Below are 71,618 nucleotides of genomic sequence, written 5' to 3'. Positions count from 1 at the left end.
GCATTTAGGCATTGACAATATTATTCAAAATTCATAAGCATAAAGTCTTAACAATTCTACTATATGGTTTTAGTTTATACGTAAGAAAGCCCACCTGAATAGCAGACTCACGGTTTAGCTCTAACTCTGGTGCTTGACCTTAATCCGAGAAAATAAAATAAGATTCTAATTCTCGAAAAATCTCAATAAATGAGGATGCGTGAAATGATTATGCATGACTCATATTCCTTTAATTAAAAAGAGATGCTAATCCTATTTAAGGAATTAAAGCTCGTCTTATGAGGTCGGATTATTAATCTTTAATAATCTACTCGTCTTAAAATAATCTAATTCACTTACTAAATAAATAATTAGTAAGTCTTAAAAATTTTACTAATTAGAATTAATTAGGATTAATAAAGAGAGCCTAAAATAATAAATCTCATTGAGCTTAACTAAATAAATTGTAGGAGCCCAATCAAAATAAATAGTAAGAGCCCATTTATATAAATAATTGAGTCCAAACAATATATATTAGCCCAATAAAATAAGCAAAGCCCAAATGAATTAATATCCGGCCCAACAATTAAACTGAACCAGACCCAATAAAATAAGCAAAGCCCAAATGAATTAATATCCGGCCCAACAATTAAACTGAACCAGACCCAATAAGAAAGCCCAAAAATTCGGCCCAAACCCGGCTCCCTTTTTTTGTTAAAGTCGTCGATTCTTTCTCTAAGTTTTTATTAAAAACAGAATTCTTTCCTCTCAAATATCATTATCAGATCTCTCCTTTTATTAAAGCAGAACCCACTATCTCCTAATAAAAAAAACGTAGCTGGTATCTCTCTCTCTCAATCGATCTGCTCTCTCTCAATCGATTTCCGGCCATCGCCGCCCGCGTCCTGGCCGTTCCAGTCGCCGGCGAGGAGTTCCGCCTCCGTGGCTCCGTGCTCTGTTGCTGCTCGCCCGTTCCAGAATTCTTCCCCAAACTCACGATTCCCCTCATTTCAAAAATCAGACACGCTTCTCTCTGTCTTCCTCTCTCTCGGTCCGCCCTCATCGAGGCCTCTGCTGCCGTCGCGGTCTTCTGCAGTCCGGCGACCTGCTGCCGGCGTGGCCGGCGTTCACCTGCCTCCTCAGACCTCCCCCTTCCTCGATTTGCCTCTCAATCGAAAACCCCAAATGAAGAATGGAGTAAAAACCCTAGAGTTCCAAAAATCAGAAAATCGCCTCCCTCTGTTCGACGCCATCTCTCAGCTTTGCCGCCGCTTGAAGGATGCTGTGCCTCCGTCCGTCGCCTCGGTGTGTGATTTTCGACGCGACTGCCGTATCTGGGTTTCATTCGCCACCGCTGGCCGATTTCGGGAATCGGCGAAGTCGCCACAGCTCTGCCTTCTCCTTCCTCGACTCAAGTCCGAGGCTTCCTTCGGCGGAGCCGAAGGTCGCTGCTGCTGTTTAGATCCGACGAGCAGCGGGCTCTGTTGCCTACGTGCATCGTCGATTGATCTCGCTCGTTTGTCGCCGCTGACTCGAAGCCGAGTCGAGCAGAGCAGTCGGCTGCTTCCTTGGACTCGACTGAACAGGGCCGCGTCCCTCTGTCGATGCCGCTGCTGCCAAGATCTGGTTCCAACGTGTTGGGGAAGCTCACCTCCGTCATCTCCTCGACTAGATAGGGCAGGACAGAGTTCGATGCTTCCCTATAAGCTAAGTCATATAAATTACTTGCTAGTAAAAGTGTTTGATGTGTTGTGATTCCTGAGTTCATCAAATGATCGAGACATAGGTGACTTCCTTATGTGGTTTCCAAAATGAGATATGTACAACATGTTGTATGTTCTATGCTTTGCTTCAGAGTTATGCCTTTGCTCAAGATTTCATACACACTAATACTTACATAAGTAAAATGTAACTGGTGTTGTGCGATAAAGAACATGTCAATGCTAAGTCTCTTATGCGCATATAGGCCCTCTGTCAATATGAAACTGATCGTGCTTGTTGGTATGAATGTGGACTGGATAAACTGGGATAGTATATATACCTTGAATGATGCTTGCTTTGGTTAGAGGTTGCAGTCGGACCAAAAGACGCGGCAGATCGAACTGAAAAATGACAAGTATATGTGGTTGCTTAATGAATGCAGGTGAATATCAAGGTGGGGGTGGACGAATTTACACAAGGTCTCACCTTGAACTTGGCAGGGCACCGAATGAAGAGCTCCTTCCTGTTTTGCTAGAAACCTTAAGTGTGGAATGAGAATGAAGTTCTTGTTTGCAAAGAGAGGTAAAAAGGGAGGAGGGCTGTATTGTTGGGGTGCGAGAATGCAGCAGGCTCAAGAGAAGTTAGGGGAGTGTGCAGCACATGTCTCCACCCCCTTTTCCTTTTTCCCATTTTCTTGAACTTAGGGGGGGGTGGCAGGTGGTGGAGTAGGAAAGTGGTAGAGTGTAAACCGTAGGGAGTGCCTTTCCTTCTTCATTTTTCTTTGTTGCAGATGGTAGATAAGCATAGGTGTGTATGGTTGTAAAGTATGATGCGATCTAAATATGTGATCTATGTAAAGTCTGATATGATCTAAATATAATCCTTCAGTGTTGGTTGCTCTATAAATCTAATTTGTATTATTAACGAGATTGCTAAATTAAATCCATAGATTTAATTCGTTCGTCATTCTAATACCTAAATTAAATCCGTAGATTTAATTGGCTTCAAAGTCGGAAATAATTCACGACTTAAGTAACAATATGAAATAAACTCCATCTTGACTAATAAATAATACAACTTCGCTAAGTTGGTTATAACTTCGAATAATAAATATTCATCGGTTCAAAGATTAACGTCGCGATTTTAAACACGCGAAGATAAATAAATGCATACTGCTAGTGTAGCGAATCTGTTTCCAAATTACGTAATTCAGGATCATAGTTGGAATTCATAAAGCGTTTCATTTACTAAAAATAGATTAATAAACACGCAATATTGGACTAAAATAAATATAAAAGAGCGGGTTGTTACAAATATTTTCGTATTTATACAGTATTTCAAACCTTAGGCGAACTTCTCAGTGGGTCACCCATCTTAGTTGTGCTCTAAGTCAAACACGCTTAACCTTGAAGTTTCTTTTGAATTGTCCCCAGTAGAGAACACTCGTATAATTGATATATCTATTACCTATTAAATCATTTAAAGGCTATTTCAATATACAATATATATCATATATTCATAACATTTAAATATGACGAGATGATATCCAAGTGATGTTGTTAATTACGGACCAGTCACCAGTCTCGTGCCGCCCTTATTTTTATGGCAAATAAATATTTATTTTTTAAATTTATTTTTAATATACATATATATATATATATATATATATATTTTATCAATATAGTTTATTAATCATAAGTATTTTAATTTGATAATTTTAATGTATTTTTGAATTCATTTGCATATATGTCCTTATTTTTATGTCGAAACAATATATCTATTTATTGATTAAAATGTTATTAATTTTTTTATCAATCTACGTTATAGAGTATAAGTATTTTCATTTTGTAATTATAATGTATTTTGAATTCATTTGCATACCTTGAATTCACTCACAATAAATAGGACTATTTGAAAACATAAAACAATTAAATTGTTCAACAAAACACAAATGTTAAACAAAGTTCAAGTGTAATTGTGTTTGTTCAGAAACATAACATAAATAAAATATATAGTTCAACATGATATAGATACATAGAAGTGCTGCTCAAGGTAGTTGACCCAACAGCCTCAGTATCTCCTCGAACTGACTCATCCGCTGCTCAAGGGCCTCACGTGCTGCTCGTTCGGCCTCACGTGCTGCTTCTTGGGCCGCCCTATCCTCCTCAGCCTTTTGGAGGCGCTCCTCCAGTGTGGAGATCCGAGTCTCATACATCCGCTGAGACATCTGGGAAGAGCCTGTACTGCTAGTAGACCCCCTACTAAATTGGCTCACACCGACACTTCCAGTGCCGTACAGTCGTGACCTACCGGGACGTACGAGCTCCAAGTAGACCTCATCGAGTCGGTCCTCTCGTCCTGTCTCAGCAGCAACGCGATGAATCTCCGCCTAATTCATCCATAACAATGCACAATTATTATAAAATAAATACATTTTACTATGTATTACTAATATTTGTTCAAACTTAAACATTTACATCAAGTTTGGCATCCTTTTCTGACATAAAAGTTCCATCTGCGTGCATGTGTAGGCGTAGGAAAGTGCTATAGTTAGATGCAGTCGGGGGGACTTCACCATCCAAGAGCTGTTCATGCATTTATATAAGATAAATAAGGTAATATAATATATATAAATATATATATATGTATATATATATATTAATATTTATATTTATTAGATAAATACTTAATTGATAATTACTAACCAGACTCTGCTGCAAAATACGACTCGACTGAGACCCTCCAACGTGTCGGCTGATCCCTGTACCAACTCCATCGGGCTCAGAGTATCGGTTCTCACGTGCGCGCCTGGAAACGGCCTTAACCTCATCTTGATCCCAGTATGCCTTGAGTCCCGTCCAAAAGGTGTCGGACATGCCCAGCGGTGTCTCCATCATCTCCCCTGCCAACGTCTTCTCCTTGAGCTGTCTCTTATACTCGCTCATGTTGTCACTGTACCTTTTGCGGGCATTTTTTAACCACATTTTTTTCACATCAGCCTCATCATCAGGGTTCCAAGCAAACTCTTTCTGTTGAATATATTGGTCAAATTAATATAACATTTTAACAATATATAATGATAAATTTATATATAGTAGAAATTCAATTACCTTGAATTCCTCAAAATACAAGTCATGCACCGTTGGCGGAGTTAACTTCCACGTGTACCCACCTGGGTTCGGAATCCTCTTAAACGAGTTCGTGCAATTGGTGGAGATCCCCGGGGGCTCGATCAACTTACAGTATGTGTATTCCAATATATCAAAATAATTTAAAGAATTACTTGGTATAGACAAATAATGATTTAATTTAAAATACTTACCCATCAGTATTCCTCTGAAAGAGGATCCTCCCGTCGCGCCTAGCGCAATCGGCCCTAATCGAAGCCACTGATCGGCCTTTGGGCCTTGTATCAGTGGCTGTAAGAAAACGTCCAACTTCATCTTTGGGTTAGATGGCCCAGGCACGAGGACTGTGAGGAACATGAATTGTTCTTTCATGCACAACCACGGAGGCAACTTATACGGTGTGGCAATAACCTGCCAAGAAGAATATTGACGCCCTGATTGTGCAAATGGGGTAAAACCATCTGTAGAGAGGCCCAATCTCACATTTCTGATCTCCTCTACGAATCCAGGATATACTGAATTCAAGTGTTTCCATGCCGGAGAGTCTGCTGGGTGGCGCATGATCCCATCTTCTATTGAAGTCGCATGCCATCGTATATTTTTGGCTGTTGTCGCAGATGCAAACAACCTTTGTAGACGGGGCGTCAAAGGAAAGTAGTGCATCTGTTTGGCGGCCACACGTTTCTTTCGGCGGCTACCAGATGCACGCAAGTTCTCCTTATATCGTGATGCACCACAAAAATTACAACTCTCTAGCTCACTGTCGTCCCCCCAATACAACATGCAATTATTAACGCAACAATCGATCTTCTCTACTGGAAAACTCAACCCGCGCAGATTTCTCTTCGTACTGTAAAAAGTTGTCAGGGCAGTTGTTATCCTTCGGTAAAGCCTTTTGAACCATCTCACATATCTGATTAAAACATCTCTCTGACATGTGATTTTCAACCTTTATGCTCATGAATTGTGTCATCCAGGATAACTGTAAGTAAGTGTCACAGGAAGGGTATAGAGGACTATCGGCTGCGTTCAACATGTCATAAATTTGTTGAGCGTCAGGATTAGGCGGCTCCTCGAGATTTGGAGGATCTTGATAATTACTAGGTCCAGCATGATCATGCACCATCCTTTGGTAATTACTGTATGACCCATCATCCTCATCCATTCTAGTATGTTCTGCCGGCATATACACTGGTGCTTCCCCTTGATAACACCAGTTTGTGTAATTGTGGACAAATCCACGCCTAGTAACATGTTCTCTGACTGTAGGTACAGATGCAAAGACTTTATTCTTACACTTCCTACACGGGCACCTAATGTTACCAATTTCATCTGTATACGCCGTTTAATTTATCGCAAACTCGAGGAAACTCTCAAGTCCCGTTTCAAATGCAGCACGATCATTGTATCTCGCGTACATCCACGTACGATTATCACTCATTCTTGCAAATTCTAATTGAAAATAAAAATAAATCAAATACAATAAATTACTTGAACCTAAGAAAATTTCGACAGCATAACCCCACTATCCTAACTACTAAGTGCTCGACTCTACCAGCAACTATAGTGACCATAGTGGTCCTAATTTACTAAGCCTATACTAAGTCTACCCGGCCCCCCAATGTCGAAGCAATAATAAAATAACATATAAAACAATAAAAAAATATGGTAATAAAATCAAACACAATCATTTGTTGGGAGAAGATCCTTAAGAAATAATCAATTTCTATCCCAAAGGGAGAAGATCCTTAAGAAATTGATTAAATCTATCCCACAATATATAATAACATTTCATTTCATCCGAAACAGTAAATCAATTTAAAATTAATCTAATTAACAAATTTCATCCGAAACAGTAAATCAATTTAAAATTAATCTAATTAACATATCATTTCATTCGAAACAGTAAATCAATTTATATTAGCATACTTAATTTAACAAAATAATAGTAAATCAATTTAAAATTAATCTAATTAACAAATTAATTTCAATTAATCATACTTTAAACATCCTATAAATTAATTATAGTTAAATCAATTTAAAATTAATCTAATTAACAAATTAATTTCAATTAATCATACTTTAAACATCCTATAAATTAATTAGAGTTAAGTTAATTTTAATCAAACAAATAAATAATAAATAAATAAAAGTCTATTAAAAACAAGAGTGTACCGTGGGGGTCGACGGCGGAACCGTGCGGTGGCAGGAGCGGTGAGGCGGCAGGATTGGCCTGAAATTAAGAGGAGAAAGATGAAAAGAGGGTGAGAAGGTGAGAGAGAGAGAGAGAGAGAAGGAAGGGTGGGGCTTACCTTGACGGAGGCGACGGCGACAGCAACTAGCGGCAGCGGCAGCAGCAGGGCAGGGGGGCTGGAGGGGGGGGGCTGTTCTGGTTCCAGTTAGGGCTTGAAGCCCAAATTTGGGCTTAAAAATTAGCGGCGGCCCATTGCCGCCGCTAAAGCCCGACCCGCATCTCCTTTTACCGGCGGCACTCTTGCCACCGCTAATCACCGGCGATAGATGCCGCCGCTATTGTTAAATTTTAAAAAAAAAATTAATAGACATTTACCGGCGGCCTTAGTATTTACCGGCGGCGATTTTGCCGCCGGTATTAACGCCATATATTTAAAATTTACGGGTCGGCCGCTCCGCCATCGGAAAGCCGCCGGTAATCGCCGGCGGCGAAGCTGCCGCCGGTAAATATCGCCGGTAAATCGGCGCTAGTGAATGCACTGCATAATAAAATATTGCATGCACAATATGATTATTATAAATTAAGATAAAATAATTTCCTGAGACCTTGTTCTAAATCATGTCAGTTATTTAGAATTTATCGCACTATGAATTCGTTTCAGTGTTATACATCACAAGTATCTATGTTAGCTAATACAAGCTAATTTCACAACTTAGATACTTTAGTCGATACTAATAGATTGCTGAAATATATTTAGAGTGTGAACTTAGTTCATTCTATAACAGATTATTTATGTGACCTTCTGTGATCGTCTGATCTTTATATAAAATTTAGACATGTTACAGTTTAATTAACAAATAAATATAATATAAATTATATGACAAAAATATTTATTCTCATTAATAAGAAAATAAAGTTACTTTTTTTTAGTATACGTAACCCTAGCATCCTCATGATGATATTAATTGAAAATTACTCGACAACATCATGGTAAGTTTCGTCTCAATTCTTGGTCAAAATTCAAGCATCTAGAGTGTGAATTCCTCCCATATAATTATGCTAGTTTTCTAGACCATCACTTTTATAACCTTCGTCGGAATTTAGGCTCTGTGGACGCCTACACCAATGAGTTTTATCGGTTATTGTCATGAATTGATGTTCGTGCACATATCGATTAATTAAAATTGTCAGTAAGTTTAAAATTAATTAATGGATATGTGCTATTTTAAACACTGAAAATAATTAAATGAAAATAAGTCATATTCATAATTATGAATGAGAATAAAATTTACAATTCAGAATAGTTATGGTTGTAAATTATACAATTTTAATAAATATTCATGACTGACCAATATTTCAATTGTGCCTCTAAAAAAAATCAATTATGAATTCATTCAAGTGAATTCATCGAATTAGTTGTAAATTCAAGAACATTAACAATAAAGAAGTAGAAATTCATATAGTAAACATTTCTTCTACCGTAGCCTCCCGTCGCCGACGCCGTCGCCGACGCCTCGCTTAGTTCATGACATTGATGTGCCTTGACTAGTATCACAAAAGACAAGATCGTCTTCGTTGCCACCATGAAGAGGTGAGGAAGAAGAATTCATGGCCAGGACATGAAAAATATGTTATATGTGTATTCTTTTTTAGGGTAACAAACAGATTTCATTCCACCAAAAATATGTTAAAGACATGAAAAAGTGTATTTATTATTTTTCTTTGCAATTGCAAACATTACAAAGTAAGATGGGATTGAAACTCGCGTATAAAAATAGATATGACAATCATATTTGTACATACAATACAACGAACATGGCAAACGCCAGTAGAAACCAATTCTAAACTCGCTACACATTAAAACCAAAATCACTTTATTCATCATGCAACATAATTATTTATCAATTACCAATTACCAGTCTATATATACGCGCGAGTGACTGAAAGAATGAATCTTTCTTATAGGAGTAATATATTAAGACGATATAGGCGGAATACTTTGTTCGTTTCTGAAGAAGTTGGAAGGATCAACTTTGGTCTTGACACGAACTAATCTTCGAAAATTATTGTTAAAATATCTGAGCCCCCAAACACTGGCCTGTTCATAACTCGTGTTGCCCTCAATATTATTCCTTCCGATGTCGAGATCCCTATAGTTGACGTAGGCAGCCCTCGGAGACTTGGTCACGTAACGCTCCATGTAATCGTACAATCTTCTTAACCAATCAAGGTGCTGCTGTGATTGATTCAGAGTTTCCCATCCTACTACGTATTCGATCATGAAAACGGTGCCCCTTCTATGCGGGAACGGAGTTTCCGACTCCGAGAATCTGTTGAACGCCCCGCCGTAGGGGCTGAACTGCAGCTCCGAACCCTCTTCTTCAACAAGGAATCGCCATATCCCTCTCAGGCCTTCTAACGGGAACGGCGTGCTCACGTAATCCGACTTTCCTTTGTAATACAACACGTCGCGTGGATTTCTATCCAGCAAAACGTCGAGGGGCTGATCCCGGAGCCCCGAGAAGAAGAGCTCCGATTCAATCCAACTCATTTCGAGGCAGTCTTGTTCGGTTAATCCGAGCTCGGGAAATTGCTTCTCCATTATCTGCAGAAGGTCCCGAGCCCGGCCGAGGAACAAGGAGGTGAAAGAAGCGGCAACCGTTTTGTTTCCGGTCGTCGGAGATACGTCGGGATGCAGGAAAATCCTGATCAGGAGGTTGTCGTCGATCTTGTCCGCGACGAACTGCCACCGGTGGACTAACTCCGTTGCGTTTTCCTCCAACCGCCGTGTGACGTTGAAGACCGTCACCGTTTCCGGCACGGTGACCAACGTTACCTTGAATTCTAGAACAATGCCGAAGCTCGTACCTCCGCCGCCTCGGATGGCCCAAAAGAGATCTTCTCCCATGGTTTTCCGGTCCAAGATTTCTCCGTCGGCGTTGACTATTCTGGCGTCGACGATGTGATCGGCGGCGAGAGCATGCCTGCGGGACATCATGCCGAACCCTCCGCCGCTGAAGTGGCCGCCGACGCCCACGGTCGGGCAGACGCCAGCCGGGAAAGCGAGAGTCCGGCTTCTCAGGGCGAGCGTGTGGTAGAGCTGGCCGAGCGTGGCGCCGGTTTGAACCCACGCAGTTTTGCCGTCGCGGGCGATGGTGACTGATCGGAAGTTGCGCATGTCGACGACGACGAAGGGGGTTTGGGAAGTGTATGAGAGGCCTTCGAAATCATGGCCGCCGCTTTTGACTCTGAGGGGCAGGTTGAGTTTCTTGGAGCAATGAATCGCTGCCTGGATATCGGCTTCGCGACGCGGCGTGATGATGAGCTCCGGCCTCTCCCGCGCCGTGGCGGCGGGGCGGAGATTCTGTGCTAGTAGTAGAGATGCGTATGTTACATTTTGAGGGGTGTAGATGATATCAGTGGCTGAGTTTGAGCGTTGGAATTGATCGCTTAGGCATTCGAGAAAATCGTCGTAGTTTTGAGAAGAAGAGGTGACGAGGATTAAAATGTTTGCTAGAATTAATGAGAAGAGTGTAATAATACGAGGAGACTCCATTTCTTGATTTCTCGTTATGTTGCTCATCGTGGTCGATATCCTTCCTTTTATAGAGGTTATGTCATGGACTTTTCCGATCATAAGTATTTTATGCGTAAGTGATTATTATTGTTGAAAATATATATAAGATGAATCATCTTTGGATAAAGGATAATAAGAGAAAGGGAAAAATGCAACGAAAAGTAGTATAGTTTATTTTATTTTTCTAACCTAGAAAATTCTACCTCCGCAGTGCAGGCACGTCGCTTCATTAAGTCTTAAATTCCGACTAAGTTTTATCGTTTTGGAGAAAAAGATTGCAAATTAGGTTAACTGGTTGATAGGTCAATATATACATGCATGTATATATTATTTTTATATTACATTTGATCAGTTAAATTCTGGCGTGCATGAGTAGTTTAATATCATTACTTATAAGACAAAATTAGTTTGCATGAGATTAATATTATTACTCCCCGGCCGGCCCAGATTCTTGGAATGACTTATTTCCTTTGTAGATGATTGTGTGGGAGGAGGGAGAGAAGGAAAGAGGATGTGTGTGCTCATCGTCATCGTTATTACATTTTCTTACAAGAAATCAACCATACGTTTTTCAACCCCACCGAAAATAAGATTTACGTGTTTAAGAGTATTGCTGCATATTAATGATTATATCAGGTTAACGTATGACCGAGTTTTTCAACTTTTTCAACCGAAATTTAAATTTCTGCGCGTATAGAGTAGATAAACCTTAGAAACAATGTAGTCAAATGGCCATAATGAAGATTAAAAATCAAATTTCGGCCTCTAATCTTCAAATCACAAAATCTGGCCATTATTGCGCAACCGCTGGATGATTGTGCGACCGCTGGATGATTGCGCAACCGCTGGAAGCTTATGGGTGAGTTGCGCGCTCACGGGGAAAAGACAGCGCCAAGAGGATCATTTTATTACTTGGTTTTATTTTGGATTTCCGTTGGCACTTATGACACTATTGTGCCATAAGTGCCAAAAGGACCATTTTAAACACTTCCCGGTAGGATTCAGATGTTCCATTTAGGGTTTAGATTATCCATTTAAAGTTTAGATTATCCATTTATGATTTCTTGATTCTATTGCTGTTATTTATGTATTTGTGTTGCACGTATGGCACTATTAGTGCCATAAGTGCCAAAAGGACCATTTTACTTGGTTTTATTTTGGATTTTCGTTGACACTTATGGCACTAATAGTGTCATAAGTGCCAACAGAAATCCAAAATAAAACAAAGTAAAATCTTGGTACTTATGACATTATTAGTGTCATAAGTGCCTAACCCGACCCGGCACGCGACTCACGCGCCTGATCCTACCCGATCCGCCTCATTAAGGGTAAAAACGTCTAAAATCAATAAAATGGTCAAATTTTATATATTTTCAATGTGGCCATAAATTGTGTTTTATGCTTTATTTTGGCTAATTCAAAATTTTACTCTAAACCTTATATATCAAACAAGCTATTGGGGCTCTTATGGGAGCGCCCCCTCTTTTTAATTATACTCCTTTCATTCCTTAATTAAGAGAGGATTGCTAGAAAATGATACTCCTCCTTCTGTCCTCTAAAAATAGTCATAATTTTTTTTTGGTTATTCGCAAAAAATAATCCTAATTGATTTATGGACACTATCCCACAATAAATTACCCTTCATATATCAACTTATTTACCTATTCTACCACATGAGGAGACTCTTTCTCCACTTATAATACAATTAATTATTATTATTATTATTATTAACAGTTTGCGTGTGTTTGTCAAACGATAAGGGGTTAATGCTTAAGGCCAAAGATCTTGGGTTCAAGTCCTTTGTGGCGCGCGACCTTTAAATTTCTTTATTTAATATTGTTAATTTATCAAAAAAATTATCATTATTAACACTAACTTTATGGTAGGACTCTTTCTCAACTCATAACATACTTAACAACTTTTATTAAAATTCATGCCGCTCTCTACTACGACTATTTTTACAGGACGGAGGGAGTACGAATTTTAAGAAAAATGTTGGTAGATAATGTGTTGAGTGGTTGTGGTTGAATTGATTGTGAAATTATGTAAAAATGAGTGGTAAAAAGAGAAAATGAAGTAGTACTTTCTTATGGAACGGACGAAAATGAAAAATATGATATTTTTTATGAAACGGGTGAAGTATTAAAAAAATCTACACCTTTTATCCCGCTATTCAAGTGAAATTTCAACTTCTACATGTATAGAGCATATAAATTTTATATAATCTTTTTTCAAATGTTTGTGAGTGATAAATCAATATTACAAGTCCATTCCAAAAAAAAAATAAGGAGAATAAACTCTTAACAATATATATTTAGGGTGAGTTTACTTTAGATGATTAGCTTTAATAGATAAAAACAGTAAGACTAATTCTTTGTTTATTTTAAGGGATTGCAACTTTGGGATATCCTAAAGCCCTTTATTATTTTTATCATCCAAACTAATTTTATTTAATTATTATTCCATAAAAATGGTGGGATTTGAGATATCCTATTTTTTAGAATAAAAATACTCAATTATTCACATCATCAATTATACAAAATAAACGCCCTAAGAAACATATCATTCTGATTGTAAAAAATTATTCTCGCAATTACCTGAAATCCCTGTATAAATTGAGATTGTTTTTTTTTAAAAGCAAACTAGTTTGTTTTGACCTAATGATTATGATCTCTTACAAATCATTCTAATCTTGGCCAAAAATGACAAGAGACACTAGATTTTTAGGGTTCATTAATTACTACTATCTTTCAATTTTAATTTAGGGCAAATTGCATGAAAATACCTCACTTTATACCAAAATTTGGTTTTTTGACAATCTTTTCAATTGTAGCAAAAATTTGAACTATCTTTCAATTTGTTGCAATTGACTTTCGGAGTAATTTTCCGGCCAACTAAATGCTGATGTGGATTCCCGTAAAGTTGATGTGGCATGCCTCGCCGGACGACAAATTGCATGAAAATACCCCACTTTATACAAAAATCTGGTTTTTTGACAATCTTTTTAATTGTAGCAAAAATTTGAACTACCTTTCAATTTGTTGCAATTGACTTCTAGAGTAATTTTTCGGCCAACTTAATGCTGATGTGGATTCCCGTAAAGTTGATGTGGCACGCCTCGCCGGCTAATCAAACGACAACGTCTATAATTACCTTAAACGATGTCGTTTTCCACGATTTTAAGCAAATTACAATTTCTAGTTTTATATATTTGTCGATTAGGGCTTCAAATGTCCTCATTTCTTCTTCCAAATTTTCTCATCTCAGTTGAAATTCTTGTTCCATAAATTCTCATTTGCAGCAAAAATCTTTGAACTAATGGATTCTTCTTCTCAAACGGGACGACTGAGCTCATACATTTTCTCCTTACCTCCAAAATTTGCAGATGCGAAGAACCAGAGCCGTGCATCTTGCAGGCTTCAAATAGTGTGACTAATCCGGAGAGGCGCTACTTCTCATCATGTACAAAAACACCCACATCAAGTATCTTGTACTCTTTAAAATATACTTTTATTTAATTCATATGTTTTTTTTTTCTTTAGAAAATTTATGGAACAAGAATTTCAACTGAGATGAGAAAATTTGGGAGAAGAAATGAGGACATTTGAAGCCCTAATCGATAAATATATAAAACTAGAAATTGTAATTTGCTTAAAATCGTGGAAAACGAATCTTTAAGGTAATTAGAGATGTTGTCGTCTGATTAGCCGGCGAGGCATGCCACATCAACTTTACGGGAATCCACATCAGCATTAAGTTGGCCGAAAAATTACTCCGAAAGTCAATTGCATCAAATTGAAAGGTAGTTCAAATTTTTGCTACAATTGAAAAGATAGTCAAAAAACCAGATTTTGGTATAAAGTGGGGTATTTTCATGCAATTTGTCGTTTGATTAGCTGTAGTGACCCGCTCTTTTATATATTTTAAATCTAGTAATGAGTGTTTATTTTTGTTCATCAGTGAATGAAAACGGTTTTTATCCTAATATGAATTCAGCTTATGATCCTGAATTTATATTGTTAAAGCAGTTAATGATATTATTTCAGAGTTATAACTGACTTAGCAAAGTCACGTTATTTATTTAAGCAAGATGAAATTAGATTTTATCTTTATTCAAGTCGTGATTTATTTCTGACTCGTGAGTTAATTAAATCTGCGGATTTAATTTAAATATTAGAACAACAAACGAATTAAATCTACGGATTTAATTTAGATTCATTTTATAATTTATCGATTTAAGCGAGAAATCACATGTCGAAATACGAGATTTATTTAAATAAACAGTATCAAGCATATACGAGCACACGATCCATCTTACAGTTACAGAATCACCGAGACAGAGAAAATACATCAATAATTCTCCTCTACATTTTTTTTTCCTTTCTTTTTCTTCTCTTTTTCTTTCCATTAATTTTGTTCCCCACTCCATTTTACCACTAAATCTACTTTTTGACTTTCACCACCATTTTCCCCACCACTTTCACCACCAACTCAATTATGCAACAACACATATTGTTCCAGCCATCAAGTATTTTCTTCCCTCACCAAAACGTGTAGAAGAAGTTGAGAAAGGGAGAGAGAGTTTCCTCCAACTCCAAATTGTAACTTGAAGAGGTATATACTAAGCTTCTTTATTTTGAATTCAGTTGCATATCATCCAAACGGTTCCCAAAAATTCTCAAATTAATTGTGTATCATCTTTCATACATTTTCTATATTTTGGTAAAATTTCAGAATATTTAGAGCTCGCATGATTTATTTATGAATTTGTAAACATCACTGCCCATCTGGAATACATTTTTGGTAAACAATCTTTGGGAGATCATAAGTAAAGTTTCAATCGGTGAAAACCTTTGAAACTTGAATATGTCACTCTAGACTCCCGTATCTTTCTTTTGACATCGGCCTCACCATTTTTGAGTAAGGGAAACAACCGGTATAAATTCTTGAAATCTAGTTCTTATTCCATGTACCATCCAGTAGATTTTACAAACCTACGACTTTGAGGTGGAAAAGGCCGACTTAAATATTTGATTCTCAAGCCTATCTTTCTACTGAATATTCACTGACATGTTGGGAACTTACTTGTTCAGTTTTAGAATTTTTGGTGAAGCTTAAAGTGGTTTTTCCGATTTATGTTCTGAATCTGCCAAACTTGAACTCTTTTTGTGCACTGAACTTTAGATAGTCATATCTTCTAAACCATGAAGGTTCTTAGAGTAAATCCAACTGGAGAGTGTTATGATCTCTCCCTAGTTTCCAGATTGACCTTTGGGGTTCCCAGTGGAGTTTTGTAAAGGGAGATATGAATTTTTAAAGAAAGCCCACTGACTTGGTTGTAATCTGGAAATATGAAATTTACAGATTTTTGCTTGTTAAATACCCATCTTTGAGAGGGCATATCTTGCTCGTTTGAATTGTTTTTCATTCGATTCAAATTGGAGAATGATCCTTGAAATGTCTAGTTTCCAGAATGTCTTTTGGAGCCTCATTTGGAGATCCGAGGTAGATTTGGTGTCTGTTGTAAAACAACCCCTTAAGAGCTCAAGTTGTTGAATTATTTTCTATGTATCAAAGTTTATTTTAAAGGATGTTTCGTGAAGGATTTAGTATATGTGCGTAACAAGTTTGGGACTATTTATTTTAAATGAGGTCCGTTCTTTATTTAAATTAGGATGGACTTTTAATGAATATTTTTGGGATTAAACTATTATTTCTTGATTTATATAAATTATTTTTAAGGACTTATAAATATGAATTTCGTAGGCCTACTGACCTACTGTGATCGACGGTTTGTCGATGTCTAACAGCTTTGAAAATTTTATAGAAAGTCCCTACATGAGTCTTGAGTACCCTGGTAAAATTTCAAGCCATTCCAACTTCGTATGATACTTCTTTAAAATGCAAAACCTAAACTGCACATTACTACTGAGAATTTCAGAGAACAGAGAAAAGAGTCATTTATTTCAGTAGCTTCCTGGGTGATCTAGCTTTCCAAATTTTTATGGTATTAACCTTATTGTGTTATTTAGATATCCACCAAAGTTGAGCCCAGTTTGACAACGTTTACTATTTTTCAAAAATACAAGTTTTCGATTGTTCAAAACTGCCGAACATGGTAGATCGTGGTAAAAACGTCATATCTCTCAAACCACTTGGAGTTTTCGACTCTATTTTTTTTTATATGAAACTAGACTTGAAGATCTTTCTTTCGGTATGAGTCTCGAGTCCAGGAGATGTCAGAGTCAGAACAGATTAAATTTTGAAGTTGAGTCAGTGTAAAAGCAGAGCATGTTTTGATGATGTTTGATTGTGATTCTTATGTGCCTTATGTTGAGCCTTTTTATTTTATTTTATTTTTTTTAATTTTATAACATTACTTGTTCTTATTTATTAAGCCCGATTAATTATGAGATTATAAAGCGAATAAGTTGAAGTATTTATTTTCTATTGACTACGAGGAACGGGGTTTATTTAATTGACGGATTAGAACACCCGATGAGAACGGATTGATTATGATAATCTATCCGACCTCATGTGACGAGCCTTATTTAAATTATTTTATTTCGACAATTAGGATTTATAATAGAATTTCCCAGATTATTATCTCAGAATAATAATTATCGGAATATGAGTCATGCATAGTTAAATTACGCATTCTCATTAATTGAGGATTTTATTCGAGCAGTATCTTATTTATATTCTCGTAATAAAGGTCAAACACGAGATTAATAATCAGTCAAGGAGCTACTGTACCACAGAAAATTTCTATCAGGTGGGCATTACTTTCATATATATCAAATGAGTTTAAATGTTACGTTCAAGCAAGTTATTTCATGATAAAATCTTTGAGTTAAAGTTATTTCAAGTATTGTCTTGCCATAAAATGTTTAAATTTTAGTATGATATCTATCTGCTTTGGCTTTGCCAATGATGCAATCGAATTCGGGTCCTGAGCAGTTGATAGCTATCCTGCCAGGGCTAGTGTACACCAGTGACCGTGAGTCATCTAGCGGGTTGGCCGGTCAAGTGACCGTGAGAGGTGGCCACCTCTCCGGCACACAGTTCCAGATATGATAGATTACAAGAGAACTTAGTCTGCAGACGAACTTTAAGAATCACAAATGAATTTAGTAAGCTTGGGCCTTTTTAGCGAAAAACTCCCTTGCTGTACTGTTTATGATGGCATGACAATTTACAACTTTACGAAGCATGTTATATTTCATAGTAGGCATATGTGCCCACTGAGTACTTTTGTACTCAGCCCTGCATATATTTCTAAATGTGCAGGTTGAGCAGCTGCCGATGGTGATGAAGTGACGAGCGGGACTCTTTGTCTTATTATGTATTAATGAACTCTAGGGTTACATGTCTTCATACATGTAATCAGAACCTTATTCCGCTGCGTACTCAGAAGTTTTATGTTATTTTGGATAAGTCGGAGTTATCCGAACTTACTAATTATTTGAGTCTATACGACTAAAACTCCGTTATATTATAAATATCCATGTTGTTAACAATGATGAAATGCGATCCTTTCTTGTTTGATTATTCCCCTTTCTACCCCGCTTCTAATCTCCCTCCATTAGTCACGGTTTCCCCGGCTTAATTATCCTTAATTAGGGCCGGTCGTGACATTAGCCGGCGAGGCGTGCCACATCAACTTTACGGGAATCCACATCAGCATTAAGTTGGCCGGAAAATTACTCCGGAAGTCAATTGCAACAAATTGAAAGGTAGTTCAAATTTTTGCTACAATTGAAAAGATTGTCAAAAAACCAGATTTTGGTATAAAGTGGGGTATTTTCATGCAATTTGCCCTTTAATTTATTATGTTTAGTTTAGTGTAATTTAAAGATAATTAACAAATCTAATTAATTAAGATTTGTAAATAATTTTATATTTATATTTTATTTTTTGTTTAAGAATTAATTATTAGGGTTAATTAATCTAAAGTTAGGTTATATGATCCTTTTAAATTTTGATTTTTATTGATAAATATTGATTAGGGCTCATTAAACATAATATTTTTTATTTTCATAATAAAAAGTTATTCATTGATAAATATTAATTAGGGCTTACACAATAAACTTATGGGATATAAGATCTTATTCGTTATTTAGTTAGCGGGTAATTTTATCCATAGCTCCTTTTTCTTTCTTTATAACCCCCATAATTAATTAAATATAAAAATATTTAGTTATAGACATTTTTGTCCTTGTCTCTCCTTATACTAACAAAACGTCTTGCTAAAAATCAAAGCCACTACCATTCACCATCCTTAATTTATTTAAAACAAGTGCTCGATTTCTTGCTCTACTTTATGTGTTATTAGTCTCTTTTCTCTTGGCTTAGAATAGCGTTTTGATTATCTAAGATAAAAGTTTGTTGCAAAATTTTCAGCATCTTTGCAATAGCATGGTGCAATTGAATCACTCTTGATGAAAGAATCTGAAAAAAAAAATAATAAAATAAAATAACAGTTCACGACTTTAACCATAAAGGTATTATCATCTATGAAGCCTCATATGATGGATTAATCTAAAAATCACGAATGAAAAATATTTTTTCTAGGAAATATATGTAGAAAAGGTAATAGGACAATTGGACAATTGATATGCATTTGGCTGAAATTTTCATAAGAATTTCAATCTCCATTTTGTTTTAGAAAATTGTCTTCGAGGGGTTTTATCGATTTTCTTCACCCATATATTCTTTGAACGCATATTCAAATATCATGCCATTATTCACCTAACAATCATATCCCCATATTTATGAACATCACCATGGTATATTTGAAGAAAATATTAAACTTTTTTTTTTCAGGAACAAAACGTGGGAGGCGGGGGTTATATATGAAAGGGGGCTTTAGTTTATTTTTGGCTAGGGTTTAATTAATTGGGGGCTACGAGGACAAAAATGTCTATAATTAAATATTTTATTTTAAATTAATTATGGGGGCTACAATGAAAGAAAATGGGCTATGAATAAAATTACCCTTAGTTAGCTCAATTTGGGATTTCTCTAACGAGGGAGAAGTTCAAGCTTGGGTCCATAATTAATTTGGATTATTTTCACTTCTTAGCCCAAACTAATTTACTGGGTCATACTGTTAGCCCCAACAAATTATTTATGGGTAATTCTATTCACAACCCCCATTTTACTCCCTATAACCCCTTATATAAAATAATATTAAAAAATATATACAGATTTACTATTTTGACCTACAAATTTATTTTTGCAGCTAACGTGTATAGCCCCCACAGAAACTCATCCCTTTCTTCCTAAATATCTAACGTGTATAGCCTCAATTTGCAGAAGTGCAGAATCTCCTCACCTTCTTTCCAAATCTACCATAGCTGTTTCTTTCTATTCCGGCGAAGGTCGCCGCTGCTTCAACCACCACCATCGGCGCCTCTCCTTCTCTCCTTCTAACCTCTTTCTCGCGATCCAGAACACACACACACAAAGAGACACCGCCCCACCCTTGTTCCTAAATCCTCTGCCGCGCCCCCTTTATATTCCCGGCAAACAGCAGTGGCAGGGGCGCCGACGCCGCCGTCAGCCTCCTCGTCTCTAGTTCCCTGACTCACGTCTCTCATATCTATTTGAAACTTTCGATCCCTAAATCTACCACCGCCTTCTCCCTCGATTTCCGGCGACCGCCTCCGCCTCTTCCCTCGATTTTCGGCGACCGATTCCGCCTTCAATTTCAATGAAGGCACCGCCTTTGCCCTCTCACGGTCCGAACAACAATAATGGCGAGCAAAACTGCCATCGGTGCTATCAGCCAATAGCAATGGCCAAAACGGAGGAACATCGTTTGCAATATGTATAAATTTTGTCTATGTAGTCATAGCTCATACACCAACAAATGAGCCTCTCAAAAATAAATTTTCTTGAATCTGCTTCTCTCTCTAATTAAACAATTACGAGCAAGAGTGAGATAAAATAGGTAGAAGGAAGCCGACTGGCCGCTGCCATTCTTCCACCACTGAAGAAAAGATTGCTTGTAGCTCTGTTTGTTATTCAAATTGAGAATCCTAATCTGGTAAAGCCAATGAACTTGTAATTTTTTGATGCAGATGCATAACTGTATAATCTCTAATTTTTTGATGCACATATGCTTCTCTCTCTATATTCGTTGTTATTTAATAGAACTGTAATAGAACTCCATATACAAAAAAAATAAATTTTATAGTTTGCTGATAAAATGAAGCAAAATGTGAGGAACATGAAGCTAACTAGCTTCGAAAACCTGTCTCTTATATAGGAATTGAATCTCATCTCTGAGTTGTCTCCTAATTATATTTTCGCAAAACTACTATCTGCATATTAGATCCACTACAAAATAAATTATATTTAATTTGAGGCTATATAAATTAAGGATAAAATTGTAATTTTATAATTATTTTTTATTATTATTTTATATAAGTGGCTATATGGAGTAAAAATGGGGCTGTAAATAGAATCACCCATTATTTATTCAGATACACTTATATTTGCTTTTTGGTGCAAGTCCAACCAACTACATTTCATGTTACCTAAATAATCATTAATTTATTTTCATTGACCGAATCAACTAATACGTAATATTCGTTTGATACCTTAGTCGGTGAAACGAACAGTTTCATATTTGTATGCATGAGAGAGAGAGAGAGAGAGAGGGATTACCTGCTAAACAATTGTTCTCAACATTCACAATTTTGCACTTTTTGTTATTAATTATTACGGTGGTAACGTAAACGATCACGGTTACGAATTAGAATATTGTATATTTATTAAACAATAAATATATCTATGCAGCCACATTGTGGCTACCCACACACTAATATAATAAGAATATTCTTGATTTATTTAATTTATTTTTTAAATAAAAATAGGATTTAGTTATTTTATTATATTCTCTACATTGTACTTATTTTTTTTAATTTTTTTTGCATTTTTATTTTTTATTTATTTTTTAATAAAATAAAAAAGTTACCGAAAAATTGCAAAAAAATAACTATAATGTAGAGAATATGATAAAATAACTAAATCTTATTTTTATTTTAAAAAATAAATTAAATTATTTTCTACTTAAGTAAATTTTGGGTAGCCACAATGTGGCTGTTTGGCATTACTCTTGATTGAATTACTAATTATATATATACTTTCTTCGTCCTCATAAAAAATATTTATTTATAAATGATACGGATTTTAATAAAATAGTTGAATGTATTATGAATGAAATAAAAATTCCACATAATTATGAGTGAAAAATTTGCTAAAAATAAATTAAATATATTTTATGAGAACACGTGAAAATAATATGTTGAATAAATTTTATGAGGACGGGTGAGTAATAACGATTTTATTCATTGCTTTCATAATCTGAAGGCATAATTCTGAAGTATATAGAAGACACATTTGACGATTTATTTTTTCCACCAAACTTTATGATGATTGATCCTATTCATAAACTAATTAAAGAGTAGTGGTGATTAAGCGGCGTAATCAATGATTAATCGCAGTCAGCGGGGCAGAAATTGATTCTGACAAACAAATTTTTGCTGGAGTCCAGGCTAGCACAAATTATAACAGCCTTGTACACAAAATACATAAACAATTATAGGAATCTTAACGGCTCTAACGTGGGATGACAACAAAGACATGACCGTTGTGGGACCTCCTATTTCGCCTTTCAAACAAAATTACATAAATAACCGTTGCACCTCTCTTCACTTCTCATCATCTCATTCCTGCTAAACCCTCAACAGCATAGTAAAGTGAGCTTTTGATTCATTTTGCTATCTGAATTTCTGTTTTATTTCTTCTGGGAATGTTTTCTTATTTCTTTTTTATACTAATTGTTTGTGTGTGTGTTTTTGTTTCTAGATTTTGAAGAAAGCCAATTAATCAATCAGATAGGATGACTGTTGAGGTTGAGTGTAAGGCTGAGGCGGTGCAGGTGGCGGTGGAGCCGGTGAAGGCGGCGGCCGAAGAAGTGAAATGCGAGAAGGATGAAAGCAAGCCTAAGACGGTGGAGAAAAGCTCTTCCTACAGAGAAGAGAGCAATTTCCTCTCCGATCTGAAAGAGCACGAGAAGAAGGCATTGAACGACCTCAAAACCAAGCTCGAAGAAGCCATTCTCGGAAACGCCATTTTCAAGAAGAAGGAGACGCCCAAAAAGCCGGCGGAGGAGAAACCCGCAGAAGCGTCTGAGGAAGTAGCGGAGAAGAAAGAAGAATGCGGCGGCGACGAGGCACCGAAGCCCACAGAAGTTTGCGAGGAAGAGATAGCGAAGAAAGAGGAATGCGAGGCCGTTGAGAAATGCGAAGCAGAAGCTGTTGACGAAGACATCTCAATTTGGGGAGTGCCCCTTCTGCCCAGCAAAGGCAACGAGAGCACAAACGTGGTGCTCTTGAAATTCTTGAGGGCACGCGAATTTAAGGTGCACGACGCGCTCGAGATGCTGAAGAAGACTCTCCAGTGGCGGAAGGAGTTCAAGATCGACACCCTTCTAGAAGAAGAGTTCGAGGCCGACCTAGCCGCGGCCGCCTACATGAGCGGCGTGGACCGCGAGGGCCACCCCATCTGCTACAACATCTTCGGAGTTTTGGACGAGAAGACGGTGGCGACGGAGGAGAAGAGGGAGCAGTTCTTGAGGTGGAGGGTGCAGCTCATGGAGAAGGGAGTTGAGAAGCTCGATTTCAAGGCTGATGGGATTAACTCATTGCTGCAAATCAACGATCTCAACAACTCTCCCGGCGCTTCCAAGAAGGAGGTGCGAGCCGCGGTCAACAAGGCCGTTGCGCTTCTTCAAGATAATTACCCTGAATTCGTCGCCAAAAATGTGAGTTTTTCTTCACACATGCGTTTCAAGGTACTGGAATTTGGTGTGGTGCTGATTCTTGGAATTGGTTTTGGTTGCAGATTTTCATCAATGTTCCATTCTGGTACTACGCTTTTCATTCCTTGTTGTCTCCTTTCTTGACGCAAAGAACTAGGAGCAAATTAGTCTTTGCTCGCCCATCCAAGGTCACTGAAACTCTGCTCAAGTGAGTAACCTACCTCTCTCTCGCTCATCTCTCTCTCTCATCTAATACTAATACAATAGTAATAATGGCTTCTTGATTAGGTATATTCCCATCCAAGAAATTCCAGTCCAGTATGGTGGAATGAAGAGGGAGAATGACTTTGAGTTTTCCAACGCTGATGGTGAGGCTACAGAAGTTATGATCAAAGCTGGATGCACTGAGACCATTGAAATCCCAACTCCTGAGGTATAACAAAATTTCAACGGTTGTTTTGCAAAATTTGGAAAAGAGAATGGTAAATAATGGGGTTATCTTATGGTGATTAGCAGGGTGGAACTACATTTATCTGGGATGTGACAGTAGTTGGGTGGGAGGTGAACTACACAGAGGAATTCGTGCCGACAGATGAGAATTCGTATACCATGATTGTCCATAAATGTAAGAAGATGAGCTCGGAGGAGGAAGCGCTTCGTAAAACATTCAAGAACAACGAAGCAGGGAAGATCGTCATAACTGTCCAAAATTCATCTGGGAAGAAGAAGAAGTTGTTCTACAGATACAAGATCAAGAAGGCTAGCTTCTGATTTTTCATTCTTGAGGATTTTTTTTTACTATTATTTGAAGATTTTCATACATGGGATGTGGGGAGGATGTTGATTCTTGAAGATTCTTTATTTGATTGATTTGTTTGTACTTGCGTGGTGGAAAATTATATTTCTTTCATCACAATTTGATTTCATTAATTAATTGTGTTGTTCTTTGTGTTAATGGGCAAAAGTGCCCTATTCCTTATTCATATTTTGAAAAATGCCCACCCTTATCATACAAAGCTATCCATGCCCTAAATTACTAATTAACCCTTGAGTGGGTCAACATCTTAAGTAATCATTTCGGTCTTCTTACACAATCTTACACATTTTTAAGTTCCAATGCATTTTTGTACAATAATTTGTGATGTTGACCGAAATGATTACACACTGAGTGTCCGATATGATTTTTTTTAAACTGTATATATATTATCGACCGGATAATTTAAAGTGTAAATATTATCGATCGGACACTAATTAACACTTAAACAATATATTAAATTAAATACAGCAAAATAGTAAAAATTAATATAAAGATAGCAATAGATAGAAAAAACACTTTTATGTTGATATACCATCGATCCGGCCGGTGAAATGGCCAGAGAAATGTATCCGACCGGGTACATTTCAGAAAAACAATGACCCGGCCGGATACATTTTTCCTTGAAAATTACCGGTCGGATAGATATTATTTAGGCATAAAATATTATATTTTATTCAATTTCATAAAAAAAAAAAAAATCAAGAAGCTAATAATATATATCCATGCGTATCTATCTTAAATTTTTTATTTTTTTTCCCTTTAATATCTTAATTTCAATACATATATTCTTTGAAATTATTTGTATATATTGTGTTATTCTTGAATGTTGATATATAACACTATATATATCGTGTTAATTAATCCATATCTTTAAATTTAAAATATATATATATATATATATATATATATATATATATATATACTCAAAATCCGTCCCAATTAAATGCATGCGTGTTACCCAAAAAAATCATGCATGTTACCAAGTGAATTTTGCAACAACCGATATACATAAAGGTCAAAAATATCTTTCTAAAAAATTTGATTCTCTTTTGATAGACATAAAGCCGATACAATCGGCTTCAATCACATTTTTTTCGAAGCTTTTAACACCACTATATTTACCTTCCTTCACTAGGGTTTTTTACTCACCACACATATCGGCTTCTTCACTTTTTTTGACCCACCGAGAGAGTTCAAAATATTGAAGCACGTCGTACTCATCAATGGCATCTTCTTCACAGGTTTTTATTTTTAATTTTCATGAAATTGAATAGAATAGAATAATTTATGCTAAAAACCGATCGGTCCGGCCGGTGAAGTGGCCGGATAAATCGGTCCGGCCGAATTCATTATTTAAATGAAATATACGGCCGGATTGAGTTTTCCGGGAACTTCACCGGCCGGACCGATCGTTTTTTAGCATAAAATATTCCATTTTAATTATTTGTATGTTTATATTAATCAGTTAGTAATTTACTGAATTTAATTTAATTATATTTGGTTAAGTAATTATTATTGCGAGTTTTGCTGGGTATTACTGAATTTGTTTCAATATGAAATATTTGTTTAAGTAATTATAATTGCATTGTGTATGTGGGCTTTGTGCGATTTAATAAATTAAAGTATTTTATGCCGATAGAACAACTACCCGGCCGGCACTATGCCCGGAATAATGAGTCCGGCCGGGACAGTTTCAATCTGAAATGTACCCGGCCGGATTCATTTTACCAGACACTTCGCCGGCCGGATAGTTGTTATTTAGGTATAAAATACTTTTTTCAGTCTATCTGTATGTTTACGTTAATTATTACTATTTTACTGAATTTAATTTAATTATAATTGTTGAATTATTAATTAATGAAACTGTTATTTCTTGGTATTAATTAAATTGCAATTTTTTAATATTTTACTGAATTTAATTAAATTGCTTGGTATTAATTGCAGTTTAATATTTTACTGAATTTTTACTGAATTTAATATTAAATTGCTGAATTACTCGAATTTTACTGAATTTAATATTAAATTGCTGAATTTTACTGAATTTAATTGCAGTTTAATATTACTGAATTTACTGAATTACTATTTTAATATTTTACTGAATTTGACTATTTTTCTCGAATTTTAGTATTTTACTGAATTATTGAATTTTAATATTTTGCGGAATTTAATTGTAGTTTAATATTACTGAATTTTACTGAATTTAGTATTAAATTGCAGTTTAATTAAATTGGTTGGTATTGATTAAATTGTAGTTATTTAATTATGCCTATTTGTGGAGTTTTTTAATTTTTTTACTGAATTTAATATGGTATTCATTTTGTAAATGAATAGGCGAATGTCCCATATCTTCGTCGCGACACTATAGACCAGACGGAGGTTGCTATCAGCACCTACTATAGGGATTCACATTTTCCGGAGCTGGTTGAAACTTTAAATGTGGTCGGCGAACAGTGCAATTCAGATTTATTGGGAAGATTTAGAGCATCATGTTTTGGGCATTTCACTGATTGGAGGCCCGGCGCGAAGAGCAATAAAGCATTACACCAGATTGTATCGAGGCAGATTGTGTCAGAAGAAAATGAGATGTGCTTCTTTCTGTGCGGAGCACGAGTCAGATTTTTCCCTGCGGACTACGCATTAGTGACTGGGCTCAATTTCGGGGGATCGAGGTTCGATGCGACATTACAGCACGACTGCAGTCGCGTGGAGGCATACCGACGATTCTGCGGTACGCGAAGCATGACCATACAGTCGCTCATCAAACGCGTGTGCGATTTGGATCGTCGAGTGGATGATGAGGATGAGAGCCTGTACCTTCGTGCTGTCCTCGTGTGTGTGGCTCACACCCTTGTTCTTGGGTTGGATGCGCGGGTACAGCCGTGGCTTTGGGTTTTGGTGGATGATCTGGCTGCGTTTGATAGATTCCCCTGGGGCGCGTATTCGTATAAGATGTTATGCCATTATACGACAGATGTAGGAACCGGCGAGAAATATCACTTCTACGGTCCTTCGTGGGCTTTATATGTCTGGGCATTGGAGCGCGTCCCGGGCTTCGGACACATGGTCGCAGCATCTAGCGGTGATCCGACAGCGCACCCTCGGTGTTTGAGATGGACTTTCAGGGGTAAGCCGAAGCTTCACGGTCTGCGCGATCTATTCGAGGGACAGGTAATCAGTTATTTAAGATTATCCTCCACACCGTTACTGGTTTTACTTATGTTCTAATATATTATCTTTGTTGCTTTCTAGGGTGGTGTCATGCCCCTGGAGCCCGATGCTGACGATCTGTCGAGTCACTACTTCATATCAGCGCTGACACCGGGCGAACTCTCGGTGAGCTTCAGGCCCCCCGACAACCCATTAGCTCGGGGTGTCCAATTTCCACAGGGCACCGGAGCCCGTGTTGTGGAGGAGCGCGGGGACGAGGAGGATGTACCTAGACAGCCTCGTACGACTCGCAGTCACAGTGTCCGGGGCCCTGTGAGGGATGCTCGACAGCACGAGCCGGCTCGTCATTCAGTAGATCCAGGCAAGCACCCAGCGCCGCATACTTCTTCATCGTCGAGCGGATCTCGGACTGTATCCAGTCCCAGCGAGGGTGAGGTGGATCGTAAGTGGGTGAAGAAGACGATCCGTCAGGAGATTAAGAAGGCCTTCGGCAAATTCGTGGAGAAACTGAAGGGCAAGGGTAAAAAGGATAGGTGCAAGAAGAGCAAACATTTCTGAGTGCCCGACTCCCCTGATGATGATGACCAGCGACGGTCCCCTGATGATTACCAGCCACGGTCTCCTCCACAGCGACGGTCTCCTCCACCCAGTGCTTCAGGGCCCGACGCTTCAGGGCCAAGCGTTTCACGTTCCTGCGACGACGACCCCCGCGGTGAGGAACCACGCCATCCAGAGACCCAGGATTACAACGAGCAGTGGCGGGCCATGAATCAGTCTGTTCAGGGCGACTACACACCGGCGGAGCAGACTTTTGACTGGTCGACCCAGGTCTACCCTCATTGGTCTTCCCCATTCCTGAAGCCGCAGTATAGAACAGAGACCCCGATATTCTTTGCTGAACCGCTCACTTCTATTGCACCACATGAGTGGGGACAGTCCAGTTCGGCAGGACAGGCTCAGACGGAGGAGCCTGAGCCACAGGCAGAGCAGCCACAGGTACTGCTGCTGCAGCACCTAGAGCAGCCGCCGGCAGAGCAGCCGCCAGCAGAGCAGCCGCCGGCAGAGCCCCCGCGTCGCAGTCAGAGGGTGAGGCGTCCGTCTAACTATCAGCGATCGCCTTGGGTTAATAGCCAAATGCCACGTCCAGTGACACAAGTCTGCAGTGACCATTATGAGAAGTGGATGGCTAGGTGTCGAGAGGGTAGGGGTCGTGAGATTTATGTCAAGGCAAGTGGTGGTTTGCGGGAGTACGACGACTTCGCGCGGGTGGATAATGTCAGCCAGGAATTCACAACTGGGGTAAATAATCTATTGATTTTAACATTGTTAAATTACTTTCTACTAACTTATTGATTTTAACTTTGTTGCAGGATATTGACTTGTATTTCTTAAGCTTGAGAAATAGACTTCGAGCTTCAGCAGATTTACTGGATGACGTAGATATGAATAACACAATCATATTAGACACGGATTGGTTTGTAAGTAAACTTTCATTATTTGTATGTTTTCATTGGTGCGAATATAAATTATTAATCAAGATACTATTGATCTGTAGATATACCTCCAGGGCGAGTGGGACGCTCTATTGGAGAAGTGGGCAAGAAGTGAGTTTACTCCAGAGGAGTATCATATATTGACGCATGGAGCAGTAGCTGATGGTTGGCAGCCCCGGATAGACTGGCTCTGCCAAATACGTGGAAAAGCCGTTAAGGGCCATGAACTTCCTCCTGGTCATATAGGATGGATGGATGCCACACAGGTAATCAGTTAAACAATTATTTGTCATTAGTCATTTGTGCTTTATATGTTGTTTCTTATCAATTCATTGTGGTTTGTCATAGGTTCTCATGCCAGTCATAATTGGCCACCATTTTGTCCTATGTCTGATCCGGTTAGGAGAATTGGTTTGCGAGGTCTATGACCCAGTATTCCACAAGCTATCACCTCGACAGCAGGATGGTCGAGTTGGTGAACTACTGCCTTTATTGAGATTGTTGCCAATTGTCCTTCAGTTGGCGAGGTGGCTAGACGACACATCCATTGATTCGACAGTGGCAAAGGAGAAGTACCCACTTATGACGGCGGTGTTTGCTCCAGCGGAGGTTCAGTTTCACCAGCAGGACTCTGTCAGCTACGGGCCTTTCGTCTGCATGTATGCAGAACGACTGATATCTGGCTCTCCATCCATTGAGTGGGGTAACCACAACGTGGCGGCATACAGGGCCAAGATTGCTAGATCTATATTTTCGCTGTGTGAAACTAGGAAAGCCCGTATCACTAGACTTGGTTTTGCATAGTTTTGTATATTGTTGCATTAATGTGTGCTTCTATTTGGTTATTCAACGAGCATTATTTCCTGTAAATCATTCCAGCTTATCGAATAATAAGATAATTCAATCAATATCATTAACTGTTACAGCACACAAATACATCCCACTACTCCCTGGGCTCAGTCGCCCTGCCAGCGCACGTTCTCTTGCTGTGTCCTTCTTCATGGCAGATGCTGCACTTCTTTGGTTTACGACGCCTGATACTAGAAGACTCATCGGCTTGTGTGCTGGTGCCTTCACCACCACCTCGATGTCTACCTTCTTTTGGGCGCCCCGCTTGACCTTTTACAATCAGAGGTAATACAACCTGCTCAGCGATGTGCTCGGGAACCAACCACTGGCGTCTCGGCGGGAGATTATTAACTTCGCGAGAGTAAGTATCGATAAGAAAGTCATTCGTGTAGTACGAGTCCACATACTCCGCGATCGTATCACCGGCTTCACTATAAAAACAAACAAACTCCGATAGTAATCAATATAACGAACATTAGAACATATTTACATTTCAATGAACCCGACAGTAATCATTTCATGATCGTACCTTATTGCAGCGATTGAATGAGAACATGACAGTTGGTCTAGCTGAAATACTCGACATTCGCATTTTTTCTTCTCCAGATCCACCTTGAAGCTTCTGTCAGCAGTTTGCACCTTATACTTCATGCCACTCAACCTTTGTGCAGTGTATCGACGACTTTTTTGGACTTCAATAGCTACCCTTTTACCAGCCTCAGCAGTCAAGCCTTGCTCGATTTGTTGTGCAGCCCTTAGTCGCTCGCTGAACCATTTCTCAATAACAATTCTGATTGCCTCTAACATCGAGCATATAGGAAGTCTTCTTGCCCACAACAATCTGGAATTAAAAGCTTCAGCAGCATTTGATGTCATAAAACTGTAGCGTCGCACAGGCATAGGACACATCGAACGAGCCCACTTCTCCGGCCCAATCCCCATTAGTTTATCGTACGCAGCTCTCTTCATAAACTTCAGGGCGTTCATAGCCCTATTGAAGTCGGACTTCTCGTACGCAAATGCAGCTTGTCGATACACCTCGACCACTGCCTTACCGTAATGCTTCAGGTTATTTTGCAAATGGTAGTAGCATAGGCCGTGGGTTGCATTTGGTAACTCATTCCTGATAGCATTGGCAATGGAGATATGCTGATCAGAGACAATCAAAAGTTCATTGGTTTGGCCATAAACACGTTGAATGCGTGACATGAAATAAGTCCACGATTCATCGTTTTCTTTCGGGCCAACACCATACGCGAGTGGGAACAAACTCTCGTTGCCGTCCTTCGTCACTGCAACAAACAAAATACCCCTATTCTTGCCCTTCAAGTGTGTGCCATCGACGACAATCACTGGCCGTAAGCTGAACATGAAAGGGGTAGCCGAAGCTGCAAGAGCAACAAATAAGTGTTTGAATCGGCCATCATCGTCAACTTCCCACTCCACCATCGAACCGGGATTGGATTGTCTCAACATGTATAAGTACTTGGGCAGCATCTCGAAGGACTGATCATGTCGACCATAAACCATCTCAGTGGCTCGATTACGGGCTCGCAATGCAACATCGTACTTGATCTGTACGACAAACTCACGTCGCAGCTCCAGCTGGATGGCCTTCGGCTTCAAGATCTCGCAATCGTCGTGTATCTTCTGTGCTAAATATGCTGCGACGACTTTTGCGGGGGCCTTTATTCGCGCTACGCGCCCTAGCTCACCGTCGCATGAGTGCTCATTGGTGAACTTATACACTCCCCAAATGGCTCCATCTTGTGACGATGCATGGAGCTTGAAGGGGCACGTATCTGAATGCTTGCATTTGAAGTAGACTCGTCTGCTGTCTGATTTGCTGACATAAAATTCCTTGCCCTGCTTCATGTTCCACAGACCGATTGCAACGATCAGATCATCTTTGCTATTGAAATACATATTCTTTGACAACTCCCGAGGCAGTAGCTGATAATCTTCAATATCCACAAGTGCCGCTGCGGCGTCCAACGGGATAACCGGTACTAACCAATTAGTTAGTTCATCTGCTCCAGGAACCTGTTCGTCATCATCCTCGTCGATCTGCAAATTCTGCCAACCTGCATATTCAATCCCCGCCCTTCTCACGTTCTCTGTCTCCGACAAGTCTTCAGAGGCGCTTGTATCAGTCTCGACTTCAGACGATGGAACATAATCTTCATCTACATTACCAGCATCCTCCACAAACTGAGGCTCGTACGTATATTGATCATCAGCTGGACCCCAACAACGATCAGTTATTAGGCGATCGTACTGGTACGGATTTGGCTCATCCCATGAAGGCCAACCCGTTGACTGATCATTACCCCAAGTGACCGACGGTTCAACACTTTGTTGCGCCGATGAATCTCCGGCTAATAGGTCTAAATAAGCATATCTTTGGATTGCTTCCAATCCGTCCCCACCTTCGAATGTTGCACTGGATTCACCTCCATACCCGGAAGATTGAGGGAGATCGAACGAAGGAACATACACTCCTCCACTGTAATCGTCTTCAACAACATAAATCTCAGGAAAATGTGGCTGCGACGCCAGCAACTGAAGCAAATCATTGTCATCGGCAAGAATATTTTTACTGTATACCCTGCCATTTAATATATTCGTCAAATAATACAAGCTGTAATTAGTGCTCAATGAATTCTCCATCATCAGGTAATTTATCATGTACACCGTACTGGCCATTGTGTCTCCGAAAATATGCAAATTCTTAGAAGAGCCGCCGATGTACTCATAACCATTGAAGGCACCTCCATAATTAACCACAAAGTATCTCCCATATTCATTCATCTACAGAAAAAATAATAAATAAATAAATATATGATGTAAATGGAATACAATGTTAAAATACAACATATAACATGTTAATACACTCGAAAAACATCTATCCGCCCGGGGAAGTAGCCGAGGAAATGTGTCCGGCCGTGTATTACATGATATATAATTACACACGGTCGGACACATTTTCAAGGACACTTGTCCGGGCGGATACATAATTTTCGAGCATAATAACATGAGTTATGTAGCAATATATATGTATAGAACTAAAATGCAACTAATAATTACTAATTAATACTTTAAAACATGATAGAATTTGCTCTAATTCACATGTATTTCCTTCAAACGTGGCTTTAAATCATAGTATGCTATAATATGCTAATAATTCACATAAGCATATAGGATCAAACAAAACATTGAAAATAAACAATAACCAACTTAAATTACATTTCAAACGTAAAATGACATACCTTTAAACTTTCGGATGAGAGAATTCACAAATAATAGCTTCACCACTTGGAAAATATTAGAATTTCTAATGAGTTTGAGTGTTTTTTCACTTTGAGTGTTCGGATGAGAGGATGAGAGAATGAGAGAATTCACTCATATATAAACAAAGATTCCTTCATTTCACGTGAATTTCAATGAAATTAGAGTGTTTGACATGAATACTTTACTGACAAAGCTATTTCACATCATATTTGTCGTTTATCATCAATTTTAAAAAAAAAAATTATGTCCCTTAATTGAAGGCTAATTAATCGATGGAATATAAATACAAAAAATTAACACAATCCATATTAGCACTCAAAACACACATAGGAACCAAAAAAACATCTATCCGACCGGAACATATATGTGTCCGCCCGGTGAAACCTTGTGTCCGGTCGGACACTTGTTTTTCCCGGTCGGACGCTTGTTTTTTTTTTCCAATGTGTGTTTTGAGTGCTAATATCGATTGTGTTAATTTTTAGTATTTATTTTCCATTGATTAATTAGCCTACGATTTACTTGTAAAACCTTCGATTTTAATTCAAAAATAAATAAATATTATTTTCTCTGTCAGTATTTCACATGTTCCAACACATATTTGACCGATTTGCTTCTTTAAATTGATGAATTGATGTTTTTCTTACACTTTAACAACTTTTGTCATAGATGTGTAAGAACTTTTGCGGAAAACAATGCACATCCATCACATTCAAAGGGCATTTTTGGTTCTTCACTTATTTAGGGCATGTAGTGCTTGGTATAGTAAGAGAGGGCATTTTTCAAATTATTCATAAGAGAAAGGGTACTTTAAATTTTGCCTCTTGTTCTTTCATCACAATTTCATTTGATTACAAGTGAATATAAGAAAAAGAAAAGGCTTTTGCTGTCCGATTTATATCTTTATCAATTTTTTATTGTATCCAGAGTTTGATAGATCACTTTTACCTACATTTTGACTGCCACAAGATTTATCTGTAGTCCTTTGTTAGAAAAGCCACCTGAAATTGATTCAAAACTGTGTGATTTTTCTAACAATTTCAAGCCACTTTTTAGTTAAGTGTTAATAGGAGAGTAATTTTGGAGTTCTGAACTTTTAATTTGCATTTTGTACAATAAAATCACCAGAAAACTTAACAGATTTTTGGGTGATTATTTTTCGAAAATAATCAAATTATTTTGTCTCAATGATTTGAATTAACAAAATACCCAACGTTTCAAAAGAATCTTATGTGTCCCAAAAAAAATTCAACGCATGTGATATACTCTCTCCCACCTTCATAGTCCCTTATTCCTTTTTTAGACGTTTCACAATATAATCCACTTTCTAAATTAAATTAGCATTAAGTTTTTTTTTTTTTTTTTACCAAAGTAACCTTATTTAAATATAGTCAAACATAGAATAAATAGGGGCAAAATTGAATAATTACATATATTTTGTATTTTCTAAGTACTATTTGAATTTTCCAAGCACTATTTATTGCATTTTCTTAAGAGCATCCACAATGGTGGGTGCGATGGCCGGATCGAACCCGGCCTATCGCACCCACCAGCGATGCCGCACCCGGGTGCGAAGGAGGGGGCGAAGGAGGGAGGCGAAGCTACGCACTCGCCGATTTCGCGTGCGATGGAGGGGGCGTGTAAAACACGCGCCCCTTTTCGGCCGAAAAAAAAAAAAAAAAAATTAAAAACTAGCCGTTTTTTGGACCGTTTTTTTTTTTCCGTTGCTGATTTTCTTTTTTTTTTTTTTTTTTTTAATTTCTATACTCCCTCTATATATACATATACAACCTCATTCTCTTCTTCATCATCTATCATTCATCCATTCTCCTCATTCATCCATTCCCCTCATCTTCTAAATTATTTCAACAAATAACAATGGAAGGCGATTGGAGCAACTATTGGCGTGAACATCCTCAAAATCCATCCCCCGGCGAATCAAATGCTTCCAGGCAAGGATTCTCGCCGTTCACGCAAGAATCCAATGCCTTTGAAGCGGCGGGCACCAATTTGAACCCCCGGTTTGCCGCCGTTGCCGAGCCCGACGTGGAGGAGATTGCTTCTATGCCGGCGGCATCCAAACGTAGCAACTATTATCCGGCAGAAACGGTGCTAATTTGCCGTTTGTATTGCGAGCACACCCACGACTCTGTGGTTGGTGCCGATCAAAAAGGGGCGAAGTTTTGGGGCTCCATCTGCGCCGAGTACAACGCTAAAAGGCCCGAAGGATCTATTTCACGCGACGTCACGCAAATCAAATCTCACTTTCAACGGGTGTCGAAGGATACGAAGAGGTTTGAGGCCATGCACAAAAAATGCCATGATCAATGGAAATCAGGCATGAGTGATATTCAAATCCTGGAGCAAGCAGAGGCAATGTGGCTAGCCGAGTACCGTGTTCCGTTCCGGTATTCGCATGCATGGAAGATCTTGCGCGAGTCGAAGAAATTTTCAAGTCTCGGCGGGGATGTTCACTCCGATGTCCATTCGGACAAACGATCAAAGGGGTCCGACGGTCTTCCCACAACGACTTCTAGTGACGCCTCTATCTCCACCCGGCCCCAAGGCCAAAAGGCGGCCAAGCGAGACAAGCGCAAAGGCAAGAAAAAGGCCGAAGAAACGTCGGAGGATAACCAAAAAGCTCTCGGGTACATGGCGAATATGGTGAATGCAATGGAAACATTCTCCCAAGTTCAACGTGACCTCGCCGATAGCATGTTGATGAGCCGGGACACCTCTCAAATGAATCCCGACGAATTGGCGTTTCACATGTGCAAGGTGGCGGAGATCAAGCAACGACACAACATCCCGTAGATTTTTAGGATTTTTTATTTTATGTTTGTTTTAATTTAAGTAATTTAGGATTTTAATTTCTTGTATTTCTTTTATTTCTAACAATGTAGGATTTGAATTTTAATTCAATGAAATTTTAATTTCTTAATTATTGTAAAATGGAAACTAGAATAAAACTAATTCAAAAATAAAATAAAATCTATTGCACCCATAGTGAGTGCAATACCATTGTGGGAGTGGGTGCAATAGAAGTGGGACCCATGGTATTGCACCCACTATGGGTGCAAGCATTGTGGATGCTCTAATATGTATGAAAAAGTGAAGTGGACTATGAAGATGGGACGGAGGGCAGATGGGATCCTCTATCCCAGGATATAGTGTGTACCACGTGTACCACTCTTCATTTCTTCGTTTTATAAATTATTTTTTATAAAAATAAAAATTATTATTATATTATAAACTCTAATTAGTATTTATCATTGAAAAATTAAAATTACAAAAGGTATATACCCTAACTTTGAATTAATGAACCCAAATAATCTATTATTAATTCAAATAAATATAAAAAAATAATTATAAATATTAAATGGATGAGTGAACCCTTGTTAATTATCTTTATATTATATAAGAGTATAATAAATTAAAATTAAATAAAAGTAATTAAAATTATAACAGAATAAGAGTGGTACACGATGATGCACACTGTATTTTGGGAGAGATGATCCCATTTGGACGGACGGAGTATCTATCTAACGTGACTTTAAAATCACCAAAAGTGATTTCTACCGAGAAAGATTGAGAATTGAGAACGACGTCATTTTTAAGGACATGTATACTTCTTGTTTTGTATTTATTTTAATTATAAAATTTTCACATCAAATTTTAAGAATCTTATTTATCCCAAAAACAAAATCAATGCTCGAAAAATGACATGCGTCATCAGAACGCACATATATGGCATGTTCAACGGGGCTTTAAAATCACCAAAAGTGATTTCTACGGAGAAAGATTGAGGATTAAGAACGACATCATTTTTAAGGACATAAATTTTTTTGTTTTTGTATTTATTGTAATTGTAAAATTTTCACAACAAATTTTTAGACTGGACGATATGTCGCATGTGTCTAACACCACATATCATCTTTCAGACACTGAAAAAAAATTGGAACATAAACGTAATTTTTTTATACTGTTATTCTTTTATAATTATAATTACATGGGCCCATTTTCCTTAATTTGTGCAAACATTAAAATAATACTCCCTCCATCCCGCGAACCTTAAGTCAATTCTTTTCAACACGGAAAATAAGAAAATGATATTTAGTGTGTTAAGTGTGATAGGTGAAAAAATGAAAAGGTGAATAAAGAAGAATTTTTTGCCAAAAAAGAAAATGACTAAAGATTCGTGGGACGGCCGAAAAAGAAAAGTGACTCAAGATTCGTTGGACGGAGGGAGTAATTGATATTTTACCCTTGTGCAAATTAGCCATTTATCCTTCTTAAAAGAAAACTTGAAAACAATGTATAACACTCCATGTCCCCCGGAAAGAAAAAAAGAGCATAATATAGCTCCGGTGACAGCATGAAAATATAACTTCAAATATACAGCATTTGATTCAGCCAACCAAATATATTTACAGAATTTAATGATGTGAATTCCAGGCCTACGACTACGAGACACAAAATTGGCTAGCAAACCTAGAAACAAACATATATAGATGATGGCTAGCCTCAAACCATAACATAAATTATCAATAATAGTACCTTCATTTCGTCAAAGCTCCATCTCATGAACCACGCTTGCCCTTAGAAATTAGGCCCGATGCATCAATGTCCCCGTACTCACCAGTAACCCTGATAGGACGTCGTCACAACCATCACAAAACACAATTTTCGCCACTCATTACATCAATTACTACTAGTTTAAGTACACAAGAGTACAAGGCTGTACCTGTTATACGACAAATAGGCATCGCCAATAGTTCCTATAACTTTATTACGTACTTTCCGCACACAAACCTGGAACCGTAAATATTTGTTAAAGAATGTCCAAATAGTGCCAAGAGTTGTAATAACATGATAATTGTGCAGACCTGAACTAAGTCCATAGGACCAGCATCCGGGTCCCTGTTACGATGGATAACAATTCCATTGTCACATTTGTTTATGAAGTGTGCGCTCCCACTGATGTCATACATATTCGGAGGGCCTCCAATCCAATTATGCAACTAGCACGTAAGCGAAAAGGTTATTACAAGAAAAAATACCAGAACTAGTGTTGATGAGGTCTAGCAAGTTCTAACCTGTCTAGGATGAGCAACAAACCAAACATGACATGAATGATGCTGAGCAAATCGCTTGACTTTGGTCAGCATCTGACTCACGTATTCAGTCTCGGTCCTGTTCCATATCATAATGCATTAGAAAGTATGCATCAGAAACGACATCAACGTGCATCTCCAATTGAAGCACCTTTCACCATTTCAGCACTTTTTCACTACTTACTTGTTATCACAAAAACTTTCTCTGTAAAGGCTCTCGCTGTCTTAGGAGACAAGACGAGAAAAAAATATGGAATAAAAGGTGTCAGCTGAAATGGGGATCTGATTGCGGAAGGATGATTTGGCAGGTAAGAAACTGAAAATCAAGGATCAGAAGAAAGAGGAGAAAAGAGGCTAGGTGTATAAAATGGGCCGTCTTTTCTTCAAGTGGAGGTAGGGGATACAATCAGTAAAGTTGAAGCACAGGGAAGATATATATTAGCTGTAATTCAATTGATCTATTACGGTAACATACATGCACAAATTCTCTGATGTGAAAACAAGATGACTTACTGATTAGGAGGGCGTTGATGATCCAGTTCATTGTATGGATCAATTACGAGCCCATTAACCCCATGGCGTAGAACTGCTATTCTTGCAAGTTCAAGAACCCAACTTATACTTGGAAGGCAATCGTTCTCACACCTGTTTCATTGCCCATATGAACAAAGAACATAAAAGCTATAATCAGACCTTCCACTACTGAACAGGAAAATATAAGCATGAAACATTTTACCAAGAAACTATAAATCCATATCATTCACATGTTACACAAATTACAACTTTATTCTAGCCTCTCTTTCCCACTCCATCTCCTCCCTATTTATTCATTAAACTAACTAATTCTGCCAATGACGATGGCCAATAATTCTGACCAAAATGAAGCTAATGACAACGGAAACCTAACTAGTTAGTTGATTGATTTCCTGCTGGTTTTTCTCTACTAAGTGCATGCAAAAAAAAAAGGAATCAGCATACAGAAGTTGCATTTCCTCTAGAATGTAACCATGTATTTATACATGTTTATGCACAATTATGCATTTACATGCATTGAATAGATGTGTGAGCAGTAGATCAAGTGATCAACATATGCATATGACCTAGCGAAGTAACCTTATAAGAGAAAATGAATCACTGAGCCATTTCTTTCCTTGCTCGAGTTCCTCGGTGCTCATCCTCTCAACATGTTCCCCATACCTGTTTATCAGAAAAACAAAAACAATGACAAAGCAGGCAAGCAGCAAATGAGAATACACAAGGAAGGAACTGAAAAAGTTGTTGCATGCTGATATAACTGTCCAGTCAGACGACAGCGATAATCTCTTGTTCTAAGTAAACCTTGCAATATGGTATAATATGCAGCATTTCCACACCAACAAAAAATTATTGTACAAAGATGGCAAAGGAGAGATTGAGTTTCCCAATTTATATTAAAGATATAAAAGTTTGGACAACTCATTCACATACCTAACATCAAAGAAAGGCTTTTTTATATGTTTCTCCAAGAGTTTTCTTCCATGCTCCCTAACCTGGAAATCCATGGAATCATGTCATGAGTGAGATAGATATTTAGGGTTATATGTATGAAGTTAAAAAAGGAAAGAAAAAGAAAAAGGGTAGAGCTCTCTCTCTATCTTTCTCTTCTTGTGTGCATGTATCTGTATCTGTATCTGTATCTGTATCTGTATCTGTGTCTGTGTGACATACTTGCCTTTAAATGTTAAAACATCACAACCATAATCTCTAGAAAAAATCTACAATTTTGTAAAATTCAAGAAGTTACCTTATTTTCCATTGAACATAGTGCAAATTTCCAGCCTACACTATGATTTAGATTGCACAACAGAGCATCAATCCATTCACTCTTGCCTGAATTTGGAACTCCCGTAACAATTGTCAATTCTCCAGGCACAACCTGTCCCAAAGAAGGCATTTAGAAAATAAACAGAAATAGACAAGGTTGTTGAATAACTTGAATATATTCATGCATGATGCATCCATCTCGACACATGTTTGTATGACCGGAAACCACATTCAGCAGGCAGTCAAATGTTTCAATGTTTCCATGACTGCCACTTTGAGCAACTAAAATTCATTACAAAAGTCGACATTAATTACTCATGGTATACCAGAAGAATTGCAGGTACTTGAAAGTAGACAAAAGCATACTTCTAGCAAATTTGAATTGACCCTTGCAATAAATGGAAGAAAAATAAAATAAATTAAAAAACTAAAAAAACACTAAAAACTCCAATGTATATAGAGAATAAATATTCCATTTTAGCAAACAGACGATTCCTATAAACATAGTAAAGCTATTACATGAGCAATCAGCTCAAGCATAAACTGCCTTGTAAAAAAATCAACTTGCATTTGATAGTCATACTTACATTATACAAATCATTGAGGGCCCTCCATCCTGTTGAAACACCAAGCTCAAAACCAAGAGACTGATGATAATAGTCATTAATTTCATCAAAGTAATCTTTAAAATTAAACAACCCTCTTATTGGATAAAGCTCGGCATTTTCAATGACTTCCTTCAGTGCATCAGGACCCATATACATAAGCACCTGTATTTACAAGAGAAAGAAGTAAAGAGGAAAACCAAGAGGAAAACCCCGAACGCAACCATAGCATCATTCATGAGACAAGATATTCCAGAATGAACAAGAAATAACAGTTACTTGGAGAATTTTAATGGGCCAAAATTTCATAAAAAGCTGCAATTATAATGCAGAATAAGTCTCAAATATCCCCCTTAAGAACACTGGTTTTAAGATCATAAAGTTAAGTCCATTATTGCATATATGCTAGAGATGGGATCTGTATCCAGTAGAACAAGTTAAACGAGAAAGCAGATCATAAAGTTGCAGCAATTTAAACAGTTCATATACTACGGATCCAGAAATTTCCAGCTCAGATTAGAGATTAATAATATAACAAATGTTAAACTGGACTGGAAGTACACAGTAGTATTTCAAACCTCATTTGCATCTTTAAAACTTTCAGTATCATTCTTTTTTGGCCATTTGATTCTCCAGCACCTGATTCACCAAAGAAACCGAGATTTTCTTTGCTTTTCAAAGAGACCATAAGCATGATAACACATAAAAGGGATCAACTATGAACACCTTTCTCTCCCCAAGCGCCGTGCAAGTTCTTCCGCCAAGGCTTGACCAGGAGCATCACCATCAGTTGCAAGAATTATGCGAGATGCCTTAAAATCAGAACCAACTACAGTGTTACATTCTGCCAGTTGCATGCATAATTAAGAAAAATAGCTAAATGATGACATAATGAACCTTTTCAGTATATTCTTTGCAGTTCCATAGATATTGATACTTCGTATCCTAGCTTCAAAGAATACATACAAAGTGATTAGGAAAGGTCAGATACAAAATTCATTAAGAGACTCCTTAACACATAACAATGCATTTACGTCCTCTGCCATTGATCTAAACATATTACACAGGGCAGCTGAGGAATGAAGTAACTATCCAGAACAGCACGTACATATGACAAGGTGCAACTCACAGATGCCTGGCAAGTATGAGAACAAATCCTACCCATTAAACTTATCACCAAATCGACTCCCCTTGTATGCAGCAGAGAATTTTGGTGTAAAGGCCATATACCAAAACTCAGTCATGACAATAGAAATCACACAGAAAGTTCACTAAGGCTGCATCAGAATGAAGGATTTAGGGTGAACTTGAGATTCAAAATAGCACATCCATTAGTGATCATTTGGAAAGATTCCAAACCCATGACTCTCAATTTCTATACATCGTTTTTTATTTTGTTTTGGGTGGATTTGAAATCTATCCATTTCAAACCCTTAATTACAAATCCCTCAATCCAAATTGGATCATAAATTTGGGCAGTTGAGATGTATAAGCTGGCAAAGCTGCCAGAACAAAAGAAACAATCTAAATGGAGTTTGCATTAATATAACTAAAATTCAAACGTCAAACAAGCGGTCAAATCAAATGCTTCAGATTTTCAAATGATAGAAAACAGAGAAAAAGAAGATGCAACCAAATGGCCGTCTTCAAATATAAGATAGAAAATAATACCTGTTCTTTTGTGGGCATATCCTTTTCAGAGACTTTTGGAGGCGCACCATCAGGAACACTCACGCAATTTTTGAAGCCTGCTTCTTCCATAGCAAGCTTGTCCATTTCACCCTCAACCTTACATTAGATCACAAAATGATTAGTTCTCAGCCAAATTACTCTTAACTGAATATACCAGTAGAAGAATACTAGAATAGTAATTACAATAATGACGTCACTTGCTTCCTTTATATCATCGAGTCCATAATATATTTTTTCAGTATTTGCTTCCTGTATCAACAGTACAATGTTATGAGATGACATTGATGAAACGTAAAATTACCCAATTGTAAATCAAGAAAATGCTAGCAATGATGGGCACCACATTTTGTTTTTATGTCAGAAGATCAAGAACGAATAACTAAAATCAGCCAGAAACAAAAACCAGATAAAACATACCTGCCAAAACTTTTTGGTAATATCACGATACTTGCAGCTTACAAGCTCTCCATTTCTTTGGTAAGTGAAAGCAATGGCAATCTACCCGAAATAATCATCAGAAGTTAGTCAAGGAAAACTGACATAAGAAGTTTGTCAGTAATATTATATTATTATTAAATATAAGTATAAAAAACTTAGATGCAAATAGTCCTCAATCCTCATGGAGGTCCAATAAGACACCCCTGCCATGGGCAAAGCACTTCAAACTTTGGAGCCAGATTCTAACATAGTTTGAATTACTCATAATGACTGAACAATATTTCCCGTTATCAAGATGACTTCTTCATCAGGTTCATTACCATATAAAATTGCAGACATCATTCTCAAAACAAAAATATGATTCATGCACCTGATCTCCTGTCCTTTTCTGCATAACAGCATTTCTCCGCAAGGTTTCTCCCGAGATCATGCGCTCAGCAAAATATGCAAGTAACTGGAAGAAAAATTTCAATTCACAAAATGCATCAGTTTTTTAATAAGCTAGTACTTCTATTGCACTAGAGGCTAAAACAATTTGTTCAACAGAGACAATTACACAGCCAAGAGGAGAGCAACAAACACAACTGAAAAAACAATCACATATAATAGCAACCAATAAAGAAACTGAAAAGTAATAAGGCATTGAACACAAACATATCAATTTCCTTGCAAATCAACAGATCTTCTTTACTCGACATCAACCAGAGAGTACTTTTACAGGCCACACAAGGAGGGAGTTGGAAAGATTCCAGACTCGTGAATAAAAGTATAGTCAACAACAGGTAATTTCTCAAGATGGCATTTAAAAGATCATTTATGGACAGCTGCTGTCTGCGTGAGCAGGAGAGTACCAAGACGGGTGAATGTTAGTAACAATAATTACCTCACTACACAAAGGTTCCAGTCCTAAACTCTCCTCTGTGATTTTTCTTATTGGTTGCTTTATTTTGGTTTTACTCATTGTTGAATAAGTTCATTTTACACCTGCAAAGGCCTGAAAGCACAAGACCAAGAGCAAATGAGAAAGAATCAGTATGCAAGAAGCTTAGCTTAATGCAAAAGCTTACACGGGTAGCGCCCTTCCACCCACATTTAGCCCGAAAGCAGGTCCACACTGCTGCACCGCTATGACATAGAGTAAGAGATCAGTAAACAGCCAATGAAACTAAAACAAGAAGAAACGTAAAACATAGCTAACAATTTATGAATACTGGAATTACCCATCCTCGGTGACATGAAGAGATAGACTCTTCTCGTTCGATCCCCCACCTTTACACTACAAAATGCAGCAAATCAATATAAAAGAAATGCAACTCACATAGATGATAAGAATGATATCAACATTGGCTCATCTAATTCCCACAGCGTATCTATAATTTTAATTTATCAAATGTTAAGTATAGTATATGCCGGAACTAAAACCACAAAGATTTCTCTTATACATGTAAAATCCTACAGAATTTCAAGTAAGCAGGATGATGTAGGTATTTTTCAGCTTTATGCCATCAGGGTGATAAAGAAAAAAGTTTTCAATAACTACATCAGACACCAAAAACAAATGCAAATAATGAAATGAAGACCTCTATCAGTTACACCATCATATTAGGTGTTCACTCATGTGTGTAAGTTAATAAGTACACGATTGACAAAAAAAAAGAAGCTTTAGTTGATCATTCCAGAAAGATAGAGCAAACATATGAGAAACATAGAGACAGAAAAAATAACATACATTTGGACAAACTAAACCATTGTATTGGCCAGGCATGCATGAACTGCCATCAATTCCAATTTCCTGCAACTTCTGCCTTAATATCATCATCTTCTTATCATCAACGAATTGCTTCTCCAAAGTCTCAACATTGACACCAGAAACTACACAACCAAATCAAAGTAGTATTAAGAACACATGAAATTGAAGATAATGTGTTTAATCCTCTCCCATCAGAAGTACCTGCCAATTCATTGTTAGGCAATTAACCAAGAAAACACGAAAGATTATCGAGAAAGGAAATTCATCCAATAACCCAAGAAAACACGAGATATATTATCAAGAAAAGCAATTCATTTAGCTTCACTCAATAAACATTAAAAACCCGAGAAATCATCAAGAAAAGAAACTCATTCGACAAACCAAAGCTTGTCAAAAAAGCAAATGAAAAATAAACTATTACAAACACTCACTCGGCCTGGGAATAGGCATGGCAGAATAGGGCGTATAACTGTAGCCAGAGGCCCTCTGATAACTTAGCTGCAAATGCTTCGGAGAAGCAAAAAGCCTCGAGCTTTTCCGATTGTAGGAGTCAAAAAGAAGTGTTCTCGGAGAAGAAGAACAATCATGGAGCGAATGTAAGCAGGCGTAAGTAGCCGGAGCAGCCGACGATTTCAGGAGCAGAAAATTCTTGGAACCCATGACAATTATTCTGCTACTCTTCGAAGACGGGTTCAACAAAAGTTTACGAGGCGGTAGGAAAAGCATAGTTTATCTCTCAAGAATAGTTGTTAGCAAGAGAGAGAAGATAAATTTTCAGCTGCCATGGAAGGCGGGAGGGAAGCAGGAAGGGTTTAAGGAGCAGCACTATTTTCCGAATGTTTTTGAGAAATATAGTATTAAAAAATCGTTTGTTGTATAGCCTACTTATCCTTAATCCTTAATTCTCACGAAAAATAAAGAGGAAATCAAATGGGCCGGCCCAATTATGTCTTCGCCGGCCCACTTTGATAAATATTTCGCTTTGTTTTGTTTAGTTTTCGTTTTAATATTGCAAGTTTTGCTCGTTATTACGTTGCTAAGCAAGTTTAATGCTGATTTGTTTTCGTAATTTTTCTCTTTTAATTTTTGCAAGTTTTGGCACATGATGCCTTGCTCCAGTGATAAAGTTGAGTCATTTAAAGACTCTTTTGTGAAAGTTTTTCATTGATTTTTGATGTGAATGTATTGATTTTTGATGTGAATGTATATTTTTCCACTTTTAGGTAGTGTTGTATTTCCACATGCGTGCAGTGTAACTTTCCTATAGTTGCGTGGATTATAAATTCAAAAAAAAAATTGCAAGTAGTTTTCTGCTGAATTTTTCCGTTGATTTTTGATGTGAATGTGATGGTTTCTGCGAATTTCTGTTTTTGAATTGTTTGTCGAGTTTGGATATTAATAAATTTAAGATTTAAGTTGTGAGATCAATTAAGCCTAGGAAAAAAAATCATACATAAATTATGTAATTTTTTTTAGCTTAGTGACAAATAATGGTGTAATATCTATGGGCTAAGATGATATGTATCCATTCTAAAAGATAAAATTTTTAAAATATCCATATTTATAAAATATATAGGGGTTATTACCGGAAAATACTCATAATTTGTCAATTTTCTTATTTATAACATGATTTTATAATTTTACTAGAAAATACACTAATTTTTAATTTAATCGCAATTATAATATGACCTTATAATTTGACCTGAAAATACACCAAGTTTCAATTTAATCAAAATTATAGCATGACCTTATAATTTAATATAATAACATCAAAATTTAACATTAAATATTTTTAATTTTCTTTTCGTCTCACAATATACTATATATATTTGATGACATATATAGTTCAAAAAATTTACATTTCATATTTATTTCATATATATAAATAATATATAATATTATTTACTTTTTAATATAGTTCATATTACATATGTAACTAAATTATTCATTGGTCCTAATAGTTCATAATTTAAATAGATAAATACTTATTATATGTGTAATATATTAATAGAATATTAAAATCAAATTTATATATATGCATTTGTGTGTTGATAACGTAGAAATTATAAGTTCATGTAATAAACCAGAAAATTGTAGTAGTATTCATTTGGGACTTTTTTGTCCTCGTGTCGAGTATTATAGTGTATTTTACATTGATGCTAGACTACTTAAAGATATATACCCCAAGTGTTACCCTTTAGAGGTAAAGAAGTTTTTGCTCTCCTGTTGATATATACTTCCTCCGTCTCACTAGAATTGACACTTTTGAGTTGGGCACAGAGATTAAGAATAAAGTGTTAAGAGTGTAAAGTAGGTAGGGTCCACTTATTTTATGTGAGTAAAGAAAGTAGGAACCACATACTATTTTAGAAAAATGTCAATTCTAATGAGACAAACAAAAAAGGCAAATGTGTCAATTCTAATGGGACGGAGGGAGTATCTTTTATACAGGAGTTGTACTATATTGAATTATGAATTCATATCTAAGATAGGGTGATCATCAGTGATCAACTCAGTGATACCTGGCCCAAGAATATGCACTTTGCGCAGTGCCTATGCACAGAATGCAAGTGAACTTAAGTCTTTATAAGATAGTTTAGTTCATGCTACCTTTTAAAGGTAGGAGAGCCTCTAACGTCTTGCGGCTTCAACATAGACAGATATATCATATTAGATGGAGGGGATAAAAACTACGCTTTAGCTATCGCTTTTACGACTCTTAACCTACTCTTAAACTACGCTGAACAAAGAATAGTTTATTTTATTCTTTAAATACTTGACTCCCAATGGTTGAATATGTCGAGTATTAGTGCATTTTCTAAGAATATATTAATGTTTGATTGATTGACTCACAATGATCGAATATTGTGTACATATCACTAATGCTCAATTTGCAGAGGTCGAATATGTTGAACATTTATGTATTTACTTAAAATATTCTTGAGTTTCAAGAAATAGTGGATTGTGTCATAAATAAGGTGATTAACCATCAAATATTTTGCTTATAGTGTATTTCTTTTACTACATCGATCATTCTTTTTTGTCATCAATGTATCCTTATTTTCCTGTAGTTAATATTGATCCTTAAATCAAGTGTGCTAAATTTAAGATAAAAGGAAAAGCATGGAATTGCATGAGATAATGGAACAGATAGGAAAAAGGAATCGAAAATTCATAATTTAGAGAAAGTGCTGTGTGTGTTATATTAATTATATATATGAATTGTGTGTGTTTTGTGCGTGTGGTCACTAAACTAGAATTAATGAATTACAGTTAATTATTAGTAACAGTAAATGAACTCCCTTTTGTCAAAGACGTTATTATTATTAGAAAAATAGAAACTAATGAAGAGGGAGGCAATGAAGATCACAACAATGATGATGAAACTAATGAGGAACACATGGATAATGAGAATCAATGACTATGCAACATTCAAATGTATTTCTTTAATTACATTCACATTTTGGTATACAACGTGTTTGCATTTTTCATTGTTATTTTACAAAATGTAACATGGATTAGGGGGTTTGGATAACTACTTTTATTTACAAGCACGTTAGTACGTTACATATACATTTTATTATGTAAGATAAGAGTTTTCTCCAAAAATTAGCATATTATATAAAAGTTTTATTCTTCTGGGAAGCATACGACACAAGCTCCGGTCTGGTATATTCTACACCCTGCATTTAAATCCGAAGATATGATCATTCGACATCTTGTTAAGTCAAACTCAACTATCTCGAGGGCGTACGATTATTCACTCTTTTGAGCCAAGAAATTGGGGGCCAATGGCATGTTATCTACTTTTGTGTCGATATATTGATGGTTTGGCAGTTAGGGCTCTTCAAAAAAAGAGAAGATTAACTTGTTCATAGAAATTTTTTATTATTGTTTTGGTGAATGATAAATTCTTTAGTTCTTTGCCAACTCAAATTGGTATTAAGATATGAAATTAAAGTTTACCAAAAAAAAAAAAAAACAATTTGTAAGAATAAGACAATTTCAATTTGTATTTATTATATTCTGTTTTTTGATAAGACATTTGTTTTATTATAACAATTTATAGAATTATAAAGTCTATGAAAATAGAGATAAAATAATCTAACAGAATCTGTTAAACTCTACATAGAATTAATAGAATCCACAAATATAAAAAGTATGTCAAAAGCTTTTAAAATCTTAATTGAATACACCCCCTAAGTAAATCCGCCCCTAGCTAAAGGTCGTGTTCAAATTTCAACCAACATTTTATCAGTCAAATTCGTCAATAGGTAAACTTGGGGACTTATCAAGTGTCGTAAACATTCAATATGTTTATCTCGTCAGTAAAAAAAGAAACTAATATCATCACCTATCTAACCAACCCAAACAAGGCAAGTCCTTAGGAGGAAGCATTTAAAAACTTGTTATTGAAATAAAAATTCATCTTTCACGAGCTCTGAATTTGTTTATAAAATATACTCAAATAAGCAATGAAAAATCATCCTCTCGAAACCAAACTCCAGAGTATATATTGTTCATCAATAGCTAGCTACACCTGTTCTCTAAATTCTGTATCTGATACAACTCTGCCTTTTCAATTGCAACTCTTACAGCATCTGCACCCAGAAACATTAGAACCTGCATAACAAGACAATACCAAACCTGAAATTTTTGCTTAGTTGAGATTTTCTGATACAGACAAAAGAGTTCGGGGATTACTAAAACCGGGCCTCAAGAAGTGGCATTCAATCATCAGAAAAAGAGGATTTGATTGAGTATAAAACACTGGTGATCAAACCTCGTTTGCATCATTGAACGAGCTGATATGATCCTTCCTTGGCCAATGCACACGCCAGCATCTAACAATCAGCAAAATATGGCCTCTTTTTATTGCCATGTTTATTAAACATGAGAAAAAGCAACATTTGATGAGACATGATCGTGCCCTATATAACCTTTCTTTCCCAAGACGACGAGCAAGTTCTTCAGCTAAAGATTGGCCAGGTTTATCACCATCAGTTGCCAGGATTATACGAGACACCTATAAAAAGATCAAGAAATTGCAGGAAGTCATGTTCATGCAGATTTAAGTAGGTTATTATTGTTAGTTTCGTTGATCCAGAAGATCTCCAACCTTTACGAAATAGTCTTTGCAGTTCCACAAGTACTGAAAGCCGGTGTCCTGATGTAACCATTAAGGAAGAATCGTTAACGAAGGGATTGTCCTACCCATTAAACCTAAGAACAAAGGGAAAAAGAAGATGCAACCCAATGGTGTCTTCAAAAAATAAGATAGAAAAGAAAACCTTTTCTTCTGTGGGCAATTCCTTTGCTGAGACTTTTGGAGGGGCACCATCAGGAACACTCACACAATTTTTGAAGCCTGCTTCTTCCATAGCAAGCTTGTCCATTTCACCCTCAACCTTATATTACATCACAAAATGATTAGTTCTCAGCCACATACTATTAACTAAATATACCCAACAAAAGAATAGCGATTACAATAATGACTTCACTTGCTTCCTTTATATCATCGAGCCCATAAAATATTTTTTCAGTATTTGCTTCCTGTATCAACAGTAGTATAAGATGACATTGTTGTAACATAAAATTACACAATCCTAAATCAAGAAAATGCTAGCAATGATGGGTACCACATTTTCTTTTGAAACAATAGGGCCGAATGGCCCTATTCAACATACAACATCAAATTTTGTCCATCATTTGAAAAAACATAAATTTTGGCCATTTTTTGTATGTCATGACTATTCTATCCTTCTCTCTCTCTCCTCTCTCTTTCTCATCTCCCTCTCTCTCTCCAGCGGCTGCCGCTCTCTCCTCTCTCTTTCTCATCTCCCTCTCTCTCTTTCCAGTGCGCCGCTTGGGCAGAATTCGTCGGAGTAGAGGATGAGGCGGCGGCGGTGGAGGAGATCCTCCCTCTCTCTCTCTCTCCAGCGGCTGCCGCTCTCTCCTCTCTCTTTCTCATCTCCCTAGCGCGCCGCTTGAGCAGAATTCGTCGGAGTAGAGGATGAGGCGGCGGCGGTGGAGGAGATCCGATCCTCTGAAATCGGCGGCGTGGAGGAGGGACTGGTCAGGCGGCGGCGGCGAATCTGATCTGATGAGGCGGCGATGGATCTGATCTGATCGTTGCGCCGCCTCCTCCATCGGCAGATCTGATCTACGCTGCAACAGTAACCGTCACTTCCTTCGATTTCAGCCATCGACAGATCTGATCTGATCTATATTTGTGCTGCACGTATTAGTGTCATAAGTGCCAAAAAGACCATTTTAAACACTTCCCCCTAGGGTTTAGATATTCCATTTAGGGTTTAGATTATCTATTTGGGGTTTAGATGTTCCATTTAGGGTTTAAATGATGTTGTTTCTGTATTTGTGCTGCACGTATGACACTTATGACACTATATGGCACTATTAGTGCCATAAGTGCCCAAATGACCATTTTACTTAATTTTATTTTGAATTTCCGTTGCCACTTGTGGCACTAAATAGTGCCATAAGTGCCAAAAAAGACCATTTTACTTTGTTTTATTTTGAATTTTCGTTGGCACTTATGACACTAATAGACCAAAGTAAACCAACGAAAATTCAAAATAAACCAAAGTAAAATCTTGACACTCATGACACTAATAGTGCCAAACCTGACCCGACACGCGACCCGCGTGTCTGATCCTATCCGGTTCGCCTCATTAAGGGTAAAAACGTCCGAATTTGTAAAATATGGCCAGAATTTAAGTTTTTTCAAAAAGTGGCCATAAATTGATTTCCATGATTCATTTTGGCTATCTCAAAATTTTTCTCTTTTGTTTTTATGTCAGCACTCAGAAGACTAGAAGGATTAACTAAAATCAGCCATAAACCAAAAACCAATGATACATCGTATTCGTACCTGCCAAAATCTTTTGGCAGTATCACGATATTTGCAGCTTACGAGCTTTCCATTTCTGTGGTAAGTGAAAGCAATGGCAACCTAACAAAAATATCTATCAGATGTTAAGTCAAGTAAAACAGTCAGCAGAAGTTTGTCAGTAATATTATTGAATACAATTATAAAAATCTAAGATGCAAATAGTCCTCATAGGAGCTTGTCTATGATAGCCCAATAAGACATTCCTGCAAGGCACTTATAACTTTGGAAGATTATACCACAGTCTGAATTACTCTTAATGACTGCACCATATTTGTCATTATCAAAATGACCTTGTGATCATGTTTATAACCATATATAATAGAAGCATTCTCAAAAAAATAAATATGATTCATGCACCTGATCTCCCTTCCTCTTCTGCATAACAGCATTTCTCCGTAGGGTTTCACCAGAGATCACGCGGTCAGCAAAATATGCAAGTAGCTGGAAGAAAAGTACATTTCCCGACTCATGAGTAACAGCATAGTCAACAACAGGTAATTTTTCAAGCTGAGATTTAAAAGATAATTTCTGTACTGCTGATGTCTGTGTGAGCAGGAGAATACCAAGACGGTTAACAATAATTACCTTACTGCTCAAAGGTTCCAGTCCTATACTCTCCTCTGTGATTGTTCTACGTGATTCCTTTATTTTTATTTTACTCTTTGTTAAATAAGTTGATTTTACACCTGCAAAGGCCTGAAAGCACAAGAGAAATGAGAAAGAATCATTAGGTGTACTTAGCTTAGCTCAATTTAAAAGCTTACACGGGTAGTAGCGCCCTTCCACCCGCATTTAGCTCGAAAGCAGGTCCACACTGCTGCACCGCTATGACATACAGGAAGATATCAGTAAATAGCCATTGAAACTAAAACAAGAAGAAACATAAAATATAGGTAACAATCAACAAATTATGCTCAAGGAATACTGGAATTACCCATCTTCGGTGACTGAAAGAGATAGGCTCTTCTCATGTGAATCTCCGCCTTTACACTAAAAAGTGCAGCAAATCAATAGAAAAGAAATGCAACTGACACGGATGATAAGAATGATATCAACATTGGCTCATCTAACTCCCACAACCTTAAGTAGCATCTCTATGATTTTACTGTATCAAATGTCAATTATAGTATATGCCGGAACTAAAATCACAATGGCTTCTCTTATACATGTAAAACACTACAGATATTCCAGTAATCAGGATGGTGGGAGAGATTTTTTAGCTTTAAGACATCAGGGTGCTAAGAAAAAAGTTTGCAAAAACTAAATTAGACACCAATAAAAGAAGAAATGGAGAGAGGGAAACGATGCTCGCTATCAGTTACATCATCATAATAGATGTTCACTCATGTTCGTAAGTTAATAGGTAAACAATTGACGAATAAGAAAAACTTCAGTAGACCATTCCAGAACAATAGAGCAAAAATATGACAAACATAGACATAAAAAATCACATACACTTGGACAAACTAAACCATTATATCGGCCCGGCGTGCATGAACTGCCATCAATTCCAATTTCCTGCAACTTCTTCCTTAATATCATCAGCTTCTTATCATCAATGAATTGCTTACCCAGACTCTCATCATTGACACCAGAAACTACGCAATCAAATCAAAGTTGTATTAAGAACATATGAAATCGCAGATAATCTGCTTAATTCTCTCCTATCAAAAGTACCTGCCAATACATTATTAGGCATTCACAAACACTTTCAATTTATTCCATTAACCAAGAAAGTTCAAATAAACAAGAAAAGAAAACGACACCCACATTGTCTAGGAACAGGCGTGGCGGAATAGGGCGTATGACTGCAGCGAGAGGCCCTCTGATAACTTAGATGCAAAAAAAATCGACTAGAGGAGTAAAAACGAAGTGTTCTCGGAGAAGTAGAAGAACAATCATGGAGCGAATGTAAGCAGGCGTAAGTAGCCGGGGCAGTCGACGATTTTAGAAGCAGAAATGTCTTCGAAGATGAACTCAAAAAAAGTTTCCGAGCTGGTAGGAAAAGCATACTTTCTCCCTTATGAATTATTGTTAGCAAGACAAAGAATACAGGTTTTCAATTGCCATGGGAGGCGGGGAAGAAGCAAGAAGGCTTTTTTCTTGTTTCGAAAAAAAAAATAAAAAATTCCAGAATGTATTTCTTTTATGAGAAATAAATTAAATCAGGTTGGCCCAGGCCCATTTGATTTCACGCAAGTCCTATCGAATTATTTACGTCATTATAATAAGGATGAAAATGAATCAAATAATTTTGGTTAGATTCAGTATTCGATTCGAATTTTTTGATATTCGAATACAAAAATTTATCATTTGAATATGAATACGAATACGAATACATTTTTTGATTCGATTAAGAATGAAAATGAATCAAATAATTTTGGATCGATTCACTATTCGATTTGAATTTTTATATTAGAATCCAAAATTTTATGATTCGATTAGTTATCAAATACGATTCGAGAATTACGATATTCGATTCGGTATTCGAAAATATTTGATAAACATAATACATATACATATTTATAATAGGGTTAATTGCCCATAAAATACTGAACTTTCATCTAATTCTGATTTTTCACACAAACTTTGAACTGTGGCGTCATAATTACTAAGTTTTTGATCTTATCTGGTTTTGCTACTAATCCAAATTTCGGCCAAGCTAATATATAATATGGCGTGCCAATTTTGACGTAGCGTATTTATTTTTGCGTGACAATTAGTTGGCAAAATAATAATTTTTTATTTAATTTATTATCAATAAAAAGAACACAAAGCAAATAACTCAAATTGTCAATAATTTAATATATCAAATCAAATAATAGTATTTTTTTAGTTGAATTAATTAATTGAATAAATTCAATAATAGTAGGGGGATTCTTCGAATTTAGGTGTGTCAGCCAAAGAACATTTTAATCATCAATAACTTAATATATAAAAAATTTATTTAGCTAAGTAATAAAGTTTATTAAATTTCATTATCTAAAGATTAATTTTTTTATAAACTATATATATTTATACTAAATGACTTCTATTTTATATATTGGAGAAATCAGTTGTGTAATAGTGAACTAGAAAAAAATTGATTTAAACTTGAGAATTAAAAAATACTATTATTTGATTTGATATATTAAGTTATTGACAATTTGGGTTATTTGCTTTGTGTTCTTTTTTTTATTAATAAGAAATTAACAATAGATACGTCACGTCAAATATCGGCACGTCATATTAGCTTGATATTTGACCGGAATTTGGATTAGTAGCAAAATCAGATAAAATCTAAAGTTTAGTAATTATCACGCTACAGTTCAAAGTTCATGTGCAAAACCAGAATTGGACGAAAGTTTAGTATTTTATAGGCAATTAACCCTTTATAATATATTTGTAATTTTAAAAATAAAGAATAAAATATATATAAAGTAAAATAAAGGGTAAATATCATATTAAACCTTAAACTATACCCACTTTATCAAAAATATCCTGAAACTTTCAAAATGCCCTTTAAACCCTCAAAGTATCAGAGTTTTATCAAATATATCTCGTATCTCTTTTCCGGCCACCAGAAATATGACGTGGCTCGCCGGATGTCATATTGTAATTTAAATTCTATTTTTTTAATCCATGTCATTTTTTTATTCTATTTTTTTAATCCATGTCATTCTTTTATTCTCTTTTATTCTGAAAATTAAAATACACTCTTTTACCAAACTTACGCACACACCCAGTACCGAGCTCATCTCCTTCCCTTATCTCGGTTCTGTTGCCGCCGCCTGAGGCCAGCGAAGGCTCGGCGCGAACCGGCGCCGTCCGCCTCCACGCCGGTGTCGCTCTGCTTGAGCCGACGCCCCTTCTTCTTCTCCATCACTGAAACACACCCACACACATCTTGTTAAAATATGGAATTATCATAATGCATAATGTAGAGAATAAAGAGAAGAAAGATGAATGTTGTTGTATTGCTTTATCTATCTTCATATTACACTGATATCTATTTATAGAATACAAAATGAAGCAAAGTCCTGCAAAATCCCACTAAAGTCACACACAATATTTCTTTTGACTTTGCTAAATATTTCTACTTCTAGATGTTGTTTTTCTTGACTTTGATTATTGAGTATTTTCAACACTCCCCCTCAAGTTGAGTGACGGGAATTTCCGATACTCAACTTGGAAAGAACATCTGAAAAACTTTTGGAGTTTACAGCCTAGTCAGCATCAGTGTAGGCTTGTATCTCGAGATGTCCAATTTTCCTGAACAGCCTAGTCAGCATCAGTGTAGGCTTGTATCTCGAGATGTCCAATTTTCCTGAACAATACTCCATAGTCAAAGGTTCCTTTCAAGAATCTCACAATTCTGAGCGCAGCTTCCATGTGGTCGGCTTGTGGTTGGTGCAAGAATTGACTTCTGTAGTGTTATTTTCAACACTCCCCCTCAAGTTTAGTAACGGGATTCCCGATACTCAACTTGTGAAATTTTAAATAGTTTATACTCGTATTTAGGAGTTCTTCATTTTGATTTTGAAATTTTAAATAGTTTATACTCGTATTTAGGAGTTCTTCATTTTGATTTTGAAATTTTAAATAGTTTATACTCGTATTTAGGAGTTTTTGAATTGAATTTTGGAATTTTAAATAGTTTATACTCGTATTTAGGAGCTATTCATTTTGATTTTGAAATTTTGTTCAATCAAAAATCCATATTTTATCTCTATCTTGTTTATCACTAGAGATTTGATATGCAGCGGAAGTATTTAGTGACTTTCTACATAATTGAGAGGTGCTTTTAGCATTATGTAGAGGTTTGGGGTGGTTTTGTAATTTATGAAAATCCAGGGGGTTAGTTTGCATAAAGTAGGGTAATTTTTGTAAATATTCAAAATTAGGAGGGTTTGGTGTAAAAACACCAAACCCTATACCTTCTCGGTTAGAATGGGCGCGCCGCTTCCTTCATTCACGCCATTCTCCTCCAATCTGTCCAGAATCCGGCCTCCTCCAATCTTTGGTCCTGCAGCCTCTGCCGGACGATCCACAGCTGCTCGGTCCACGGCAGGTGCCGCCGATCCCACGGTCAGCGGCGACTGATTTCCAGCCGCCGATATCTCCCTCGCGCCCCACGGTCCAGAGGCTGCCAGTCGGTCGACAGCCATGGCCGCCGCTCTTGCGGCCCATGCCGACCGGTCCACGGCCACCGCCGCTGCCTCTTCTTCCTTGGTAAAATTGCTGCTGTTTGACGGAAGTGAACTCTTGAGGGCTGGGAAACGGCGGTCGAGATCTGGGTCGATGGCGGCGGCGCCGGAGCTGCGCGCCGTGTGGGAATCGACGCTGAGTTTGAGAAGCACGTCATCCTGCGCTGCTCGCAGCAGCTGCTCCATCTCATCGTCGTCGCTCGCTTCCGTTCTGCCCAACCGGAGATGTCCGATTCGTGGCCGCCTCCGCTGCTCCCGCAGCCACCGCCGTCGTCTGAGTCTTCGCCGCCGTTGTGGTCCACGGAGGAAATCGGCTGGTAGTAGTCGGTTCGGGATTGGAGTCCGAATCGCGTCCATCACCCTGCCGGAGTTCTCCGCCGTCAGAGGAGCGTTCCGCCACGCCTCGTCCTCTCTGAAAGCTCGCTCTATCGCCCTCTCCGATTCGGTGGCCTCCTCGACCTCCTTCTCCACATCTTCATCGGCGTCCTCGTCGCTTATTATATCAAGCGATGATACTCCGTTCTCTACACAGCCATTCTGTTGCTGATGGAATGTAGAGTTGGGATCTTGATCGGAGAAATCTCCTCCGCCGCCTTCTTTGCTTCTATCGGCGGTGATTTGTTGCAACCGCACTTCCGGCCGTGTTGCAGGGCGGAATGTGGTGGTAAGTTTGGCCGTGTTGGTTTTGAAGCGGTTGGTTGCCGACTGCAAGATCTGTAGTCGGGCGGCCTCCCTTCTCATTTTTGAGAAGGCCGATTCGGCTGAGTAAGTTAATTTATTTGAGGTGGTTGGATTTGTGGCTTGAATCTTTCCTGACATTTTGAGGTATTTGGAACCGTGATGAACTATTTCTGAGTTCTCAGAATTATGCCTGCTCTGATACCATGTTAAAATATGGAATTATCATAATGCATAATGTAGAGAATAAAGAGAAGAAAGATGAATGTTGTTGTATTGCTTTATCTATCTTCATATTACACTGATATCTATTTATAGAATACAAAATGAAGCAAAGTCCTGCAAAATCCCACTAAAGTCACACACAATATTTCTTTTGACTTTGCTAAATATTTCTACTTCTAGATGTTGTTTTTCTTGACTTTGATTATTGAGTATTTTCAACACATCTCTCATCTCTCTCGCTCTCGATCGCTGCCGCGGCGCGCCGCCACGCCTGGAACCACCGCCGCCGCTGCTCAACCAACTTCTTCATCTCCACAATTCCAAAAAAAAAACCACCACAATTTGTATTCACTCGTTCTTCCTCTTAATGGAAATACAACCGAGTCATGTGTAGAGACTGATTTCAGAGAACAACCAAATCATAAAACCCCTTTCAAGATTTTACCTTCTAGAAGGGGGCGTGGGGTTAGAAGGGGACGGCGGCAGTGAGTTCTGGAGAAGGAGGCGGTGTGAACGGCGTCTGACGACGCGAGGCGGCGCGACACAGCAGGCGGAGGACGACGGTGGTGTGCGTGGCGCGACGGGTGGTTTAGAGGAAAGGAGGCCGCTCGCTGGCTGGATTAAGGCTGCTCTGTGCGGCGCAGCGGCAGAGAGGCTGACAGCGTCCGGCGGCGAGGATGGCTGGCGGCGGTGAGCGTGACGGGAGTGGTGAACGGAGGTGGTGAGGTTGGTTGAGGGAGGTGGGCGGTTGGGTGGAAGAGGTGAGAAAGGGAGTTGAAAGATTTTGAATTAGGGCTCCACTTTGGCAAATTATTAAATGACGTCATTTTAAAAAAATAGATTTTAAATTACACCGTGGCATCTAGCGAGCCACGTCACATTTCTGGTGGCCGGAAAAAAATACGGGGTATATTTGATAAAACTCTGATACTTTGAGGGTTTAAAGAGCATTTCGAAAGTTTCATGATATTTTTGATAAAGCGGGTATAGTTCAAGGTTTAATATGATATTTACCCTAAAATAAACCAAAAATATATATTTATTTAGATAAGAAATAAACAACAACAATAATAATAATCAAAGCTTTCAAAAGACTTTGATTCCGAATATAATTTAAACAAAAGTGTTTTATTTGAAATATTTTATATTTTATAAATTCTCTCTATCCAAATCGTGAATTGAATATATTTAATTCGAATCAAATAGTATGAAGTCTAATCAAATAGTAGGAATTTTTGAATTAAATATTTAATTTATATTGCTTAAAATACACTTGTAAAAGAATTAAATGAATATTCGATTCGGTTCGAGTAATCGCGAATCAGTTTACAAATCGAATAGGAATAGTAAATAAGATTCAAAAGTTATTTGAATATTGATTCGAATATACAATTATTTTTACGAAAATGAATCGAATGCTATGATATTCTATTCGTTTACATCCCTAATACGGTTCAAAAACTGCGATATTCGATTCGGTATTCGAATAAATATAATATAAATACATATTTATAATATATTTATATTTTTAAAAATAAAGATTAAAATTGATATACAGTTAAATAAACAAAAATAAAATATTCAGATAAAAAAACAACAACAACAACAACAACAACAACAACAACAACAACAACAACAACAACAACAACAACAACAACAACAACAACAACAATAATAATAATAATAATAATAATAATAATAATAATAATAATAATAATAATAATAATAATAATAATAATAATAATAATAATAATAATAATAATGATGATAATAATAAAAGCTTTGAAAAGACTTTGATTCCGAATATAATTTAAACAAAGATGTTTTATTTGAAATATTTTATATTTTATATTTTAAAAAAATTCTCTATCTAAATCGTGAATTGAATAATTTTGATTCGAATCAAATAGTAGGAAGTCTAATCAAATAGTAGGAATTTTTGTATTAAATATTCAATTTATATTGTTTAAAATACACTTGTAAAAAAAAGAAATGAATATTCGATTCGGTTCGAGTATTCGCGAATCAGTTTAGGAATCGAATACGAATAGTAAATAAGATTCGAAAGATATTCGAATACTGATTCGAATATACATTATTTTTACGAAAATGAATCGAATCCTATGATATTCGATTCGATTCGTTTACATCACTAATATGATTCGAGAATTACGATATTCGATTCGGCATTCGAAAATATTCGATAAATATAATATACATACAAATTTATAATATATATATATATTTTTTGAAAAATAAAGAATAAAATTGATATAAAGTAAAATAAACAAAAAAAATATTTATTTAGATAAAAATAAATAACAACAATAATAATAATCAAAGCATTGAAAATACTTGGATTCCGAATATAATTTAAACAAACGTGCTTTATTTGAAATATTTTATATTTTAGAAATTTTCTCTATCCAAATCCTGAATTGAATATATTTTATTAGAATCAAATAGTAGGAAGTCTAATCAAATAGTAGAAAATTTTGAATTAAATATTTAATTTATATTGCTTAAAATGCACTTGTAAAAGAATGATTTGAATATTTGATTCGGTTCGAGTATTCGTGAATCAGTTTACAAATTGAATACGAATAGTAAATAAGATTCAAAAGTTATTTGAAGACTGATTCGAATATACAATTATTTTTACGAAAATGAATCGAATCCTATGATATTCGATTCTGTTGGAAACTTAATGAAATATCATAGCCCTAGTTTTGATGATACCAAAATCCTTAAGTGTTCTTTGTAATAGACTAGAACTTTTCGAACTCAAGTGTTGGAGTTCATTTTCTAGTTTAGCTGGTGTTCTGAAGACTGAAGACTGGAGGAATGAAGAATGAAGAACGAAGGACTGAAGACTGAAGATTGAAGAGCTCGACTGATATTGCGAATAAAGGCTGAGTCAAGCACTGATGTTTGACTGATCGCGTTTCTCAACTGATAGATCAATTACGAACTGATTCATTAATGCAGGCCACGTGGATTCAGCGGACTGATACTAAAGTCAAGTATCAGTTAACATTCTTCCTCGGACTGAACATCCAAAATTAAAAGGAAGCCTCGCACTCCCAAGTACAGCCGCATTAAATGCAGAGATTTCAAGGATCGTCCTTTCTCTGCACAACATGCTTTTTTGGTGATTACCTTTTCAGATACGTCTTACCTCCTGTACCTAAGTAGCCGTTTCTCACCAAACAAGGAACCTGGAAGATTGAAGCCTCAGCAAAATTCGAATTACTCTCTTACGGATGAATTCTTGAAGACCATCTTCGCCAACGGATCTATTCAAGACCTCTCCTATAAATAGAGCTCGAGGATCACTTCAATCTTCACCGATTCAAATACATAAGCTGAAACGCTGCCGATTTCGTTACTCAGCAAATCAAAGCCTTACAAAGTTTGAATCAAAGAAGAGAATCACAAAAATCAGTCCACTACTGATTACGTATATTCTCTTAGAACCTTAGGCATATATTGTTTATCCAAAGCCTAAGTTACTGATTATAGAGAGCCTGTTCTCTGTGATCTAGTTGATAGTTTTCGAACCTCCTTTCAATTGAGCGAAAAGAGTGTTTGAAGTTGTGCGAAATTCAGACCAGTGTTCTGACTCCAGAGAAATCTTAGTGGTCAGTGTGTGCTAAGTGTGTTTGAGAAATCCAACCCAGTATGTTGGTACTGAAACGTGTGGTTTCAGTTCAAGGTTTGTCGTGCACCCGTAAGCACAAGCCCAGAGTACTTGTCAGTGTGATCAACTGACCGTGGATGTAGGAATTGGATTCCGAACCATGTAAAAATCCATTTGTCATTTATCGCTTTCAGTATTTACTTTCTTATCTGTGCGCAAACTCTTTATCAACTGAAACTGATTAACTGCAAAGTGAAACTAAATCTTGGCAATGTGCTTAATCACAAAGGCTATTTCTTAAGTAAAATTTTCCGCTGCCAGTGTTATTAGTCTAACTGATAAATCTTCGGATAGTCAGTAACATTCATAATATTCCTCTGTTTTACAAACCTGACTGAAGCCTAACGCATATTAGTTAAAGTCTAGGACTTAACTGATAACTCTTTACTGAAGAGAGAATCAGTATCAGTCACCAACTCAAGTTTTATTGAACTCTTCAACTGTCAAAGGTTGTGTTGGTTTGTCTTAAGTTTTAAAAATAACCTATAAGTGTATTCCCCCCCTCCCCCTCCATACACCTATTCCAGACCTTCCGGGACCTAACAATTGGTAGCAGAGCAGGTTGTTCGCAAGAACAGTTTATTTTGACCCTGTTCTACTGAACTAGATCCCACTCAGAAGGGTTGTCAAAAGTTTTTTAAAAGGTTTCAAAACTTCTGCTTTCTTCTCTGTGTTAAGTGTTTCTCCTCTGTTTTTCTGTCTTGCTATGTCTTCTAACCCCTGCAGTTCATCCACACTTTCTCACTCCGGAAAGAATGATGACAAGTAGCTTGAGAAAGGAAAAACAATTGTTGAAGAAGAGTTTGACGACACAAGTTCATCATCAGAATCCACTACTTCAGAACAAGATCTTCTTGAAGTTAAAGAAGTTGAACAAGCTTTAGCTGCATACAGTGATCAAAGGATGATTCTTGAGAATGATCTTGTGAGGAAACAAAGATTGGAAATGACCATCGCCAAGACAGCCTCAAGAATGAACAAAATCTCCCTGATTTCAGCTGAAGAAGAAGATGAAGTAGAACTGGCTATTGAGTATGCCAGATTGGAAAGCTTGATGCAGACAAGTCAGAATGAGAAAGTCAACTCATACAACTTCTCAGAGACATAGATGCAAATCTCATTTGGACGAGAAGAGAACTTGATATGGCGTTGATTAAAATGGCAAATGCAAGAGTCAAGAAAGATCAATGGGTTGAATTCAGCATGAAGGAAGTCAAAGTAAAAAAACTCTTTCCATCCATTTCACGAGAAGATTATCTTGAAATGAAACAAATTGAAGGCGTCAAGGGAAAGAGAACCCTCACTAACAACCGAGCATCAAGAAACTCTGACTGATGACTCTTCATCACAAGAAAGAAGATCAGTCATCTATCCTGAAGCAAACTTATCATCTCGACTGATGGAACTTTCACTCAAGTTTCTTCTTGACTCCACATCAAACGAGGATAATGGAGAAAGAAAGATGGAGAATGAAGAGAAGATTGAAGAAGAAGAATCAGAAGAGCTCATGCGTCAGAATTTCAGTCAAAGAACTGGATATTCAATTGAAGTTTCCACAAAAGATATCAGTCAAGGGAGAACTTCATCAACTGAAGATTCATGACTGACGATATCAGTCAACGACAGAAGAAGGACCAAACCTCAAGCTCAACCATCATCAGTAATCAACTGATTCGTTTAATCAGTTGACCTGTAAGCGTCCTTCTCAATTCTAAGAAATGCTTGACTGAAATGTTTTAACGTTTTATTTGGAATGTTTGAAGTTATCTGCTTTGTGTATGCTGAGCTTATTTGGGTTAATGAGAATCTTTTAGATTTTATTTTAAAGCAGTTAACTCCACGATCTCACGATCCCGCTCTTTTTACTAACAAGCGAAATCCTCAACACGTGTTGACCTTCTATTTGTCTGGATTTCAAAAGATCATTGAAACTGCCTTGGACACGTTTTCTCATAATTCCTTCAAAATCGATTCATCTTCTACAAGGATTCATCCAATCCCTCAGACTTTAACTTCTGTAAATCTCTCACCTTGATTAATCTTGAAATCCACAGTTTTTCCGTCTGTGAGATACACTCTAAACTTTGCAGAAACATCCAAAATTCCTTCACACTATGGCAAAAACATCTAAATCCGTCAATCAACAATCGGTGTACCATAAAGCTTCGATCACTACCGAAGTACTTCTGAATCTTGCAGGACATGACAAGATTAATGAGATCCTGAGTCGACATGGCTGGCTCAACTTCCTACATACAGTGCCAAGTTTCCTGCTCGATGACTAGATCATCAAGAAGTTCTACGACTCCATTTCTCTAAATGAAGCCACTGGAGACTACACCGCAGAAATCGACATCTTCACTTCTAAGGATTTCACGACCTCAGTGAAACATGTCATCAATGTCACGAGAGTGGTAAGGGAAATATTTCATCTCCCCTCTGATGGTCCAGCTCCAACCTTCTCTGACGAAGAAGCTACCAGACTCATGGCGGATGTCTTAAAAGACGAAGCCCCCTCAGACTCAAATATCAAGAATGTCTTAAGAATGTCACGGCTTCACTCTCATCTCAGACCGATCACCAAGATGAGCAAGAAATGCTGGTTTGGCATTCTCGGATCACCAGATCATCTGTGAAGACCCCACAAACTCCTGTTGATTGCACTTATGCAAGAAGGCCCCTACAATTGGGAACAAGCATATCTACGAGTTCTCGCGCGCGGAAGAAAAATGTGAGACCCATTCCTCCAAATACCTTCGACAAGGAACAAGAGTGTCGTCAATCATCCTACACAGCACCAAGTGGATTCAGTGCTACTGGAAAGTGTTGGGAACTTAATGAAATATCTTAATCCTTATTTTGATGATACCAAAATCAATAAACTTATTTGTAATAGACTAGAACTGTTCGAACTCGTCTGTTTGGGTTCTTTCTCTAGTTTAGATGTTGTTCTGAAGACTGAAGAACGAAGTACTGAAGACTGATGACTGAAGACGTTGACTGTTGCAGAAGTCAAATACTGATATTTGACTTATCAGTCGAAGAATCAGTTTCGACTGATTACTTAATGCGCGCCACGTAGATTCATCGGCTGATACTAAAAGTTAAAGTATCAGTTAGACATTCTTCCTCGGACTGAAATGCTAAAGGTCAAAGGAAGCCACGCACTCCAGAAAGTATAGCCGCATTAAATGTAGAGATCTCAAGATCGTCCTTTCCCTGCAGAGGCCCTTCCTTTTTGGTGATTAACTTTTCAGAGATGTCTTATCTCCTGTTCTTCAGAGAGCCGTTCTCACCAAACAAGGAACCTCGAAGATTGAAGCCTCAGCCCAAGTTCAAATTACTCTCTAACGGAAGAAATCTGGAAAACCATCTCCGCCAACGGATCTATTCAAGACGTCTCCTATAAATCGCGTTCGAGGATCACTTCAATCTTTAACAATTCAACAACATAAGCTGAAACGCTGCCGAATTCGTTGCTCAGCAAACCAAGCCTCCCCAAAGCTTGAATCGAAGAAGAGAATCACAAAGCCAAAAATCAGTCACTGCTGATTACATATATTCTCTTAGAACTTAGGCAGATATTGCATATCCAAAGCCTAGGTAAAACTGACTGCAGAGAACTTGTTCTTTGTGGTTTAGTTGGCAAGTGTTCAAACCTCCTTTCAACGGACCAAATTGAGAGTTTGTGTCGAAAAGGAGTTCAGGCCAATGTTCTGTCTCCGTGAGATCTTAGTGCCCAGTGTGCGCTAGGAGTGAGAAATCAAACCCAGTGTGTTGGTACTGAAGATAGACTCTTCAGTTGTTTCGGTTTGCTGTGCACCCGCAAGCACATGCCCAGTGAAGTTTGTCAGTCTGATCAACTGACTTTGGATGTAGGAAGTGTTTTCCGAACCACGTAAAAATCTTTGTGTTGTTTATTGCTTTCAGTATTTACCTTCTTACTTGCTCAATCCTTTGTAAACAAAAATTTGATTAACTGCAAAGAGAAACATTAACTTTGACAAACGTGATTAATCACACAGGCTATTTCTCAAAGAAAAGTTTTCCGCTGCATATGTTATTGGTCTGACTGATAAATCTTAGGATAGTCAGCTAGACTGATAACATCACTATATTCATACAAACTTGACTGAAGCCTTTCGTGTATTAGTTAAAGTCTCAAGACTTAACTGATAACTCCTTACTGAAGAGTTTTCAGTATCAGTCAACAACCTCTGCCTTAACAAAGTCTTTTAATCTAAAAGGTTGTGTTAGTTTGTGTAAAAGTTATTTTCAACAAACATAACCTATAGGTGCATTTCCCCCCCCATACACCTATTCGAGACCCTCCGGACCCAACAATTGGTATCAGAGCAGGTTGTTCGCAAGAACAATTTTGCTTTGACCAAGGTTCTACTGAACTAGATCCTTTTCAAAAATGGGTCTCGAAAACTCTTTCTTTTCTTTGTGCCTGCTGCCTTTCATTTTCTGTTGTTTTTTGCTTGCTTGTTTTATGGAAACTAACCACAGCAGAGTCTCGTCTCTACCTATGTTCAGTATTGAAAAATACTACATATGGAAGTTTAGACTTGAGAGCTTCCTCACTGCTTAACATTGCCGAATGTGGGAAGTCATCACCAAAGGACCCATCATCATCACAGAGGTGGTCAAAAGGGTTTCTCTCGATCCAACCAGAAATCCTTTTGATGAAGTTCAGATCAAATCAAAGGCCGACTTCACCACAGAAGAAAGGAAGTAAGATGAGCTCGACAACCTCGCCAAAAGTATCATCTCTGGTAGGGCTGGCAATTTTCGACACGACACGAAAGCACGATACGAAACCGCACGAAATTAATGGGTTAGTAACCTGCACGATAAGATTCAGGTCCTTATTGGGTCGATCTGATAAGGATCTGATAATTTCGTGTCGGGTTCGTGTCGGGTTCAGGTAACCTAATAGAAGTAATAATTTTAATATTATTATTTTTATTAAATAATTTTCAGCCTTTAGGGTTTTGATTTTGAGTCTTTGACTCCAACGCCGCACACGTCTCATTTCAAATTTTTAGTTCTGCAAACTTGGAAACCCAGCCCTCCCACACCACACGACCACACCGAGACGGCGAGACGTGCTGACGAGCGACGGCCACGGCGGCGCGGCCAGTCACCGGCGACTCACCACCAGTCACCACTCTCCAGCGGCGCACCTCCACCTCTGTCGCCGTCTTAAACATCTGTCGAATCGGAAGAGGCTTCTCTTCTAGTCACCGGCAACTCACCTCCAGTGACCACTCTCCAGCGGCACACCTCCACCTCCGCCGCCGTCTCAAACATCCGCTGAATCGGAAGAGAAGCGCGCTTAACTCCCTGCCAGTGCCCGCTGCTGTCAGCTGCCTCTCTTCTCCGGTAAGTCACCAACGCCGGTGATTCATTCAATAATACTAATTCTGCTTGTATTTATTTTCGAGATTGAGAAGAATTTGGATTGTGAAGAATTTAGGACTCGTAGATTTCAGATTTCTATGAGAAAAGATTATTTTGGATTATTTCCTCTTGTTTTGGTATGTTCTGATATTTTTCTAATGTAATTCTTGATAGATCAAACATCAAAGTGAAACTATTAAATATTAATGATTATAATGATATTTCATGGAGTGTGCAGTGCAGGTGCTTTCAAGTTTTAAAGCTAGGGGAAATGAAGAACTATTTGTGGATTGGACTCCAAGAACGGGCACTAGATGACGATATTTTTATATTGCTAGACTTTTATTTTGTTGAACTTGAAACACTTCACTAGATGGCGATATTTTTATGTTGCTAGACTTTTATTTTGTTGGACTGAACCTATGATTTATGTTTATGAATGGGGCTTATTATGTGAGCTTTTAAATTTCAATGTTTTTTCAAACCATGAATCTGTTCAGTGGTTAATTTGATATGTAATTCGCATATTATTGTATTATTATTGTGTTGTTTTAATCAGGTCAAATTCGTGTTATTATTGTGTTCATGTTTAATCAGGTCAAATTCAGGTTATAAGCATATCGTGTCGTTATCGTATCGTGTCAACCCAATTTAAATCGTGTTGCTATCGGGTTCGTGTCGTGTTCGGGTTTGAGTAAATCAGGTCGAGTTCGGGTTGGGTTCGAGCATTCCCTTATCAGGTCGGGTTCAGGTTTGGTGACTCAACCTAGAAACACCTCTAGTTTGACTTGCAATAGAACAAGGACATCCTAGTGATGGTAAGTTGACCCAGTGTCATCTCTCAAGGAAGATCTTTAAGGGCTTTTAATTATGTCACAACGAAAACAGTAAAGGTTGGATTATTAAACTAAAACATGGAAAGTAAATTTACGTGAATTAAACTTAACTAGGCGAAAAAGAATTACTAACTAATGCTTGTAAATTAAACTTAACTAAAAACTTAATCTTAAAATTATCTAGGCGTGAAACTATTAAACCCTAGGCAAGAATTAAACCAACTTAAAGTAAAGAATTAACTAGACAAATCAAATTTAAATAACTTTAATCAAAACTTCTAATCTAATCTAACTAGGTAGAAACCCAAGTGCATAATTTAAAGAAAGCATCATAAAATCGCATAAGTAAATTTGCAGAATTTAAAGAAAGCATAAGTAAAAGCAAATAAATAAACTTGATTAAAGAAATACCGTAAATCGTCTCGAGAAGTAATCTGTCACGTAATTACAACTCTAAACGGGAACTAATCTAAAACATGAATTAAAAGAACTATAAACTAAACTAACTAGAACAGAAATCGAAACTAAGACTAAGGAAAGCAATAAACCTAAGCTTTAGCTAACTTGGCGGAAACTAAAGATTAGGGCAAAGGGTTTTATCTAACTAAGCGCCTGGAGGCAGAAGGATTATTTTACAATGAATAACTAAGCCCTATTTATAGACTTCAAATCCCTCTTGATCACCATGGAAGTTGCCATGCAAAGTAGAACTCTAAAGGCAATAAAATCGTGCAAGATAAGGCAACTCTCCAGCTGTGACGCGCGCTGCAAGTCATCTCCATTCTGGCCGAATTCGCGGCTCTCGCCAGAGAAACGGCTTCCGCTCTGACTCCCGGTTTCTCTGGCTTCTTGATTTCTCTGCTCTGGCATTCGGTTCCTCTGACTTCTTGATTTCTCTGCTCTGGCATTCGGTTCCTCTGGCTTCTTGATTTCTCTGGCTTTTTGATTTCTCTGGCTTTTTTATTTCTCTGGCTAGTGATTCCTCTGCTCTGACTAGTTGACTTCGCTGCTCTGGGCTTTGATTTCTCTGGCGAGTGCATCTGCTCTGACTTGGTTCCGCTGCTCTGGCTCTGGAGCATTTCTCTGGCTTCCCATTTCGCTGCTCTGGCATGCGGGGCTTCGCTTCTCTGACATGCCAGAGTATGCACAAAAACGTAATTCTTAGCCCAAACTCTCCAAAATTTGCACTCTTCATCTCAAAAACCTAAATCTCCTGCAAAACATAAAATACACCATAAAACGCACCAATTTCCAGAAGATTTAACTTAAAATTAAGCTCATGCAAACCCCAAAATTTAGAACAATTAAGCATAAATCATTTGGCTATAACAGGTCGAGTCGCTATCAGGTCGACCCGATAACGATCCGACACGCACGATTTGCCAGCCCTAATCTCTGGTACAGTTCCAGACAAGCACGTCACCAAGATCATCAAGTACAGAACTACAAAGGAGATGTGGGACATTCTAGAAGGAATATGCATCGGATCTGAGGAAATAAAAGAGAACAAGTTATCAATAGCTTGTTAAAAGTTCGACTCCTTCCTCATGCTCAAGAATGAATCAGTCGACGAGAGGGAACTCAAATTCAACCAGATCCTGAACGAAGTTCAATCCATCTCGAAGGACAAATATACTCAGCGAGAAATCAACCTGAAGATTCTTCGAGCACTACCGCGAGAAGATTGGCAGATCTACTCAGTCGCTCATCAAAACAAGCTTGGATTCAACCAGCTCTCGACGAACAAGCTTTTCTCCAATCTCATCGCAAATGAGTTCGACTTTCAAAGAAATCGAGACGTCAAGAAAGCTGGAGGATCAGACAAAGATGCTCCTTCAACATCCAAGGGAGTTGCCCTGAAAGCTTTAGTAAACGACAGCAAGAAACAATCAAAAGAATTGACTGAATTCATCCCAGAAGACTTCTTCAGTCAATATGCGTTGTTAACTAAGAGGTTCAACAAAATGGAAACGAAGTTCAGAAGATACAAGAACTTCCACAAGAAGCACTACAGAGAAAAGGAAAGAGATCACCGGTCCAGGCACTCATCTGACAGAAGTGGAGACAGGAAATCTCCCACTATTGACATCAAAGATGTAGAGTGCTATGGTTGCAAGAAGAAAGGGCACTATTGATCTGAATGCCCTGAATTGTTGCAGTCTGAGCGCAAAGAGATGAAAGCTAGGAGAGATCGCAAGTTTGCAAAAAGGAAAGTGATGGTCGCTGACGATGCAGAATCTTTCGAATATGCATCAGATTCATCAGCTTTCAACTCCACTAGCTCTGATGATGAGAGTCAAGCACTCATGGCTAAGCAGACTAAAAGCGTGGTTGAAAACACAAGTGACAGCTACGACAATGGAATCAATGGGCCTGAGGTAAAATCTTGCATTCACACTCTTAATACTGATGACTCCTTAATGTCTACAGGAGAAAATTCAGAATTAAGATATTCATCTAACAACGAAGCCGATGGATATATTCAACTCATGACTGATTATTGTCAACTGAGGACTATGTTCGAAGATTTCCTAAAGCAAAATCAGAAGTTGAGAAATGAGATCAGTGAAGAACAAGTCAAAAATAGGACAGTCGTCTACTTCCCTGATGAGAACTGTCTTGACGGACTGATCATGGAGAATCAACAACTAAAGGAGAAACTCAAGCAGTCAACAACTGAATGTGAGAAGTCCTCGCATGAAATCAAAGAGCTCAACTTCAAGTTGGAGCAGACTGTCAAAGACTGCATGAAGGAGTCTCCAATGAGGAACAACTTTTCTTCTATAGGATTAGTTGAAAACATCGGAAGCAAAATGGTTCCTGGAGATAAGGGAAAACAAGTCATAATCAAGGATGTGACCGACACATCAGACGTCAACGATGATCAAGAACCAAGGGATTATGACAAGGAAGAAGTTCAGAAAATGAACTTGATGGCGCACAGGAATGTTCCACCTCCACAAAGCTACAGACGAACCAAGGAGACCCCCAATCAACTTATACTTCAGAGAAGACTGAAAAGTCGATTTCAGTCAAAATTTGGTAAAGGAACATCCGGACTGAAGCAACAACAACCCTATGGAGCAAAGAAGCAGAATCTCCCTCAATAGTCAAGGGGGAAGAACTACACGAAGCTGAAACCTATTCAGTTTCAAAAGGAGCAACAACCTTGGAGACAATGTGCTGACAAGTCCAGAAGAGCTCAAAATCATCAGCCACAGCTCAGAAGACATCAGTCGAATGCTCCTCGGCATCAGTCAAAACACCATCAGTCAAGAACTTCTCGACTATCTCAAAGGAGATACACCAAGAAGAAAGCTCATGTGCCAACTGAAGTCCCAATCACTTCAATCAGACGACCAGTCAACCACAGAAGACCAGTTTCACGACCTGTTCTAAAATAGATCTGGGTTCCAAAGAAAGCTCGAACTGACATTGAAGGACCCAAATCTTGATTGGGTACCTAAAAGTAACTCTTCCTTGCAGGTCAAAAATAGGAAACACAAGAAAAATAAAGAAGTTAAAGCCCCGGTCAATACTTGGTACTTAGATAGCGGCTGTTCAAAGCACATGACAGGATACAAAGAATATCTGATGAAATTCGTTGAGAAAGCTGGATCAAAAGTTGCATTCGGAGACAACTCAATAGGAGAAACAAAAGGCTATGGTGTGCTCGACATGGGTAACACCAGTATCAGTAATGTTAGTTATGTTTTTGGACTAAAACATAATTTGTTGTCTGTGAGTCAATTTTGTGACAGCGGATTCACGGTGAAGATCAAGAAAGATGAATTCACTATAAGGAATAGTCAGAAGAATGTGGTGCTGAGAGGTATCAGACAAGGCCGCCTCTACGTCATTTCATGGGAAGACAGTCCTCCTGAAACTTGCCTCATCAGCAAGAGCAACTCAGAGCTCAATTGGCTTTTGCATCGAAGGCTTAACCACCTCAACTTCAAGACAATCAACAAACTTGCCAAACACAAGCTGGTAGAAGGATTGCCTTCTATTGTGTTTGAAAAGAAGCAAGAGTGCGAAGCATGTCAAAGAGGAAAGCAAACAAGAACGTCATTCAAGTCAAAGACAGGACACTCATCTGAAAGAGTCCTTCAACTACTTCACATGGATCTGTTTGGCCCAGTGTCACCAAGGAGCTACAACGGTAGAAAATACACCCTGGTAGTTGTTGATGATTATTCACGATATACTTGGGTTGTGTTTCTTTACAGTAAAAATGAGACACTAC

At 37.5% G+C, this 71,618-nt stretch overlaps 6 protein-coding genes across 9 annotated transcripts; 2 read left to right on the top strand and 4 right to left on the bottom strand.

Moving 5' to 3' along the window:
• Positions 1-8,687: 8,687 nt before the first annotated feature.
• On the bottom strand, positions 8,688-10,590 carry LOC131026382 (berberine bridge enzyme-like 18). Its single transcript, XM_057956250.1, has one exon. It carries the CDS (start codon positions 10,583-10,585, stop codon positions 8,978-8,980), a length of 1,608 nt encoding a protein of 535 aa, XP_057812233.1. The 5' UTR covers positions 10,586-10,590; the 3' UTR covers positions 8,688-8,977.
• An 11,635-nt stretch (positions 10,591-22,225) lies between these two features.
• Positions 22,226-24,366, top strand: LOC131026388 (patellin-4). Of its 2 annotated transcripts, none has more exons than XM_057956257.1 (5): positions 22,226-22,347; positions 22,457-23,414; positions 23,495-23,619; positions 23,700-23,844; positions 23,928-24,366. In XM_057956257.1, the coding sequence occupies exons 2-5, from the start codon at positions 22,491-22,493 to the stop codon at positions 24,180-24,182; spliced, it is 1,449 nt and encodes a 482-aa protein (XP_057812240.1). In that variant the 5' UTR covers positions 22,226-22,347; positions 22,457-22,490; the 3' UTR covers positions 24,183-24,366. The 2 variants fall into 2 exon arrangements, with proteins under 2 accessions (XP_057812240.1, XP_057812239.1); XM_057956256.1 differs by having other exon boundaries at positions 23,925-24,366.
• A 2,693-nt stretch (positions 24,367-27,059) lies between these two features.
• On the top strand, positions 27,060-29,693 carry LOC131025776 (uncharacterized). The gene is made up of 5 exons (XM_057955561.1): positions 27,060-27,396; positions 27,478-28,695; positions 28,767-28,874; positions 28,952-29,155; positions 29,238-29,693. The coding sequence occupies exons 2-5, from the start codon at positions 28,162-28,164 to the stop codon at positions 29,691-29,693; spliced, it is 1,302 nt and encodes a 433-aa protein (XP_057811544.1). The 5' UTR covers positions 27,060-27,396; positions 27,478-28,161.
• Positions 29,694-29,789: 96 nt separating this feature from the next.
• LOC131025775 (uncharacterized) lies at positions 29,790-32,444 on the bottom strand. The gene is made up of 6 exons (XM_057955560.1): positions 32,438-32,444; positions 31,782-31,978; positions 31,193-31,604; positions 30,268-31,030; positions 30,091-30,169; positions 29,790-30,008 (listed from the first exon to the last, which is right to left on the bottom strand). Exons 1-6 carry the CDS (start codon positions 32,442-32,444, stop codon positions 29,790-29,792), a joined length of 1,677 nt encoding a protein of 558 aa, XP_057811543.1.
• Positions 32,445-37,367: 4,923 nt separating this feature from the next.
• Positions 37,368-45,292, bottom strand: LOC131026375 (twinkle homolog protein, chloroplastic/mitochondrial). Its single transcript, XM_057956242.1, is given in 21 exon segments — positions 37,368-37,673; positions 37,771-37,838; positions 37,913-38,047; positions 38,123-38,219; positions 38,654-38,785; positions 39,254-39,337; positions 39,608-39,669; positions 39,924-40,055; positions 40,531-40,713; positions 41,127-41,187; positions 41,275-41,360; positions 41,446-41,493; positions 42,220-42,336; positions 42,424-42,489; positions 42,658-42,738; positions 43,049-43,132; positions 43,562-43,672; positions 43,746-43,803; positions 43,899-43,954; positions 44,408-44,550; positions 44,860-45,292. Coding segments are annotated over 21 exon segments (2,166 nt in total). The 5' UTR covers positions 45,155-45,292; the 3' UTR covers positions 37,368-37,606.
• Positions 45,293-48,816: 3,524 nt separating this feature from the next.
• LOC131026389 (primase homolog protein-like) lies at positions 48,817-53,473 on the bottom strand. 3 transcript variants are annotated; one of them, XM_057956258.1, is made up of 13 exons: positions 53,112-53,473; positions 52,797-52,939; positions 52,276-52,331; positions 52,106-52,166; positions 51,927-52,037; positions 51,699-51,782; positions 51,321-51,401; positions 49,916-49,981; positions 49,720-49,836; positions 49,548-49,595; positions 49,369-49,454; positions 49,212-49,272; positions 48,817-49,051 (listed from the first exon to the last, which is right to left on the bottom strand). In XM_057956258.1, exons 1-13 carry the CDS (start codon positions 53,350-53,352, stop codon positions 48,959-48,961), a joined length of 1,248 nt encoding a protein of 415 aa, XP_057812241.1. In that variant the 5' UTR covers positions 53,353-53,473; the 3' UTR covers positions 48,817-48,958. The 3 variants fall into 3 exon arrangements, with proteins under 3 accessions (XP_057812241.1, XP_057812242.1, XP_057812243.1); XM_057956259.1 differs by lacking the exon at positions 49,916-49,981; XM_057956260.1 differs by lacking the exon at positions 51,699-51,782 and having other exon boundaries at positions 53,112-53,438.
• Positions 53,474-71,618: the final 18,145 nt, after the last annotated feature.

The sequence above is a fragment of the Salvia miltiorrhiza genome, chromosome 5 (genome assembly GCF_028751815.1).
Source record: "Salvia miltiorrhiza cultivar Shanhuang (shh) chromosome 5, IMPLAD_Smil_shh, whole genome shotgun sequence".
Classification (NCBI taxonomy): Eukaryota; Viridiplantae; Streptophyta; class Magnoliopsida; order Lamiales; family Lamiaceae; genus Salvia; species Salvia miltiorrhiza.
The sequence above is the reverse complement of the archived record's forward strand: the minus strand, read 5'-3'. Positions and strand labels throughout refer to the sequence as shown.

What these genes read in the sequence shown, in the direction of transcription:
- LOC131026382 (XM_057956250.1), bottom strand. Translation starts at nt 10,585, where the DNA reads ATGAGCAACATAACGAGAAATCAAGAAATGGAGTCTCCTCGTATTATT.
- LOC131026388 (XM_057956256.1), top strand. Translation starts at nt 22,491, where the DNA reads ATGACTGTTGAGGTTGAGTGTAAGGCTGAGGCGGTGCAGGTGGCGGTG. An exon ending in CTGAATTCGTCGCCAAAAAT is followed by an intron (nt 23,415 to 23,494) that starts GTGAGTTTTTCT and finishes TTTTGGTTGCAG; the next exon opens with ATTTTCATCAATGTTCCATT. An exon ending in GTCACTGAAACTCTGCTCAA is followed by an intron (nt 23,620 to 23,699) that starts GTGAGTAACCTA and finishes CTTCTTGATTAG; the next exon opens with GTATATTCCCATCCAAGAAA.
- LOC131025776 (XM_057955561.1), top strand. Translation starts at nt 28,162, where the DNA reads ATGAATCAGTCTGTTCAGGGCGACTACACACCGGCGGAGCAGACTTTT. An exon ending in GCCAGGAATTCACAACTGGG is followed by an intron (nt 28,696 to 28,766) that starts GTAAATAATCTA and finishes ACTTTGTTGCAG; the next exon opens with GATATTGACTTGTATTTCTT. An exon ending in GATGGATGGATGCCACACAG is followed by an intron (nt 29,156 to 29,237) that starts GTAATCAGTTAA and finishes GGTTTGTCATAG; the next exon opens with GTTCTCATGCCAGTCATAAT.
- LOC131025775 (XM_057955560.1), bottom strand. An exon ending in ACGAGGATGATGACGAACAG is followed by an intron (nt 31,605 to 31,781) that starts GTTCCTGGAGCA and finishes AACATGAAGCAG; the next exon opens with GGCAAGGAATTTTATGTCAG. An exon ending in CATTCAATCGCTGCAATAAG is followed by an intron (nt 30,170 to 30,267) that starts GTACGATCATGA and finishes TTGTTTTTATAG; the next exon opens with TGAAGCCGGTGATACGATCG.
- LOC131026389 (XM_057956258.1), bottom strand. Translation starts at nt 53,352, where the DNA reads ATGCTTTTCCTACCAGCTCGGAAACTTTTTTTGAGTTCATCTTCGAAG. An exon ending in GGAAGGGCGCTACTACCCGT is followed by an intron (nt 52,038 to 52,105) that starts GTAAGCTTTTAA and finishes TTGTGCTTTCAG; the next exon opens with GCCTTTGCAGGTGTAAAATC. An exon ending in CTGCCAAAAGATTTTGGCAG is followed by an intron (nt 49,982 to 51,320) that starts GTACGAATACGA and finishes CTGTTGATACAG; the next exon opens with GAAGCAAATACTGAAAAAAT.